Here is a 72,089-nt window from a genome sequence, read left to right as displayed (position 1 = left end):
TTCCATCACCAAACCATGCCCATGAGACAAGATAAACAACAAAATTAAACCAATCCACAGCCAATCTGAGAGATGTATGAATGTTTAGGAAGGATTCCGTCATCCAACCATGCCCAGGAGACGATGGTGAACAACAGGGTTCCCAAATTCATAAACCCTAAGATGCTAAGAACATGCTTAAAGCTATCGCAGATCTATTATAATTTCAGTCACAATAAACCATTAAAAACTAAAAGCATTCCATATAATTAAACTAGAACCAAACAGAAGGTTCATCAACATGAATCAGAGTCGTAGAATCATTCCCATCATGCCACAAGCTTCACCTCTCAACCCTAGCTAAGAGGTTTAGCCCAACATGATTAGGCTGGATCTCTCAAATAATAATAAATAAATAACAAAAAATTAAAATTCTAAAGAACAAACTCTCTGTCTCTGACATTCTCTGACTTCAAGCACTCCCTGGAGAATTGACTCCCTTTGCTGGCCTTCACGGCTGCCCTGATCTTAAGGATACCCTCTCTCTTTCTTCTCTTCTCTTTTTATAGGAAGCAGGGAGGAGTGAATTCAGTACTGGAGTCGGCAGAAGAGGCGGTGGAGTGCAGCTTACGCAGCTTTACAAATCATGTGCGCAGCAAACCGTCGAGTGCAGCCAGTTTCGATAAAACACAGCCCAGATGCACAATCCATTCCGTTTGGCCTTCTTGGCCTTGGGCGAACGCATCTTGGGAGAGCTTTAAATGGTCCAGATCATTCAACTGACCAAGATCATGATCATGGAACGGCCCACAGCGTCCAGATTACATGGACACAGGGCGTTGCGAATTTTCTTACATTGCGAAGGCCGGTGGGCCCCACAGTATTGTTTTCTGATAAATCCGATCTGTTAATTGGATTACTGGCGAAAAATTAGTTAGGAAAGAGTGGTTTTTATTGAGTTTTGGTGCGGTCCACTGTATCAAAGTAACTCGCCGTTAATCTTGTGTTTTCTAGCAATCCACGTGTGTAAGTTTACATGGGTTCAAAAATCCAACTTGGCTAGAGTTATGCCCACCCTCTGGAGTGAAATGATGGTCTGGATCATGCGAAATGATGATGGGTGGGGCCCACAAGAAAAACCCAGCCCGGACAGTGTCCTCCGCTGCCTGCTTGCACATGAATGGTCGGGTCAAGGCAGTCAAAGATACCTTGACGTTGTGGTGTGGCGCGGGTGCGTGTACTCCATGCACACGCGCTGTACATGTGGGGTCTAGTATGATGTATATGTAAGATCTGCTCCGTCCATTTGTTGTGAAACCCCATTTAATGGGTTGATACCAAAATTGAAGTATATCAAGATATCATGTGGGCCCCAAATCAGAGATTTGTGGGCTGATCTGTCCGTTGGACCACTTCCATAAGGATCCAATGGCTGAAATTTTACATGTACGGTTAATTTATGGTCCTCAGGCTATATATGTAGTTTCAAGCCAAACGGATAGTGGGAACCCTGTGATCTTGCATTCTTGATGATTTTTGGGCCCGTTTAGTGTGACACACGTGATTTTCTTGAATCTCAGCCGTATAGAATCATCGATATCAGTCCCCTTGAGTCCGTACCTTGCCTTGGTGATTTATGAGCTTCAAAAATATACTTTTATTGTACTTTTTCAGTCCAAGCTCCTAAATACACCCTGCATCACAAACATGACTAAATCGGACTGTCAAACAGTACCATGTTCATATATTCAGGCAATAGCTGGGGTCTGATATGCAATATTTGACCCTCAACACAACTCCCAACTAGCATTTTGCTAGTCCCGAGCAAAGTATGTGAAAAATAAATTGAGAATTACAGGACGATTTCTAAGAACTCGAGTGATTTTCGAAAATAATCCAGATACTAGAAGTCTAAGATTTATGAATGTTGGGCATTACATTCACCTATACTCAAGCGCAAAATAGACTTCATAATCATGATCAAAGTATTAATCCATCAATTAGCAAAAATTTTAAACATTAAGATCCATCAATGTATAGTGTAATCTCGGCTTATCATTAAGGTTCACTTCTCTATTTCATGATATCATTGGTAATTAATTAGAGAATTCATGACAATCAAAACCTAAACCCAAAACCTACCTCATAAATCAACCTACCAAGTTGTGATTTTTCTATTAAAAGTAATGCCAATGAAAGGAATCAAATCCTCACCTATAGGGAGCAAACCTATGGTGAAGACCAGTCGCCCAATATTTTTTGAATGTCAACTGTGGGGAGTTAAACCTTCACCTATAGGGAGTAAACCTATGGTGAAGACCATTTGCTCAACCCTGGGTATTTTCTTTTTCTTCAATTCTTCTTTTTCTTTTTTTTATTGATCATGATAGGCAAATTGTCCAGGCTGGTGGTTCCTTTCATGCTTGGTGATTACCAGGTTAATCCTTCAATATTGAATTGAAACCTCAATGTGTAAGTGAGATGTGATATGTGAAATTATAACTCAATCAATGTTTAAAACTTCTAATCATGGATTAATAATTTGAACTCAACTGTGAAATCTATCAGATAACCAAGTTCAAGAAATGTAAATCTCCAACACTCCGTATCTTATAATTCTAAATAAATGATGACTGTCAAAATCATTTCGAATTCACAAGAAATTCTAGGAAAAATTTTTAAAAAATCTTCACAATTTTTTGCTTAAGACCAAGAAAACACTGATTAGGTAACTTAATCTCCCACCCCCAATCTAAAATCTACATTGTCCTTAATGTAAAAGATATGAGCATGCAATGCACATGGGACAACGAAAGTAAATAAAACATGATGCGAAGATAGTACCTGAATGCAGGAATCGAGAGAGATTTTTCAAGACATCGCAGTATGAAAGCCGGTCAACACGAGAGTGAAGACATGAAAGCAAACTATCCTAAAACAATGCAAGAAGAAACTAACCTAACGGCATAAAACCGTATATCCTAGAACAGCATAAAGCAAACTACCCTAGTCCTATGAAAGCAGGGAAAAACTACTCGATCATGCCGCAAGGTTCCTCTTCCGACCAATATCTTAATAAGTTTCTCAGTAAGTTCCTCAACAGGATCATCCAAAAGTCCTTTTTGCAATAGGCTTGTACGCCCTGAAGCATGACTTTTCAGAGAAACTTATGTACCTCATAAGAAAATTTTTATTGAATTGTTTAAGGTATCCAAAGTATATCCCATTCACCTGTGACAGAAGAAGTTTCAACGTTAGTATCCCATGGTGAATCAAAGACTAGAAGTAAATAAAATTCAGAAAACTTCGCAAGAAGTGATGTAGTCTCAACACATTCCGAAGTCTCAGACTTTGGTACCATTGTCAGCTCATCCTCCTTTAATGGTAGACATTTAGGATCAGGGGAAGAAGGGGCTTTAGAATAAGGGTTCTCTCGGTCAGTGATGACTACCGAGATGTTGTCTTGCAAGGCATCCACTTTATCTTTTGACATGGGATCGTTTAAATCTACAAAGTGTGCCAAGCAATCATCCAAAGAGTTGGGAAGTTCAGCTGAGCGTGACTTATTTTCCATATTGGAGCTCGTGATGATCTGCCCAAGGAATCCATCATCCTTGAAAGTGGATGGAGGTACGCTCTCTTACTCCAGTCCTACACAAACAGATTAAAAATCAATAGGGGAAGCATCGATGTGATCACTTTGTTCATTGAAACTACTCAATCGAGGCGTTGAATTGTCAAACGTGTACAGCTCAGATGGTGGCCTCAACTGAGTGGTTTCAAATTTCAGGGTTGTAGTGAGCAACTCGTCCTTCTCCTGAATCACATCATCATTTGATTCAGAGGAGTGGTCCAAATATGTTTCACAATAGTTAGAAGGGTTGGTTGTAAGAGCCACATCCTCCACTTTTAAATCAGACATGTCAGGTGAGAGGAGTGGCTCATTATGACCGACCACTTCGTGTACGTCTTGATCATTAACCCGGATCAAACTTGAGATTGATTTAAGGGGAATTTGAGCTACACGTTTATAATAGTCATCCCAATACGCATCATCGTCTAATTTTGTGCAATGCACACTTGGGGTGGGATCGCTTTCCTCACATTATATTCCTAAATTCGGTTGAAGTTCGAATAAATTAACATCTACCTCATCATTGAAATCATGTGTGTCATGTGAGTGCAGTGTGTCACTATCATTATATTTGAAAGACACCCATGTATCTCCACCATTCTTTTGAATGGTCATCGAGATCGACTCATCGAAAAATTGAACCGTATGCTCATTAATGAAATCCAACTCCTCATTCCAAATTCCAAATTTCTTTAAAAGCAAGTTAGGATCACTTTCCTCGCATTGTATTTCTGGAATGAATTGTGGCTGGGATGAACGAACCTCCTCTACCTTATTAAGGCGTGAATTAAGTGCTTTCAACGATTTTCTCATTTCTGCAACAAGACAGGCCATGTTACGCTGAACTGAATTCTCTTAGATCGTTTCTGGTTGGATCTCAAAGGTAAGGGATCCAAGAGAATAATTATTATAACATGTTGTTGATTCATTTTCCCAATTTTGATGTTTCCACTGATTATAGTCATACGGATCATAGGTGGGAGAATCTGATGGCTGGTAATACATATTATTACTCATAATAAATCACGCATTATTTTCTTTTTATTAGATGAGTGATAATAATTCTCACTCCTATAGTTATGATAACCCCAACACTCACGTACTGTTTTGTTAATCAGTGGGGTGTAATTATTCTCCCTCATATGATCGCGTATAGACTTCTTAATCGGTGAGAATTATATTCTGGTCAGTTATCAATCATGGTTTTAGAAAAATTTTGAGACATAGGTTGTTTCCAAGCATAAGCATGTAACACATTTTCACGGAACCTCTCATTTTGTAGAAATAGATTACCATATTTATGTGCCCACTCCAGCCACTCTTGTTCATTCATGGTGAAACCTTAATTCTAAATTTAATCTTTAAAAATAAATAATTAAATAAATAAATAAAAGAGAATATCCTACAGCAATATGGAAAGTAAGAGGAGAAGTTAGAAAGAAGTTACCAGAGTAGAGATTCCTAAGCTAAAACCTGAAAAACAAAACAAACCAAATTAGCTTCTACAAGATAAAACTGAATCTAAAGGCTAGAGAAAGTAAGGAAATAAGGACGAAGTTACCAATTGGGAAAACCTATTAAAAAATCCTACAAAACAGGAAAGTTAGTTCTAAAAACCAAATAGAAAGAAAAATCTAAAACTAAAGTTAGTAAAATTCTAATCTTAAACTAATTCTAAAATCAATTAATTTCAAAAATATGTAGCCGTCAGTCCCCGGCAACGGCGCAAAAAACTTATTCACTCCCCAAGTATAGGGTTGTGATGTAGTAATAAACTTGGTGAGACCGAGGTCGAATCCACAAGGACTGAAACTTGTATGTAATCTGAAACTAAATAGAAGTAGAACTTGACCAAGATGAAATCTAAATCGATTGTAATTTGAGGAATAATGGTGAACTACTAATTTAAAACCTAAGGAATTCAGAAGAAGGAAACTAGAGATTCAGAGGATCTACTTGTAGAGATCAGGGAGATTTATGCTTGATTCATGAACTCAACTGGACTCCGAGTCCCATCTTCATCCAGTTGGAAGATATATCAGTAAAGCACAATATGAACTTCCTTTGATCTAGTTTTCACAAGATAAGAGGGATGTAAATTAGAATGGATTCCATCACCATACCATGCTCATGAGACAAGATAAACAACAAAATTAAACCAATCCACAGCCAATTTGAGAGATGTATGAATGTTTAGGAAGGATTCCGTCATCCAACCATACCCAGGAGACGATGGTAAATAACAGGGTTCCCAAATTCATAAACCCTATGATGCTAAGAACATGCTCAAAGCTATCGCAGATCTATTGTAATTTCAGTCACAATAAACCATTAAAAACTAAAAGCAATCTATATAATTAAACTAGAATCAAACAGAAGGTTCATCAACATGAATCAGAGCCGTAGAATCATTCCCATTAAGCCACAAGCTTCACCTCTCAGCCCTAGCTAAGAGGTTTAGCCCAACATGGTTGGGCTGGATCTCTCAAATAATAATAAATAAATAACAAAAAATTAAAACTCTAAAGAACAAACTCTCTGTCTCTGACGTTCTCTGACTTCAAGCACTCCCTGGAGAATTGACTCCCCTTACTGGCCTTCACGGCTGCCCCGATCTCAAGGATACCCTCTCTCTTTCTTCTCTTCTCTTTTTATAGGAAGCAGGGAGGAGTGAATTCAGTACTGGAGTCGGTAGAAGAGGCGGTGGAGTGCAGCTTACGCAACTTTACAAATCACGTGCGCAGCAAACCGTCGAGTGCAGCCAGTTTCGATAAAACACAGCCCAGACGCACAATCCATTCTGTTTGGCCTTCTTGGCCTTGGGCGAACGCATCTTAGGAGAGCTTTGAATGGTCCAGATCATTCATCTGACCAAGATCACGATCATGGAACGGCCCACAGCGTCTGGATTTCACGGACGTAGGGCATTGCGAATTTTCTTATGTTACGAAGGCCGGTGGACCCCACGGTACTGTTTTCTGATAAATTTGATCCATTAATTGGATTACTGGTGAAAAACCAGTTAGGAAAGAGTGGTTTTTATTGAGTTTTGGTGCAGTCCACTGTATCAAAGCAACTTACCGTTAATCTTGTATTTTCTAGAGATCCAGGTGTGTAAGTTTACATGGGTTCAAAAATCCAACTTGACTAGAGTTATGCCCACCCTCTGGAGTGAAATGACGGTCTGGATCATGCAAAATGATGATGGGTGGGGCCCACAAGCAAAACCCAGCCCGGACAGCGTCCTCCGCTGCCTGCTTGCGCATGAATGGTCGGGTCAAGGCAGTCAAAGATACCTTGAGGTTGTGGTGTGGCGTGGGTGCGTGTACTCCATGTACACGCGCTGTACATGTGGGGTCTAGTATGATGTATATGTAAGATCTGCTTCGTCTATTTGTTGTAAAACCCCATTTAATGGGTTGATACCAAAATTGAACTATATCAAGATATCATGTGGGACCCAAATCAGAGATTTGTGGGCTGATCTGTTCGTTGGACCACTTCCACAAGGATCCAATGGCTGAAATTTTACATGTACGGTTAATTAAAGTCCTCAGGCCATATATGTAGTTTCAAGCCAAACAGATAGTGAGAACCTTGTGATCTTGCATTCTTGATGATTTTCGGGCCCATTTAGTGTGACACACGTAATTTTCTTGAATCTCAGCCGTGTAGAATCATCGATTTCAGTCCCCTTGAGTCTGTACCTTTCCTTGGTGATTTATGAGCATCAAAAACATACTTTTATTACACTTTTTCAGTCCAGGCTCCTAAATACACCCTGCATCACAGACATGACTAAATCGGACTGTTAAACAGTACTATGTTCATAAATTCAGGCAATAGCTGGGGTCTGATATGCAATATTTGACCCTCAATACTTTTCTAGGCAATGCAAGAGGGTTTCCTAAAGCTTTGTAAGGGTTTGCTAAAGGGTTTAGGGCTATCAAAGATGTGGGAGAGAAAGAGAAAGAGAGAGAGAGAGAGAGAGAGAGAGAGAGAGAGAGGATGCTTGTGGAAGGGAGGTTCCACTCGTAGAGGAGATCTACTGTGCACTTGACATCTCAATGCTTTTGTGTCCTCGTAATCTGTGAGATCTCTCTGTTTTTCTTTTATTCTCTTATTATTTATTTGCTCTTGTGTGAGTGAAGAAGGTTTGATCCAAGCGATGTGTGCTTGTGATCGTTTGTAACGTTCTGCTTGATAGTGGATTGTTGATCTGGACGAGGTCTCATGGTTTTTATCTCTTTGAGGGTTTTCTATATAAAAATTTCTTGTGTGGTGTGGTTTATGCTTTGATTGTTTTCATTGCTTTATTATCCCATAATTCTGGTGTTTTTGAGAGGCTAGATCCTAAGGTTTTGTACAAGGCCCGCAACACTATATACGATTCAGCATAATAAGCTTGGAACGTACCTCCTAGATATTTTTTGAGAAAAAAGAAAACAAAAGAAGAAAAGAAAAAGAATAAGATAGAAAGAAATCTCTCCTCCCTTTCATCACACATTTACACGTGTGGTGCCCACCTGTATACTCTTAGTTATACACACCTCACCCATACCTCAAGTTGATATTATCATTTTTATTCTCCGTTCGTAAGGATAGATCAAAGAGAGACTTTGTTGGAAGATTGACATCGGACTTCTACAACAATCAAATGATACAAATATGAGGTAATGTCATTACTATTGAAGTGTGTTATTTTAACTTAAAGGTATGTTTGATTTTTAAATTACCTTATAATTTATTGTAAATGAATAATAATTATTACCATTTGTAATTCCTACATCCTTCCTATACGTAGGTAGGCTATTTTAACATATTGGTCTCTAAATCCGAAGTGAAAATGCACAAAAACTATGGGGTCCACTGCAATATATGTGACTTATACATGTCGTAGGTCCCTTCCACCAACTCATTTAGGACCTAAGCTGAAAAGTGAGGTAGATGCAAAGCTTAAGTGGACCACATTATGGGAAACAATGGAAATTGAACACCTACCATTGAATTTTTGGGGGCTTAAAAGTCTTGGATCAAGATGATACTTGTGTTTTACCTTTATCCATGTCCGTGTAACCTTATGAACAAGTCAGATGACAAATAAACATTATCGTTGGCCCCTAGGAAGGAAATAACTTTCAATGGTGTACATCTTTAGGGCCACTATTTCATATGGTGTGCTCCATTAGAGCTTTATATCTATTTTATTTTTGGGCTTATACCAAATTTGCTAGTAAATGGATGGACAGTGTGGACAAGTCACATACATTATGGTTGAGCCCACAAATTTAAGTCAAGCTCAATAACTCCTTTCACGGACCGATTTTTGAGGTGGAAATGACAATCGATTTTCATCTCTTATAAATACCGAATTTGACTCATTATTACCTTTTTACCTGTATTTACCAAGGAAAATAAAAATTAAACATGCTCTAGTTATATTTAGACAGGAATCTTAGAGTTTCTAAAATCTAAATTTTGAAAAGTTTTACACTTCTTTCATTTAAAATATGCCATCACAATGAGTGCACCAACTATTACGTCTTCAATACCTAACTCCATAATTGAGTGCAAATATCTTATTAAAGTGATAATGTTGATGTCTATCATATTGATTTCTACTCTTTATGTTAGATGCTAGTGTATGAGTTCAAGCTAAGTTGTCCTTTTGTTGTTTACCTCAATAAATATTAGGCTTCTTGTCTAGCGGAAAAGATACACTTGACATCTAACCAATAATTTGAGCAATACACCTTAGGTTTTTCCTTCTTCAAGTGTGAAAATCTTAGGACAAAAAATAGTAGGATTGATTCTCATAACAATAATAAAGTGAAATGTTTAGTCGGGTAATTAGAGGTATATGGGGACATGTTTCCTCTTGAGACTTATACTGAAGCGTTTTATGTTCTGGTTTCAGCTCGAGTCTTGTACGCTAAAGTTGTTAAGACTGCATGATGACAACATTTAGGGAGGACATTTTCTTTTTCATGTCATCCTCTTCCCCACGTTTTTTTCGTTTATCTTTTTTGAAACATGAATCTTCCTAGTGGGCTCGATACCATTAAGTAGTCATCTTTGATCCAGATTACCTAAACTTTAAAAAACAACTATAATTTGGTTCCTTTTTTTTGTCATTCATATACAAAAACAAAGATAAAAACACTTAAAGTCACAAAAAGATATCTTTATCTACTAACCTTTTTATGTGTATATATATGTGTGTGTGTGCATAAATTTGTATATAGACACCTATATACAAATATATGCACACATACATATTTGTATATACACTATATACAAATATATGTACACACACGTGTGTGTACACGATTATGATAAATTCATAAAACTTTTGTATTTTGACATCAATGTTGCAGGCTAGTGCCATTCTGATAAAAACATTGCTTGAATAAGCTAAAAAATACTTATTTTCACAGTTTTTTTTTTAATGAAAAATTATAAAATTTTCTTTCTTCTAAATATACTAAGGTTCTAAAGTTTATTCATTATATTTGTCTTGTTCATTCATTAAATTTGCTTAAAGTTTGCAGTTCATTCATTATATTTGAAAATTTGAAGGAGTATTTTTAATCCAAATGGCATAACATTCCATTCGTATTGTCCGAAAGGAATATTAAATGATGTCTTATATTTGTCTTGTTCTGCTATTTGTATTTGCTAAAACCCTCACTTCATATCAAATTTAGAAAATATGAATGCATTATATAGTCTTGTTAATAAGTCTTTTTTGTTAGGAAAAGATACTGAATCCATTATAAAACTTTCTTTAGTGGCTTATAATAGATAATTAGTTTAGGTGTCCCCATTTCTAATTTTGCAATTTTATTTATATAAAAATTTGAGCAAATCAAAGGAGACCTACTTTTCCTAATTAATCCATTATGTAAAAGTCTCCGAATTTCTATTTTATAATATTATAATATTTCTTCATTCATTTGTATGGATCTAATTTTTATAGGAATGTCTTTTTGTTGAAAATTATTTTCATAGGATAATTGAATTATATGTCTTTTTCATTTCTAAAATGCATGGGGAAGATTTGAACAAACCTCTTGTTCTAATTGTTTCTTAAAGTTTTCTATTTTTTGTTTTAATTGTGCCTCTTCTAACTTTTCTTCTATTTTGATATGATGAATTTTCTATTTTAGGTATTTTATATGTTCTTATGTTTTAATTATTAAATTAATTGATTTAGTTATTAAAAAAGATTTTAATTAATTAAGGTAAAAAATTTGTGGTGGATTAATAAATTCAAAAGTTAAAATTTTCTCATATATTATGGTATGAAGTCCTATATTGTTGACACTAAATGGTTTTATTAGTTTTAAAAATGGTGTTCCTAAAATCACGGGTTTGGTCAAGTCTTTGATTAGTAAGAAATTAGTCTTGATACATATTCCTTATTTGTATATTTGTACTTTTGAGAATTTGTATTTAATTCTTAATTTTTATCTACTGGCTGTTCTTAACTGTTTTGTAGTTGGTTCAAAATATTTACCTGATATTAAACCTTCTTGTATACAGTTCCTGAGTTTATTAATTATATGCTTTGAATATGAAAGTTTTCATCGATTACTATTGTTAGTAAAACATTCCATTTTTGATAGTCTAGCTCAGTGATGAGATTTATAATGTCTATTTAATTTTCTACTGGTATTGAAGGTGTTTCTTATACTATTTGTCTTTCTTTGTTAGCTTGAAGTATTGCTACTTATTCTTTTAGACATTCTTGATTTATGATTAGCATGTTAACTTCTCTTTAATTCTTGTATATCTTGTTTATTGATATAGTTTGGAATAATTTAATTTTTGGTGCTGAAATTACTAATCAATTTCTTGTTATCATCTGTAAAAATGTCTTAAGATGTTTCCAATGTTGATTTATATTTGTAAAATATATTAAGACATCATATATATAAACTATAGAAAAGTTTGAATAGGGATTGAAAATATCATTCATTATATTTTGAAATTCGGCATGAGTATTTTTTAATCCAAAGAGCATAAAATTCCATTCATATTGTTCGAAAGGAACATTAAATGTCATCTTATATTTATATTGTTTCATTATTTGTATTTGTCAAAACCCTGATTTAGAAAATATGGATACGTTATATAGTCTTGTTAGCAAGTCTTTTTTTTTTTTTGGGAATAAGATACCGAATCCATTGTAAAACTTTATCTAGTGGCTTATAATTGATAACTAGTCTATGTGTTTGACGCAAGGATGAACGTGATGAGGTCAATCACCGTCTTTCTCAAGGATAATTACTTCAAATCCACGGAGCTTCTCTGGACTCCTCACAGAGACTTCTTGAAACCAAATGGAAAGAAAGCAAGAAGAAGAGAAATAAATTCTAATAAATTCATAATTTGATTGATGAATGAAAATAACGAGTTCACAACCCTTTAAATAGGAATACCAAGCAATGGGAGACAAATCAAAAACAAACTATAACTAAATCTCCTAGAATTCACAACTTACTATAAATAGTAAACATATTATTTATAAACAATCATGATGTCTACTAGTGCGCAAGGTTTTCAGCCCAAAATAGTAAGTATCCTATTTGGCTTCATCAAGCTACTCTCCTAATTATTCTAAGCACTTTCTACATTGGGCACAACTATTAAAGCCCAACGGATGAAGACTTATAATCAAACTAAAACTTATTATTTGTAGTAAAAACGGAATTAAAATAGGGAAATGAACGTCGGTCTAGGGGTATTATGCAAATCCATCTTGTGTAACCTAGCGTAGCGGGGTTGGGTGGCTAAAGTAGCTCATTCTACCCCAAAATCATATCTTTTACGCCCGATAATTCATTCTGGATTGCAAGATACGCCCAATCAAAGGTTTGACGGTTTGGATCACTTCTGTTGTCAACCGGGCCTTTTCTAATCCATCTTGGCCATGAAACTATGTCACGCCCCAAACTCGGAAACCGGGCTCACAAAATTCCCGATCGCCGAATCCGGCGCCGACAGCCTCCGTAGAACCCCATTCTCGGCTCCCAGCGCCCATTCGCCAGGTTCCGATCCTGGGATGCTACAAGGAGGATTTTCAACATCAGTTTGATTCGTAATAAGCATAACCAAAGGCATAACCCACAACAACAACCAAAAACTCCATCACATTTCCACTATGATCAAAAACTTTACAAGTACAATGAGCATAAAGGGAAATACAAGGATGATGAACAAAAACTCCAAAATGATCTGCCATGCGTCCAAGCCTCAGCGCTGCTGCGATCCAACGTCACCTGCACGCAACGGTCGTGCATAAGCTTATAGAAAGCTTAGAGGGTGGTGAAAGTGTATGCTCAAGGTGATAATGCAGTTATGCAGTATCAGAGTGATGCAGAACATGCTGATGAATGCCAAGAATCCTATTAGCCGTACCAAGACCATGTGGTGCAAAGAATGATGTCGGCCATACCAAGGCCATGCAATGCGAAATGCAACTCAAGCATGCAAATCCTCATCTAAGTCCACATATCAATACAGCTCAAAATCTGGAATATCACCGGGGTCTAGTACACTCCAAGCCAGATTGCCGCCCCATCGCGCGCAATAAGGTGAGTGGAAAAGACCTCACTATCCGCCTGCCAATATCGGGCTCGGCTCGTCAATAGCGGACCCATTCCTCGAGCTGGTCAGACTCAGCCTAGCATTACCCCCTACTCTCGGGCGGGTAAGGCCGCACCGCCTTCCAACCGACCACGACACAGTGAAAAGCGCAACCGTCTGGTAATCGGCACTCACTCCTGAATCATCATTTGCGCTACCAGGCCTCGTAGCTGACGGCTGAGGGCATCCGCCACCACGTTCGCCTTATCCGGGTGGTACTGGAGATCGAAATCATAGTCCTTCAGGAGTTCCATCCAACGCCTCTGTCTCATATTCAACTCAGACTGTGAGAAGAGGTACTTCAAGCTCTTATGGTCAGAAAAGAGCTCGAACCTAACCCCATAGAGATAGTGTCTCCACACTTTCAGTGCGAAGACAACTGCAGCCAACTCTAAATCATGCGTGGGGTAGTTCAGCTCATGGACCTTGAGCTGACGAGACGCGAAGGCTACAGGCCTGCCGTGCTGCATCAGGACAACACCCAAACCAATATGCGAGGCATCGATAAATACAATAAATCCGTCACTCCCAGAGGGAAGAGTGAGGACAGGAGCGGACGTCAGACGGTCCTTTAACTCTGAAAATGCTCGCTCGCAGGCGTCACTCCAAATAAACTCTGCGCCCTTCCGGGTCAACCTGGTCAACGGGGCTGCAATATGAGAGAAGCCCTCAATAAAACACCGGTAGTAACCCGCTAAACCAAGGAAACTACGGATCTCAGACGCAGTCGTGGGCTGGCCCCACTGACGCACTGCCTCAACCTTCGAGGGGTCCACTGCGACACCCTCCCTCGTCACCACGTGACCGAGGAACTTCACCTCCTCATGCCAAAACTCGCACTTCTCCAGCTTCGCATACAGCTGGTGTGCACGGAGGGTCTGCAACGTAACCTCCAAATGCTGTCCTCACGAGTCCTCGAATAGATCAGAATGTCGTCGATGAAGACTACAACAAACTGATCGAGATACAGACGGAAGACCTCGTTCATCAACTGCATGAACACTGTTGGCGCATTGGTCAGTCCGAAGGACATGACCTGAAACTCGAAATGACCATAACGTGTCTTGAATGCTGTCTTCGGAATGTCCTCCTCTCGGACCCGAATTTGATGATAACCGGAACGCAAGTCAATCTTCGAAAAGAACTGTGCACCCTGCAGCTGATTGAACAAATCATCAATCCTTGGGAGCGGGTACTTGTTCTTGATCATGACCTTGTTGAGCTCGCGGTAATCTACGCAGAGCCTCAACGAGCCATCCTTCTTCTTCACGAAGAGTACCGGCGCTCCCCACGGCGAACTGCTCAGACGGATAAAGCCTAACTCGCGCAACTCGTCCAACTGCTTTTGCAGTTCCCGCAACTCCAATGGTGCCATACGATATGGGGCCTTTGAAATATGCGCAGTACCGGGCACGAGATAAATCTGAAACTCAGTGAGTCGACGAGGTAGTAATCCCGGAATCTCTTGAAACACATCGGGAAAATCGCAAACCATAAGCAACTGGTCGATGCTTACTACAATGGGGTCCTCTATAGCACACGACTCATACAAGACAACAGCTCTCCTCTGGGCTCGGCAATGAACTAGAACTGCGGCAAGCCGGGTATACAGAATGTGACTGTCCTCGCAAAGCAATCCAATATGGCGTGGTACTCGACAAGCCAATCCATGCCCAGGATGACATCGAACTCGAACATTGGTAATGCAAATAGATCGGCAGGCAAAAAGATATCCCCAACCAAAACGGGCAAAACGAGTAAAATCGGCCTAACACTGCAGTCTTTTCCAAAGGAGTCGATACTGACAAACTAGTCGATCGACAAAAACTCTCAGCCACAAAAGAATGAGATGCACCAGAATTAAACAACACACGTGCAATGCATGCAGATACTGGAAGTATACCCTCAACGACTCCTCCAGATGACTGAGGATCCTGCTGGGCTACATAGAATCGAGCTTGAGCCGGCTGAGGAGGTGCCTGTCCCCTCTGAGCGTGTTGCTGCTACTGGGGTCGCTGAGGCGATCGAAACTGCTGCCTCTGCTGCTGCAGCCTCGGAGGCTAGTGCTGATGCTGCTGCTGAGGTGGCCTCGGTGGTGGGGGCTGCTGTCGCTACTGCTGTGGGGGTCTCTGCTGCTGCTGTGGTGGTGGAGGCTGCTGCTGTGGACCTCTCTGCTGCTGCTGCTGGGGGCGAGGACACTCCCACATACGGTGTCCTGCTGCACCGCACCTAAAACAAGTGCCGGTGAACTGTCTTGGAGGTGGTGCTGGAGGTGCTGGAGGTGCTGCTGGCACTCGGAAGGCTGGGCGACCTGTGCGCATCTGCTGTGGTCGACCCTGCTGTGTATCATTGGAAGAAGCCTGCCTCTTCCGGTCTCTCCTCTGACCGCGATCAGACTGAGAACCGTCCCACTAAGCCTGAAAAATCTGGGCCTTCCGCACCACTTCCTCGAAAGTCGGGAGCTCATGCCCAATAATACGGCCTCGAAGACCGTAACGCAAGCCACTCTCAAATCGGCGGGCTCTCCGCTCCTTATCATCCACTAAGTAAGGTGCAAATCGGGACAGTGCTACAAAACGAGCGGCATACTGAGCCACTGTCATATCACCCTGCACCAAGGTCTCAAACTCCAACGCTCGCTGCCATCGGATGTGATTAGGAAAATACTGTCGGTCAAACCGATCCACAAAATCCTCCTATGTCCATACAAAGTCAGCGCCTGCTGCTCGGGAGACTGACGCTCACCAGTGCTCAGCTTCACCATGAAGAAGAAATATGGCTAATCGGACTCGCCGCTCAGTCGCGTATCCCATAGTCTCAAATATCTTCTCCACACCGGCGCGCCATCTCTCAACCACGGTCGGGTCTGGCTCACCCTTGAAATGCGGGGGATCGAGGCGTCAGAACTCTCGAAGAAGGGCACTCGCACGCTCCTACTCTGCCTGCGCTGGTGAAACAACAGGGGGTCTGCCCTGCCCCTGAAGTGCAGCCGTCACAACCTGCAGCATCTGCTGTAACTGGGAAGCACTCACGGATACGGTAGGCTCCGCACCGGTCTCTGATGGAGGAGCTGCACCCATAGGCTGGGCAGCATGAATTCCTAGTAGAGGGGCAGTATCCTCAGGCTGGGTAGTAGGAATCTCGGGTGGTGGAGCAGGAATCGTAGGTGGTAGTGCGGGAGCCACAGGTGGTAGAGCCGAAGTCTCAGGTGGTGGTGCGGGAGTCGATCGGGTCACTCTCCTACACGCCATGTCCTACAGGAAAGAGCGAAGGTGCCTAATCAACTTTGAAAACTCACGGAGGCACGCTCGTTAAGGGTCGGTAATAAAAGATCGCTAGGCTATCAGAACTTAGGACTTAAATCATTCATAGTAGACATGTAATGTTGTTTTTTGGTTATTCCCAAGTTATGCTCTGATACCAACTTCTGTCACGCCCCAAACTCGAAAACCGGGCTCACAAAATTCCCGATCTCCGAATCTGGCGCCGACAGCCTCCGTAGAACCCCATTCTCGGCTCCCAGCACCCATTCGTCAGGTTCCGATCTTGGGATGCTACAAGGAGGATTTTCAACATCAGTTTGATTCGTAATAAGCATAACTAAAGGCATAACCCACAACAACAACCAAAAACTCCATCACATTTTCACTATGATCAAAAACTTTACAAGTACAATGAACATAAAGGGAAATACAAGGATGATGAACAAAAACTCCAAAATGATCTGCCACGCGTCCAAGCCTCAGCGCTGCTGCGATCCAACGTCACCTGCACGCAACGGTCGTGCATAAGCTTATAGAAAGCTTAGAGGGTGGTGAAAGTGTAAGCTCAAGGTGATAATGCAGTTATGCAGTATCAGAGTGATGCAGAACATGCTGATGAATGCCAAGAATCCTATTAGCCGTACCAAGACCATGTGGTGCAAAGAATGATGTCGGCCATACCAAGGCCATGCAATGTGAAATGCAACTCAAGCATGCAAATCCTCATCTCAGTCCACATATCAATACAGCTCAAAATCTGGAATATCACCGGGGTCTAGTACACTCCAAGCCAGATTGCCGCCTCATCGCGCGCAATAAGGTGAATGGAAAAGACTTCACTATCCGCCTGCCAATATCGGGCTCGGCTCGTCAATAGTGGACCCATTCCTCGAGCTGGTCAGACTCAGCCTAGCATTGCCCCCTACTCTCGGGCGGGTAAGGCCGCACCCCCTTCCAATCGACCATGACACAGTGGAAAGCACAACCATCTGGTAATCGGCACTCAGCGCTCATGCACCCACTCGGTTTAGACGTTGGAGCAACCTCCTGGTACCATAAGGGTTTAGGGACTTTCACCTAGGGATATCTATCGCACCCCATGTAGAACAGTACTTTCGGTATCCAATTCTGCCAACCACGATACGTCTGTAGAGGCTACGGCCCTGATGTCGCTAGGGCGTACAGTAACCATATCACACAATGCGAATGCATGAATCACACTATCCAGTCATACAACAATCCTGCACGTATCGTGCGCTCATATAGGGCAACACCCCCTGTACGGGAGCCCCTAAACAATCTGCCCGAAGGCATATGCGATGATCAGTCATTCCTAATATCAAGCATACGTATGATGCATATGGTCATGAATCATGGAACTAAACATGCTAAATAGGATGGATGGTAATCATAATAAAGATGGGCCTAGACGGCCTACACATTACACGTACGAGCCTAACAATGGGCCATCGGGAAAGGCATAATGCGAACATTTAACCAACACTATACTTGCAATGTGGACGTCAAACCAACATTGCTCCCAAGGCACTACTGTTACAAATATCATTACATAAATTATGTTGGGATCACACATTGCAATGGACCTTAGGTGCATCCTATTGGGCTTTAAATACATCAAATGGGCCAAATCACATGGGCCTTATATTCATTAAGTGGGCCACATCAATGGGCCGCACCAATGGGCCTTATGTTCATTGCAATGGGCTATAACCCGTGGGCCTTAGAGTGCATCAAATGGGCCTACTCACATGGGCCTTATGAGTATCAAATGGGCCACACCAATTGGGCCCCATATGTACATCAAATGGGCCTCAACCCATTGGCCCCATTACATCTTAATGGGCCTCGACCCATGGGCCTTACATATACATCAAAGTGGGCCTCAACCATGGGCCACAAGTACTGAGATGGGCCTCCCATCACCATCAAAATATATATAAAATAATATAATATATATATATATATAGTATATAAAATATTATATATAATATAATATTAGATATATCCATATATATATATATACACACACACACACGTACACACCCACACACGCACGCATAAGGGCACCCCAACATCATAGTGGGCTCCACACAATCATCACAGTGGGCTCCACCGTCTAGGCGGACAGTGGAAATGAAACACACATTTTTGTGGGCTCCATGTGGGGCCCACCATAATGTTTATATTCCATCCAAACCCTTGATATGGTCGCATGGACCTAGGTGAAGGGTAAAAACAAATTTCATGTTGATCCTAAACTTCTGTGGGCCCCAAAAGGGTTTCAAAGGTAAAGGTTCAATCCCACTGTTTCCTACGGTGTGGGCCGCCTGAGTCTTGGATCAGGCTGATTTTTGGGGTGGGCCCACGTCAGGGGGTGGCCCACCCTGTGAACGGATTAGATGGCAGATAAACCTCAAGGTGAGGCCCAAGGCTACAGCCATGGCTGGCTGTCCGACCGTCCGTCCGCTGGACGCTGGGCGCAGGCAGCGCCTGCTGCTGCTGGTGGTTTTTTTTTTTTTTTTGAATTTCTATTTTTCCATGGTTTTCGCAGGTGGGGTCCACATCTAAACAATTTACTCCGTCCAACGGCCTTCCATAGCTCCTGATAAGCAAAACAAGCCCAATATTGGGCCTGTTTCGGCGTGTAGAAACAACAGGGAATAATTCAATGGTAAACCCGTTGTTTGCCGTGCCATGGCCCGCCTGAAAGTCGGATTGATCCCATCTTTCGGCTTAACGCCTAAAACAAGCTTGGGAAAGGAATGGACGGCATGGATTTAATACATACATCAAGGTGGGGTCTACATGAGTGGGCCATCCTCATTGACTTGGAACCAAGCAAATTTGGTTTTTTTCCAGCAAACATCCAGCGTCCCTGGACGCTGGACTTAACACATTCGTTGGAGGTGGGCCCTGCTCAGGTGGGCCACTACATGCTTGAGTGGTGTGGGTACCATACATAAAAGGTGGGCTCCACTTGAACATGGTTTGGATAAAATACCTACCTCATGGTGGGGTCCATTCAAGTGGGCCATATAACCTCATTATCATCATAAAAATAAAATAAAATAAAATAAAAGAGAGAGGGATAGAGAGTGAGACCCGCGTGATGGAGGGACCCCGGCACTATGGGCCCTCCCTTGCACTAAATCATACATCAAGTGGGTCCCATTACATGTGGGTCCATGAAATCGAAATCCAACGGTGGAGATCTCTTCTCCACTAAAAGAGACGGTCTAGATAACCCTAAGCATGCAAAGAAATAAACATCATGATGGAGTCCATGGAGAATGGCCCCATCATGGAATGATCATGATGATCCAAGTGGGCCATCGGCCACATCTTAGGGTCCAAAGTGAGATCCAAACCATTGATCGGTTGGCCTCACTTGGCCCATCTTAAAAACATCAAAATCTACCCTATCAAAACACCCACCACTTGATCTTCTTGCTCCCTTGGCTTCCTTAGCTCCTTGTGCTTCTCTTTGATGGAGGAAGATGAAAAATGGATGGCTAGGATGAGAGATCTAGGGATGGAAAGGTGGGCCACACATGAGCATTTTTCTCACATGAGAGGGCTTGGAGAGGTTCATACGTATGGGATTTTTGTTGCTTGGAAAAGTTAAAAATGAGAGAGAGACTTGTAAGGGAGAGAGAGAGGGAGTGATGGGTGATGGATGGGAGAGAGAGGGATGGGTGTGTAAGAGGCTTTTTAACTTTTTTGGCAAAAGTTGTAAGAGAGGGTATGGGTTGTGTAAGAACTTTTTGACTTTGGGGCTTGCTTAGGAAAGGGTGAAAGGTGATGTGTACTTGACATGATGGGATTGATGGGATTGATTGATTGATGTGACACCTTGTAGAGATTCTCTCGGGATTCGCATGGACGGCATTTTTCTCGCACCGAACGCTGGCCCACATCTCCCAACCAGGGTATCGCCTCGGCGCGTAAGTCACGGCATCAGAACCGCAGCGATGACGCGGTCGCTAAGGTATAAGTCCTGGGTTGAGTCGACTCGGGTTGACGACATGAGAATCCAGGTCGCGCGCAAATACCGGTTAATGGTCGAAGGTTGCCGGAATTCAACCGGGAAGACCGTGGAAGCCTATGGAACGGTACGGTTTAGGATACGGGGCTTACAAACTATCCGTGACTAGCTCTAGATCAGTGTTCCCCTTTATAATTCTGTACTTTTATTTACATAAAAAGCTGAGTAACTTCAAGCGATCTCTGTTTTTTTTTTCCTTAATTTTTTATTCTTGTATCAATTAAAAAATTAAATTTTTTATATTTATATTTATATTTTTCATTAAAGTCTCTCTCCACATTCTGAACCCAATTACAGATAAACAGCACATAGGTGCAGAAATATGGGACGCGAGTTGCTTGTGCCCTTCTTGTGGCAGAGGCCACATGGGGCCCACTGGGATGTTTGTAAAAAATCCAACCCGTACATCTGTTTTTCTATGTCATGATAAGTACATGAGGCTAAAAATGAGGCAAATCTGAAACTTAAGGGGGCCTTAATACACGATTAGTGGGATTGAACGACCACCATTGAAACATTGGTGGGGCCACAGAAGTTGTGAATTCATCTTATGAGCGGTTTGGATGGCATATAAACATCACGATGCACCCCGAAAATGTTTCAATAGTAATCATTTCCCTCCCCACTCTATAGTATCTTTGGGCTCACTGGTGGACCCATGTAGCTTCCACCCATAACAAGTCTTACTGTTGACGGTGCGCAGGTTACTTGCGTTTGGAAACACGAATTAATAAATATTTTTCTCAACAACATGAATATACTTTGGATTGATAAATTGCCGCTGGTTTACAAGAATATTACTAAAAAGCCATTTTGAAGTGAGTTAAAAATTTTATTACTTCCACGGATGTGATGATCGATATACATTCATAAATTGCTTGTAAGTAATTCAAATAAAGTCTTCAAATTATGACTATTAGGTTAGATATATCAAGAACCACAAAAGGAAAACTTAATATTTGACTATTAGATTTGTAGACATTAATGGTCTGTTTGGATACCATTAAATAAGTTCATTTTCTATTTACAATAGTAGAGAAGTGACTTATTTTATATATGTAATTTAATTTATAATTAGTTATAAGTAATATTTTAAATATCAAAGATATTGATCAATACATCCCATGATATATCTTGTATCCTACTTGTGCAATATGAAATGTATAAGTAGTGCCGATATATCCTACATGTTCAATCTGGTGAAAATTTTCAAATTCTGATTAATTTTTGTTGAAATTATGTTAAAGCAGTATCAAATGGTTATAAATCCATTGATTCTTCATGTTTTTAATGAAAAATCATATAGTTGGAACTTTGATTTTGATATTTATTAATTCTTCATGTTATTCATATTTACTTTTGAAAATTTTCCTCAACTAACTATCAATTGAGACTAATTTTGTAGTATTTAGAGTATTTGATGAAATGATCATTACATACACTCTAATTTTAAAATTTGAGCGTAGCTAATTCGATTTTGAAAAAAATTAATTTTTTTTCTAATTTCTCTCAAAATTCCTGCAATGTTGTACTCCAAACATGAAATCAAGCATGTATGAGGGTTGACTACTAATTTGTTAAATAATTATCCATTTTTTGAGTATTTAGAAGTGTTTGATGAAATGATCATCATGTACACTCTAAATGTTATGCATTCAATTTGAATATAGTTGCATTAGTTCAATTAAATAACATATAGCTTACGACCTTATAAAGAGAAAACACATTATGTACACTTCTTTTTTAATATGTTATAATTTAAAAGTGTGAATTAAAGTCTTTTCCAACAATCATTGAAGTTTCATTGAAAAATTCAATATTTTTTCCAATGTTTCCCCATCTTTCTTTAAAAATGTGATAAATTATATGATACAAACGATATACCTCGTACAATAATCGATATGTATCTGTACCCATTATTTGAAGTATCGGTATCGCTACAAGTTTCATTAGCCAGGGATATGGAAACAATATCGATATCACCGATAATATCGTTGATAACCGGAAATGCAGGGAAACATGGGGAAAACAGTGGTATTTTCAGCGAAACTTTAGGAGATGTTAAAATATACATATTTGCATATTTAGAAATAAAAAAATTACAAAAAGAATGCATATATAACAAGTTTCCATTTAATAGGCCTTAAAAGCATGTGTTGTTATAAGCATCAGTCCAAACATCCCATCCATCCTCTTTAACCATCCAACCTTCCATCCAAATATCCATCGATATTGCAAAATATCAACAACACATGATATTTCATGGAAATAAAAGATTGTAGTTTCAATATCGTGCATGTTGCGATATTGATAATATCGAGATATTATTGATGACAAATTGAACACCACATACAACCATGTGCCCATGAAAAAAAATGAAATAATTTTTTTAATAAACAAAATTTTGATGATATCAATATGTTGGCAATATTATTGTAATATCGTTCATACACTTATGATACAACCACTAACTAGAATTTACATAGTCAAAAAATTGGTGATACATTGGCGATATTGATGCAACGGTAATACAAGTGACACCTAAAATTTACATAGTTGAAAATATTAGTGATTACATCAACGATTGTAAGACTCGTATCCTAGTCCTTACTGTTTCGTCGACTCCCGCGATCTTTTCCATCGAATTCCGACAACAGAAGACCTATAATCGACATTTTCATGTGACCATAAGTCGAATCTCATAGATCTGAGTTGGTTTAATCCGAGGCTTATATCATTGCGACCGTACCGTCGCTGCGGTTCCATTGCCGCATCTTGGGCACCGATCCGATACCTTGGCTAGAAGATGTGGGTCGGCGTTCTGTTCGAAAAAAAACACCGCGTATTTGCAATCCCTAGAGAATCTCTACATCATGTCCCATCAATCAATCAATTAATCACCTCATGTCAAGTAAAAGAGCACCCATACTTCCTTTCTCCACAAGTCAAGCAACCACTAAGTCAACCAACCTCTCACCTCACCCATCACTCACCTCACATCCATCGCCCATCATTCTCTCTCCTTACAACCCTCTCTCTCTCTCTCTCATTTCTCTTCACATTTTTCAAGCAACAAAGACCAATGAGAGTGGTGGACGTCCATGCATTTTAAGGAGAGAAAGTGAGATGTGTGTGGCCCACTTTCCATCCCTAGATCTCTCATCCTAGCTATTCATTTCTCATCTTCCACAATCAAAGTGAGACACAACGAGATCGGCTTTCCAACGGACCAAGAAGATCGAACGGTGGGTGCTTCTATAAGCTAGATTTTTATATTTTTATGATGGGCCAAGTGAGGCCTACTGATTAATGGTATGGATCTCACTTTGGACCCTTGATGTGGCCACTGGCCCACCTTGATTTTCATTACCATCCCATGATGGGACCATTCTCCATAGACCCCATCATGATGTTTACTTTCGTAGATCTAAAGAGGTCATTTAGACCTTCTATTTTGGTGGAGAAGTAATCTCCTCTGTTGATTTTGAATTGGTGGGCCCACATTTATTGAGACCCACTTGATGTATGATTGATTGCAAAGGAAGGCCCATAGTGTTGAGGTCCCTCCATCACATGCATGTCTCTCTCTAACTCCCTCTCTCTTTCATTTTTTTGGTTATATGTGATGATGTGGTCGTGTGGCCCACCCGAATGGACCCCTCCATAAGGCATGTATTTTATCCACGTCATCTATAGATGGGGCCCACTTTATGAGTGTTGTATCCACACCACCCATCATTTGGTGGCCCACGTGGGCAGCCCACTTGAAATGCACAACCGTCCAGCGTCCCTGGACGCTGGACGTTGAATGGAAAACACAAATATTAGCTTGGTGTAAAGCATTTGGGGTGGGCCACTTGTGTAGGCCCCACCTTGATGCATGAATGTAATCCATGTCGTTCACCCTATTCTTCAGATTATTTGAGGCATTGAGCCGAAAAATGAAGCTGATCTGATTTTCTGGTGGGTCATAGCATAGCAAACAGTGTTTTTACCGTTGAAATACCCCCAGTCATTTCTATATACAAAAATATATTGAATATTGGGCTTGTTTAGCTTGTCTTAAGCGGGCTTGTTTAGCTTGTCTTAAGCTATGAGGACTAGTGAGCGGGGTGGATTCTTCCGATGCCGGCCCCACGTACGAAAAACCGCGAAAACACGCATTTTTTAATAATAATAATAATAAATAAGGTAGAAGGCACTGCTGCGCCTACTGTGTTGATGTCTGACGCTGGATAGGCAGGGACCCATGGTCCCAGCCGTGGGCCCCACCGTGATGTGTTTTAATATCCACCCTGTCCATTTTATAGGCCCTTAGGGCAGTGGGCCGCCCTACAAATTTCAGCCGTATACGTGGCTTAGGTGGCCCACATCATAGGAAACAATGGTGATTGAATGGCTGCCATTGAAACCCATGTGGGTCTTCACAGAAGTTTTGGGTCAATATGAAATTTGTTTTTCCTTCCATCCAGGTCAGCGTGACCTTATCAACAGGTTGGATGGCATATAACATTATGGTGGGCCCCACGTGGGACCCCAAGATGTATGTGTTATATCCACACCGTCCACAGCAGTGGACAGTGGAACCCACTATGATGTATGTGTTTTAGTCACACCGTCCATAGCAATGGACGGTGGCAACCACTTGCTTACAAGTTGAGCAAAATAAGACAGATCTAGAATTAGGTGGACCACATTATAAAAGTAGTGGTAAACTATCACCTAAAGTTTGGGCTAAATAGGATATTGGTTTTTCCCCTTAATTTAGGTCTTTGTGATCTTACATCGCATACCGCATGGTGGGCCTTAAGAAATTTAATGGAATCATTACCACCACTTATATTTGGTGGGCCCATTTGATATACATAGGCCAATTGGTGTGACCCGTAGTTGGGGCCCATTGTAATGTATTAAGGCCCATGGGTTGGGCCAATGAAGGTATATGTGGCCCATTTGGGTGAGGCCCATTTGATGAATTGCCTGGAGCCCATTATGATTATTAGGGCCCATGGGTTGAGGCCATTTGATGCATTTGGGGCCATGGGTTAAGGCCCATTGTGATGTATTAGGGCCCATGAGTTGAGGCCCATTGGTTGGTTTGGGCCCATGGGTTGGCCCATTGTGATGTTTAAGGCCCATGGGTTGGGGCCCATTATAGTATTTGGGGCCCAGGGTTGAGGCCCATTGTGATATATTTTTAGCCCATGTGATGAGGCCCATCTTGATGTATTTTGGGCTGGTAGGCCCATTGGGACATGTGGCCAATGTGAGGAATTGCACCCAATTAATGTGTGATTTCATTAAGCTAAGATGTTTAGGCGGGGTGCCTTGGGAGAATATTGGTTTGACGTCCACTTTAAGAATAATTTGGTTAAAGTCCCAATCCTCCGGGCCCAGAAAGCCCAACTTTCCTTTAGGCCCGGCCTATCTTTTTGAGGTGTTCTCATTTTCTGCTTAGAATCCTATTCGCCCATAGCTATAAGCTTTAGAGGATGACCATCATAAATGCCATTAAGCATTATTTATGGGCTTAGGATAGGAGTTCCCACATAGCCTGACGGAGGATTGGATGACCCGGGATAAGGACCATGCATTGCTATGGGATTGATCATTTAACCCCTACACTTTGGGGGTGGCCTACAGGACTCGTGGATGGTTAAAGGGACTAAAATCGGTTTAAATTGGGACTTAATTATTGGGTGTAAAATCCTTGGGCCAGGGATCTAAGTCTATCCCGATAATTAGCCGCCATATCTATACTTCTCCCATATTCTTTTGGTTAAGGGGTTGGCCTTATTGCCCAGTGAGGGGGTTATCGGGGCCGAGTTGACCACTCTAAATGGGTTACTATGGCGAGCCGATAGGTATTAGCCCTTGCTAAGGGATATATCCTTACTCATACCGTGCCAAACAGACGGTTGGATTAATAGCCAGGCGATTTCCTGGACAACCATTGATTTAGCTTATTGAGAAGGAATTGCATTATTCTTATTCTTACTTTACTTGGGGGGGTGCTCTACTTGTTAATGTACCTTCGATGACAGGATTTTTGGGGGATAAGAGATAAAGGTTTATAATTGGTCGGGTATCCTTTCTATGAGCTGGTTTGGAAAATCCCTTGTGGTGGATTTAACGCGTTTATGTACCCCCGATTCACATTCCAAAGATTGTCTTTCATTCCCCGTATTCATTCCTTTGGATATTTGATTTTTATTACTATGTTTTTCACATATGGTAGTAGGTTATGGTATTCTGGCTATGATTTGCATATTCCATTGCATCCTCAATATCTGTTATTGTCTTATTATGTTTTGCATTGCATAGCCTTGATACGGCTGATAGCCCTCATGGACTTACCAGTATATTTTCGTTTACTCTGATATCGTATGATTCATAATCTTATCAGTATTTCTGCTTATTCCGATAATTTATAATTTATGGGCTTTATGGTATACTTGACACTTATCTTGTGTACACACTTTCACCACCCTCTAAGTTTTTGCAAGCTTATGCATGATAGATGCGTGTAGGTGGCGTTAGGTTGCAGCAGCGTTGAGCTTGGAGCGTGCAGCTGTCCTCTGGAGCTTTGATTTCGATATATATATTTTCCTTTCAGCATTGTATTCAAATGATTATATTAATGGATATATGATGATGATATTGCTTTTATGATTTAGGTATACTTGTGGTTATGCTTCTTATGAGACAAATGTAAGTTGAAAAATCTTCCTTGTAGGATCTCAGGATCAGAACCTGACGTATGTACGCTGGGGGCCGAGAATGGGGTACTACGGAGGTTGTCGGCACTGGGTTCGGCAATCGAGATTCCTGTGAATCTGATTTCTGGGTCTGGGGTGTGACAACGATATTAATACGTTAACAATACATTGCTAATACTTGGAATTTCTGATACAGCCAGCATTATTGGTATCGCTACCAGTGTTATCGGTATCGCTGAGCTAGGAATAAAGATAATATCGGAGATAATTTGAACATTTTCTGTACCCTAATGATGCGATACTTAAAGTGATTCTAATATTTTGAACACTGGTTATAAGTAACTTTTTAAAAAAATATATATTTAAAACTATATAAGTACTTTCTTAAATTTTTTTAGCTTTCCTAACTTTCATGAGTTATTGAAGAGATGCATAAAGAGAGATGGAGGAGAGGAAAAGTTGATAAATATAGAGTTTGCTAAACATATCTTCTTAGTAAGTAGAAATTAAGATAAGCTAAGCAACTAACGATCCAAACAGGCCATTAGGGGGCATTTGGACCGTAAATTACTTTGGATAAGCAACTTATGTTATAAGTTGCTTAGCTTGGTTTCTATTTATTTAGCCTATAAATATGTCCGGTAAGCAACATACTTATCAACAAAAAAGTAGAAAAACATGTTTGGTTTCCAACATCATAAGTAATTATTCCTCAAGTCTATTTTGTCCTTCTCATATCCGCCATCCATCATGTAGGGCTAACCTTTGATGTGGACCATTTATTGTGTGGGCCCCACCTTTGACATGGGCCATCTATCATACAGGGCCCAGTTTGGATGTGGGCGATTCATCATTATGTAAGGCACACCTTTGATGTTGGTTATCTATTTATTGGGGCCCACCATCAATATTATTTTCCATCATGTGGGGCCCACCTTTAATATCCACCACCGACCATGTGGAGCCTACCTTTGATTTGGACATCCATCAACTCGGCCCCACTTCTAATGTGAGTCATTCATCATGTAGGGCCCATCTTGAATATGGGCCACTCATCATCAGGGTTTACCTTTGATGTGGACTGTCCATCATGTGGAGCCCACTTTTAATGTGGATTATCCATCATGTGGGCCCCATCATCAATGTGGGGTTGCCCATCATTAGGGGCCAACCTTTGATGTGGATCGTCCATCATGTGGGGCCACCTCAATATGGGCCATCCATCATGCATGGCCTAACTTCAATGTCCACTACCCACCATGTAGAGCCCACCTTTGAAGTGGATTGTCCATCATTTAGGCCTCACTTTGAAGTGGTTTATCCATCATAACAACCCACTTTAGATGTGGGCTTTTTATCATTATAGGCTGACCTTTGATATGGTCCATCCATATGTGGGCCCACATTAATATGGAGTTATCCATCATGTGGGGCTCACCTTTCATGTGGACCATCCATCGTGTGAGTCCCACCTTCAATGTGGACAGCCCACCATGTTAGGCCTCCTTTAAAATGGACTTTGAGAGAGCGGCTCCTCTGTGTGGACCCTGAGAGAGAAGTAGAAAAGTAAGTTAAAGAGTTTTAAGTAAAAAAGTACTCGGTAAAATAAGCAACTTTTAGCACATAAGTTACTTTTAGAATGATGATTATCAAACTAACTTATGGGAAAAAAAAACAACTTAATTACTTAACATGCGTTAAAAAGTAACTTGAATGTTGGTATCCAAACTGCCCCACTAAATAAGTAGCTTCTTTAACTTAGGTAAATCAGCAAGCTACTTTTCTTAATTAAGTTATTTTGGTTATTCAACTTAAATTAATAACTTATAACAAAATATAACTTATTTTAATCAGTCTTTTTATTTTTCTTTTTAACTTACCAAAAGTAACCTGTATGGGTCATTGTGAGCAGTATGCATGCCCCTAGCGCTTGATGAATGGATGTACCATGTTGGAAAATAATTCTCATGATTTTTTGAGAAATCCTTTAGTCGACTATTTTATTCATATCATTTTAAGAGGTGGGCCTAAATACCTTGATCCAATACCCAAGTGGGCCGTGCAACTTGCAACAATGATATTGAACAACCATTTTTGGAATGCACCCATTGCCGTGTGGCCCACCATGACGTTTCTAAAATTCCACTTCATTTGTCAATTTTTCCAGCTCATTTTAATTGGTGTGTCCAAATATAATGAAGATCTAAAACTCTGCTAGGCATAAAGATTGAAAAAATATTATTAAGTTCCAAATTATGATGGAGGAGTTTTTTTTAAAAAGAAATGTACCACAATAATGGTTTTGTGAAAGCCACCCTGTTCACCATTTTCATTGGCTTATTTTAAGTTGTGAGACCAAATATGAGGTAGATCCAACACTCAAATCGGCTACACTACACGGAGCAGTGGTATTGAACCTCCAATGTTGAAATAGTTATGAGGCTTACATTTTTTTTTTTTAAATATCCACCTGCCTACCTATTTCTTCATATGATCTTATGGGGTAGGAATAACCTTATAACCGGTTTGGATGGCATATAATCATCACAGTGGGCCTTGGAAAGATTTCAATGGTGGTCGTTTAATCTCCATTGTTTCCTTCAATATAGGCCAGTTAAGCTTTGGATCTCCCTCATTTTTTGGCCCACTTCATAACTTGTTCTAGTAAAATGGATGGATGATGGGGTGGATTTCTAAGGAACATCATGGTTGGCCCTAGGCACACATAATTCAGTTCATCCTACAATTTCATCCAACATACTCAGGTAACAACATTTTAAGTTAAGCAGTGACAGTGGATCCAGTTTGATGTATGTGTTGTATATCTATGTCATTCATCTATTTTGCCAGCTCATTTTATGATATGAGTGCAAAAATGAAGCAGATTCAAAATCTTAGGTGGACCACACCATAGGAAACATGGTGATTGAATGCCTGCCATTAAAAACTTCTCGGGGGGCCACAAATTTTTGGATCAAGCTGATATTTTTGTTTTCCCTTCATCCCAATCTATGTAACCTTATCAATAAGTTGGATGGCAAATAAACATTACAATGGGCCCTATGAAGTTTTTAATCATGGGCGTTGAATGACCATTGTTTTGTATGGTGTGGTCCACTTGAGATTTGGATCTGACCCATTTTTGGGACAATATCTTAAAATGAGTGGGCAAAATGGATGGATAGAGTAGATATATAACACATCTAACGACATTACTGGATTGGACGTTTTCTAATCAAAAGTGCTTTTTGGATAAATGTGTTTTATAAAACATACTTACCAAACATTCTTATCTCTTGATTAAGTAGAAGCCAATATAAGCTTCTTGAGGCACAAGTAACTTATTATCCAAACGCACCCTTAGGACCTATTTGGATGATAAGTTACTTTACAATGATATCCATCATGATCATGCTTTAAAATGATATATACAGCATGATCGTGTTCATATAACCATAACAAAGGATGGCAAGTAACATTATCTTTGTACTCGTATCATCCCCCTCCTAAATGAAGCTTACTATGGATGGAGGATGATGTGGAGAGTGAGGACAAGAACCACGAGTGATAAAACAATTTTGAGAAAAGCCTGCAAATTAATCAATAGAGCATACTTTGAAACCAAAATCACCAATTAGAATGTTTGATTGCAAGTAGAGCATGGTATGGTATGACTCTAGGGTGCTAGTGCGATATATGTTATTCAGGAATGAATCCTGTCGAGGGATGGTTACATTCTCTAATGGCTCATCAATGTCAGCAAGTTGTGGCTTGTTATTGGAACAAAAGAAGTTGGAGGCTGAGGAGACGAGGTAGCTCAATTGAACTCGGACCAAGCCTCATCCTGGATAGTTTTGAACTCCCTATAATTAGTCCTACCAAATCCTTTCACTTATATCCTATAGGATTCATAACTGTCATAAATGGCAAGGTGATGGCCTAAGAAAATGATATAAAAATTTTAAGCCATGTTTATCTACAAGAAATGCCATATGTCAATTTACAATTATGAGAACCGGTAACCCAATAGAAGAAATGTAATATAAATATATTTTCATATCACAACATATGGACACTATATTCTGCAATATTCTAGAGGTATACTTATAACTATATAAGCACATTTATAAAATTATATATACCACAACGGAAGATATGCACACAAGTGTTTTATAACAAGTATCTTTTATTTTATATTATATATATTTTTTATTTTTTATTTATTTATTAACACACGCACACACACCCCCACACACTCAGGCCGTAGTGGGATTTCACCACCGATGGTTTTATTACAAGTATCGGCACATATAAACAATTTATCTTCATATTCAGTAGGAATTAGAAAAAGATCATATGGTCAACAGAGAGAATGTATTCAATCAAACCTATATATATATATATATATATATATATATATATATATATATATATATTGTTGAAGTACATGAGAGGAGAAGAGCTACCCAATCAATGCAATAAAATGTTAGTTTTTTATGTGACCTACAACTATGTGGGTCTGATAGAACCTGCAAACCATTGAAGATATTTCGAGTGATATTGAACCCAATTAGATAATATTAATTAGACGATGGAAGTTAAACATACGAGAAGAACATACAATATATGATGTGTCATAAGCAGAGAAGATAGAATAACATGTGCTGTGTAGAACAACCAAAATAACCATTTACACATATAGCATAAGCAAAAAAGATAAAAATAACCTTTGTTGTGTAGGACAACCAAAATAACCATTTCCACATATCGCATAAAGTTTACAACAGAACATGTGTTGCTCAAAAGACACGCATAACAATCTATATAAAAAAGCGTACCATATGCAACACAAATTGTTGCGACAATTTATATAATATCAAATTATAGAAGTAAGACATGACCCATTGATATAGAGGAGCAGTTGTTACATTAAAGGGGAGCCAATAGTTGGCTTGGGCCCCACCCCGTTAACTTTTCAACGTCTCTATCTCTTTTACTCTCTATATATGTGTGCGTATGTACAAGGGGAAATTGTACTATAAGGTTGACCTCCTGGGAACTTCCCATGAGGTCGAGCTATGTGGGCCCCACCGTGATGTGCGTCAAACAACAAAGCTGTGCATTTTATGGGTTACCTTTAGGTTATGCGATATCTTAAAAATCAGGTGTATACAGAATTTAGGTGGGCCATACCAATTTAAACCATGTGAAGATATGCTTAAAACATATAAAATCATTTGGTAAGGCCCACTTGAGTTTTGGATGAAGATGAAACTTGGTCTGACCCCCTCATCCAAGTGGGACACACACAATGGATGGGCTAGATGTGTGAACCACATAGTTGGGTCCAATAAATGATTTTGAATGTTTTAATAGAAGGATAACCCCCACCCAAGTCTTGGATTGACTTGATTTTTAAGCCCACGTCCCACCATGGAATGATGCATCTGACTGATTGGGTAGGTGTTTGACACACATCACGGTGGGGCCCACACAGCTCGACCTCATGGGAATTTCCCATGAGGTCAAGCTTTGTGGGTCCCATCATGATTTCTGTTGGACATCTAAACTGTGTATTTGGTGGGTCTCTTCTAGGTTATGGGATATCCCAAAAATCACTAGTATCCAGAACTCAAGTGGGTCACACCATTTGAGACCATGTAAAATCATACCTAAACATCTAAAAACATTTTGGGGCCTATTTGAGTTTTGGATGTGGCTGAAACTTAGTGTGACCCTCATCCAAGTGGGATGCACAATGGATGGGTTGGATTTCTAAACCACATCTCAGTGAGCCCTATGAAAGATTATAAAGGTTTCAATGGTTGGATATCTACACTCAACTGTTGTCCGTGCATGGTATAGCCATTAGATTGAGTTTTAGGCTCGTGGTCCAACATAGAAGGGAGCATCTGACTGATAGGGTGGATGCCCAACATAGATGATAGTGGGGTCCACACAGCCTGACCCATGGGACGTTTCTCATGAGTTCTACCTCATGGTACCTTTTCCCAACACGTTCCATCCCTAGATAAAATCATCATTTAATTAAGTGGTCCAAATTGCGGCCACATTTATATCGACAGTTGTAATATCGATACAACCACAGGATAGTGATCGGACCATGATGACTGTATTCATTGCCCACCACCATTGTGAGGGATGTCAGCGGGCTGGGCGTGCACCCAATGGTTACCCGAGCTCAGCCCAGCATTGCCCGATTACGAAAATGTAATTTAATGGGTGTGAGTGTGGGTTTGGATGTTTTTTTTTTTTTTTAATAGCTTGATTAATAAATGGGCTAGGTATGGGCATACCCCAATCCAGTTAAACTCGAATCCCACATACACCCATATATATATATATATATATATATATATATATATATATATATATATATATATATAGACCTTACGAGTCCGTCCCGTGAAGGTCGAGCTGTGTGGGCCCCACCGTGATGCGTTTCGAACATCTACCCCATCAGTCAGATGCACCATTCCATCGTGGGCCTAGGTGTCAAAAATCAAGCCAATCTGTGACTTGTGTGGGCCACACCACATATAGAAGTGGGGAGGGGCCGTGCACCATTAAAACATTCATAATCATTTTTTGGGCCCCCCGAGATGTGGTTTGCAAATCCAGCCCATCCATTATGTGTGTCCCACTTGGATGACGGTTCAGACCAAGTTTCAACAGCATTCAAAACTCAGGTGGGCCCCACCAAGTGTTTTTATGTGTTTTAACGGTGGCTTCACATGATTTTAGATGGTATGGCCCACTTGAGTTCCGTAAACGGCTGATTTTTGGGATGTCTCATAATTTAGAGGGGACCCATCAAATGCACGGTGTTGATGGTCGACACGCATCATGGTGGGGCCCACACAGCTCGACCTCATGGGAGCTTATCGTGAGGTCGAGTGCATAGTACCTTTTATATATATATATATATATATATATATATATATATATATATATATATATATATATATATATATATATATATATATATATATATATCTCATTTTTAGTCTCATATCGTCTATATCTAATCTATTAGCTATCTACTTCAACATAGACATATGGCCCACTAAAGGTGTAAAATGGCCTGTGGTACAAATGTGATGTAGAGCGGGTCGCGGACAGTTTCATGCCCAAGATGCATCAGAAAAGGCCCGGTCGATGACAGAAGTGATTCGGACCGTTGGACCTTAGATTGGGCGTATCTCGCAATCCGGAATGAGTTATCTGACGTAAAATTTATGATTTTGGGGTAGAACGAGCTACTTTAGCCAACCAACCCACTATGCGAGGTTGCGCAGCCCAGAATTGAGAATAACCCCTGGATTGACGGTTGTTTTCCTGTTTTAATTTCGTTTTTACTATAAATAGTAAGTTTTAGTTTGATCATAACTCTTCATCCGTCGGGCTTTAGGAGTTGCGCCCAACGTGAAAAGAGCTTAGAATAATTAGGAGAACGGTTTGGTGAAGTCAAATAGGACACTTACTATTTTTGGCCGAAAACCTTGCGCACTAGTAGGCATCACGGCCGTCTATAAATAGTAAGTTTACTATTTATAGTAAGCCGTGGATTCTAGGAGTTTGAGTTGTAGTTTGATTCTGATTTCTTTCATATTGCTTGGTACCCCTATTTAAAGGGTTGTGAACTCGTTTTTATTAATCAATTAATCAATTTTGAATTTATTAGAATTTATTTCTATTATCTGCTTTCTTTCCTTATGGATTCGAGAAGTCTCTGTGAGGAGTTCAGAGAAGCTCCGTGGATTCGAAGTAGTTATCCTCATTACGTTCATCCCTATGTCAAAATGCCAACGTATAGGAACCACGTAAAATTTAAAAAGCAAACCAAAAGTTTCAACATAGAATTTACATATAGAATCAAGAATGGTAATGAAATAAATAGGAAGGTATTTGATATTCAGGTTATTCACGACAATTGATGGTCACAAAGTGTACCCATGACAAACAATATCTCAAATTAAACTAAGTAAATTATGAAATAAGCTAAGTAAATTATGAAATAACTGTTGCTAAGTAACATTTCCAAAAATAATATTGGCTGAACAATCCTAGCCTCTGATACATAGACACAAGTTTGTTAAAATGGGACAATGGGATGTTTTCCACTTTTAACCATCCAACAAATATGCTCAACAATTTGATTAACGATTAACCAAACAACCTTATTTTTTGATCATTCTACATCTAATATGAGATTCTTTATCTGGACAGTTAATATTTTAATGACTTGCACATAAAGTATGTAATTTCATTGAAATAGTTTTAATCTTTTAATCACAAGATGGGTAAGAAACAACATAAAAAGTTTTTTTTAAAAAAAATAAAAAATAAAAAAAACCAAAATAGCAAGCTGTCTTGATATATTTTATGTTTTTTTAAAAAGAAAAATCAGTTTTTATTCATGTTCTAAAATATAATCCTTTTGAATTAATGGTGTGTATGTGTGTGTCTTTGTTTTCTTTTTTTAATCTTAAACCATAAATGATTACCCAGTACTGTAGAGAGCATTAGTATGAGTGCCATTTCAAGCCGGACATAGATATAAATGCAAAACTCATTAGAGAGCATCGCTACTCGCCAAATCCAGACCCTTGACACTTGTAACAATTTTAAGTCCTTTTAATAAGGCCCAAACCAGCTTATGTCAAGCTTGGCCTTGGCCTTATAGCCAAAGAGCTATATTTGGACTTCACTAACAACCCATGCATTAGACCTTGTTAGTGAAGTCTAGGTCAAGCTCATGGGCTATGCCTAACTTTCCTTCCAAGGATGGTTTGGGCCCAATGGGCAATGTTGCTCATTGGGGTCAAGTCCTCTTTACGCAAGGTTTGGGCTGCTCATTGAACTTATGGGTTGGATCTGGGCTTAACCCTTAGGTTCAATAATTAAATGGTTTTGCATACCAAACAAGTGGGCTTAAACCAGCCAACTTATTTAATGTTTGTGGCAGGTCCGGTGAGTTAGCTCTAGGGCTGGACTGGGTCCAATCGAAGCTCCTTAGTTTGTAGGACCCATAATCTGGGCGGGCCTGGGCATAGCTGTTATTAGGCTGTGGACTGAAGCCTAGGGCTAAACTACTAGCCTGTTTGTTAACAAGCTGGGCTCCAGCTATGCCTAAGAGCTCCGCAACCTGGCCCAGACGGCCCATTTAAGGTCTCAAGTGCATCTTCATGCATGATCACTAACACTTGATAGACACCCAACACGAATTGTGTGGCTGGGCTTAGGTTAGACTCAAGGCTAGGCCTGGGCCTGCTTTGTTCAGCTAGTCCTGAGCCTAGGCGGAACTCGGCCCAGACCCGTAAACAGCCCTATTTGGAAGGCATCTTTCAGGAACTTAAGCCATCGGTCTAGTAGGCCAATGAAACTACAAAGATGGGCTTACCATGATCCTAACCTATGCCGATTTCGGCGAACCGTGTTCCACCCCGGTGAACTCATGCAGTCCCAACGTCGAGTTATTTGTTACTCTGGCTGCATATGATGCTTGATATGCATTCACTTAGAAATAGTACACGTGGCACATAAACCCAAATTAAAATGACAATTATACAACCCAGTATCATTAAGCTACATTCTAAAAATCAACCTGCTTGATTCGTTGGCACATTTCAAAAATACGACCGTTGGATATTTTCATTTCTAACCATCCAATAAATATATGTCTACCAAACTTACATTTCGATAACCAAATAAAAATAAATTTTCAGTTCACGATACATCTAAAATAGTCCCCAGAATTTGTGTGGTCTAATTTAAATTATTAAAAGCCACGCAAGCAAATTCTTACAAATTTCTAACTGCCTGCGTATCATCCATCACACTCTACTGGAGTATTTGTAAAAGGAAAAGAAAAGAAAAAAAAAATCATGAAGCAATGGATGCCACCTTGGGCACATCAACAGGGAAGTTATCAATCTCATCAATCCACGGATTCTTCTCCTTGGCAGGATCAACGGTCCTCATAGCCTGCCAAACTGCACTATTGCACTTGAACCCAGACCCGAATGCAATCTGCCAGACCCGATCACCTCTCTTGACTCTGCCCTTACTCTCAGCGTAGGAAAGTTCATACCACAACGAACTACTAGAAGTATTACCAAACCTATATAATGTCATCCTGGAAGGTTCCATATGCCACTCTTTCAAATCCAAGTTCTTCTCCAGCTCATCAAGCACTGCCCGTCCACCTGCATGGATACAGAAATGCTCGAATGCCATCTTAAAATCTGGAATGTACGGTTTGATTTTCATCTTGAGTAGTTTCCTGGCCACCAACGTCGCGAAAAACAGGAGTTGTTCGGACATCGGTAGAACTAGTGGGCCTAATGTGGTGATGTTGCTCTTGAGAGCTTCTCCTGCAACTGCCATCAGGTCTTTTGATAGGGCTACGCCAACCCTACTTGTGTCATCTTCTTCTTGGTATACACATTTGAATGCTTGGTCTTCAGAGCCTTTGTGGGTTCGGACGGTGTGGATTAGTTGGTACTTGGACCGGCTTCGATCGGACCGTCGGTTGGAGAGGAGGATTGCTGCACCGCCCATCCGGAAGAGGCAGTTGGAGACGAGCATTGAACGGTTGTTACCGAAGTACCAGTTGAGTGTGATGTTTTCCATGCTTACTACCAGTGCGTAGGAGTTGGGGTGGACCTGCATGTTTTTATTTTGATTGAATTCAGTACGCACAGCGCGTACCGATAGAGAGAAAGAGAGAGAGTTGGTGCGCACGTTATCTCCCCACCGTTTATTTACATAGTTGGAACTTTTAAAAGTCCATCTCTGCCTCTGTGGATCCCTGAGTCCATCTTACACTGCGTTGTTGGGATTCACGCTGTTGTGGGGCCCGCTGTGATGTAGCCGTCTATCCGTTTTGATGGCTCATTTTAGGGTAAGAAAACGAAAATGAAACTAATCCAAATCTTAGGTGGACCACACCACAAGAAATAGTGGTGATTGAATACCCTCCGTTAAAAACTTCTTGGAGGCCATCCAACCTTCTGGTGAGGTTACAAAGATCTGGACCACACAAAAATAAGCTTGATCCAAACTTTTGTAACCCAATAAGGTTTTAATTCTCAATCACTACTGTTTCCTGTGATGTGGTCCACTTAAGATTTGGATCAACTTTATTTTTTGTATCACTAAGTAAAAGGATCTTTCAAAACGAATGGACGGAGTCGATTTAAGAAATATACATCAAGATAGACCCATAGTCAGGGATCCACCCGCGCCCATTACCACCGGACGCGTACTGCGTACTACACCACCCGTCTCTAGCCTCGAAAGGGCAGTTGTAGGGGCGGGCCGACTGTGATGTATGTTATCCACACCGTCCATCCTTTCTCTTATATCATTTTAAAACATGTGTCAAAAAAATACGCAGATCTAACGCTCAAGTGGATCACACCAGATAATAATCTTTCTGTTGTATTAAATGCACAAATTAAATCTTAATTTTGTGCTTACACGTTAAAATGACGTGAGAAAAGGATGGACGGCATGGATAAACAGATACATCACGATGGGCACACCGACAGAACTGCACATTCGTGGCCAGACGGGCAGGGTGGTTCGCAAGCCGCTCCATTCCCACCTGTCATTTTTCGATGGGGATCGGTCATCCGCGCACCGACTCTCGGTGCGTACAAAAATATCTACCCCATAAGGAGAGATGATCGGTACACTAGGAGCACCGTAAGTTGTAGTGCTCCTTGTTGAATTGCGAACTTGGACCGTCCAATCAATATATCCGTACAGATAATCGGGTACACCACACATTCCAAGGACTGCCATGAAAAAATCATACCCCTGGAATGATACAATCCAACCATCAGTTGGATTTCATTTTTGCAGCCATATACTTTTCATATCATTAGAATCATATTATTATACAAATGATTCTTAGAACCATGAGTGATCCATGATGGACCACAACAAATTGACCGTCCGTTTTTGTAAACTTCTTGACCGTCCATTTTGTAGGCTACTGATTGGAGGGTTAGAAGCACTCGATTTGTGTGGTTTCTGCACGGTAGCAAATGAAATATATGTTGGACCTAATTGACGGTCCAGATCGATCAATTGAACTGCCCAAATCCCCCGATAAAGCTAGGAGAACAGTAACTTCTCTTACTTCAGCCATTACGTATGCGCGAGCGTGACGTAGGAGTGGCAAAACGGAAATTTTAGTAATAAAAAGGACTTTGATACTCTGGGGAGTGTGATGAATGATACTCAAGCACTTAGAAATCACATATGTGAGATACAATTAATTCAAATTAATATTTCCAAATTATGGACCCAGTTTATATGAACAATTAATATAAAAAACTACGCTTATATGAATATTTGACCATCAGATCGTGGATATTTAAAAATGAAAAATAAAAATAAAATCCAATGGTCCTATTTCAACGACATATGTCCATGTATCAAAAGCTAGTCTTGTTTCTTAAATCTACTAGCTTTAGAACTTGCCTTGTAGACAGTGGATTCCACAGTTTAGACGGTTTACTTTCAGTTCTTTTATGACACGTTTACAGGTTCTGAATGCCTGCATATCAAGGGTCATATGGAGCCGAGTATCATGTCATGCGGGATTGGTTTATTGAGTTTGGGAGTGGACCAGGTGCCACCCCGGCTTCACCCAAAACGGTGCGGGACATCAGTACCATTGAAATGGTAGGACCCACCATGAAGATCACCTGGGATAAAAATCTAGCTAGTCCTGTCCGATCATCATGTGGACCATAGGAAAGATGTCACTGTACCACATGTCGTGGTACAGTTGCCTGTATGTGATCAATTCTCTTTCTTTTATATGTAATCAAAGGACGCACGAGATCTGTCCACGAAATCAATAATAATAATAATAATAAAAACCGTGATAGGCCACGTCTGGTGATGCTACTTAGTCATTTGGCCGTTCATCGTTAGAGCACCTTTAGTAAGATTTATTAACTTGTGGTTCAAGTTGCGGATGCGAGCTGCAGCTCGGTTGGGCCCCACTGTGACGTTTATGTGTGGTCCACTTGAGATTCGTATCTGCCTCATTTTTGGGACCATGCCCTAAAAAGGAGTTGGCAAAACGTTAAGGACGGCATGTATATATATACAAGGCATACATCAAGAGTGCCACGCCGTCCATACGTTTTGCGAAGAGAATTTTAGGCCATGGACCCAAAATGAGACAGATACAAATCTCAAATGGACCACACATAAGCAATAATATCACAGCTCTTCGGACCGTACCATCTCTCCCGCCAACATGCAACTTGTTTGCTAAATCGGTACCATGAAAACCATAGGCCCCACAACGAAGGACACCCACATCGAAAATCAGGTTGATTGGCTCCCAAGGTGGACCACACCTGTAGATAAATAGACCTTCAATTGTCCTTAGATCCCAAACCTATAAGCAGACCAACCTGATTTTTCCATCAGGCTATCTTCGCCGTTGATCCTACCGTTTTCATGGTATTAACGTCCAACACAATTGGCATCCATTTGGTTGCACCAAATATCATGAAATTTCACGATATTAAAATATCATGATTTTTGGTGCAACCAAACGCCAGTAAATAAGATGAAAGAAGACCAACCTGGAGGAGCTTCTTGGCAAGGTCTATGGAAATGAGCCCAGCACTACAACCCATACCACCAAGGTTGTAGCTTTTAACATTCTCCCTCAGCTTGTAGTGATTCACAATCATAGCTGAAAGAGATGGTGTAGGATTGAAGAGACTACAATTCACCACCACTATCCCTATATCCTTAGCCTTCACTCCTGTCTTCGCCAGCAGCTGATCGACGGCTCCGAACATAACCATCTCCGCCTCCTTCCGTGCCTCTGCCATTGACGGGTTCGGCGGAATCTTCAAGACGGCCTCAGGCAAGCATGTCATTTGGCCTAATCCCGACCTCTCGAGGATCTTCCTTTGGAATGCCAAGTTCTCCTCCGTGAAGGTTCCGGTGCTCGACGAGCAATTCATGAACCTTTCGCGTGTGCATATTCGGGCCTCATCGGGCTTGTACAAAGCGAAGTCGAGTAAGTAGACGGACCGCGGGCGGACCATGAAGTAGAGGGTCGCCACGAAGACGACTAAGCTCCAGCAGAGAATGCTTGTGATGAGGTTGTACCGGAGGTGGTCCCATATCTCTTCCAAGTCGCCGATGGTGAGGGTGGAGAGGTGAGCCGATAATGTGATGAGTAGAGGAGTGAAGACGAGGTATACTGCGTTGGAGATCAGGTAATGATACCCAAGTTTCACGTACTTGAGCTTCACTAAGTTTCTTTTATCTGTCATTATTAATGAGGGGAATCCGTAGACACATTACACTGAAGAACTATTGATAGACGTGCTTTTATCTAAAAAGAGATAAGAGAAGGCCAAATGGCTGCATGAAATAAGCCTAATTTTTATTTTTATTTAAAAAAAAAAACTCCCTGAATCACGATTTTTGGAGATGGGGATGTTAATTTAAGAGCTAGCTTGAATTCCTGTGACTGAAAAGAAGGATAAAGGTGAAAATGATGGGAGTAGGGGAGATATGGGGTTTTCTTTCTTGGGTTTGGAGAGCTGTTGAGGAAAAGGAAAACTGAAATGCTAAAAATGGCTACTTTTTTGGGTTTGGAGATGAAAAGGATAAGTTGATTGGGATGAATAGGCCTGAAGAAGAAATGGAAAGAGAATGGCTTGCAATGGAGAAGAAAGCGAGGAGAGATGGTAAAGGGAAGGAGGAAGAATGGCTGAGATAGGGGGGAGAGGTGAATCAATTTAAAGGGCATGAAAGAGAGAGATGCAACTACCCCAACGAACTTTTATCGCAGGTTGTCCCGGAAGCATTGATTTCGCCAGCCCGAGAAATAGCTCTTTGCCATTCTTAAATTATTGGATCCCCTTCTTTATAAAATTCACAGAAATACTTTCTCACCGACCATTACGTGCCCATGCAAGAAAGGGGTCCTGGGATACTCTAATTAACTTGACATGATTGCCCCTACTAAAGTCTTAATAAATAGAGAAAATTATATATATATATATATATATATATATATATATATATATATATAAACACTTTGATTTAATGGCAGAGTGTTATGATGATATAGGGACGGACACTTAGGGGTCCTTTGGCACCATGGATTTGGAGGGATTTCAAATCCCCTTATATGGTTGGCACTATAAAGTAGTGGGAGGTTTCGAATCTCAGGAATTTCAAATCCCCTCACAAAGGAGTTTGAAATCCAAAGTGAAAGCTAGGATTACATCTAAAATTCTTCCTAAAGCCACATGTGTTTCACTAAGTTACCAATTAATTAGGCACATAACCCACCGATGGTATCCCAAAACAATTAGATTATCAACTGCATCACTAAAGTTACTTTAATAGGATGATTTGCACCATCTAAACATTTTTCATGTAAATCAACTGTTAAAAAGTGTTAGTCACTTGGATGCGATCCTTTGCTTGTGGCCCATATGAGATTTGGATTTTTATCATATTTGGCCAAAGTATATATTTCAACGGGCTTATTAAAACCATCGTGTCAAACATTACATACATACACTAATTAGGGATATTAAAGTTAATTTTATAATTAAATTCAAACCCCTATAAATATACTATGCATGGCTACTTTGGATCATAGGGGATTCTGAATCTGGTGTGCCAAACACAACCAGAGTATTGCAAATCTAAGGGATTCTAATCTAAGGTATTTCAAATCTGTGGTGTCAAAGGAGGCCTTAGGAATTGCAGAAGAGGCATACAAAGCAAATCAAATTAAATTGTCCAAATCTTGGGTCCTAAATTTAAATGTATCATGAATTAAAAATTCTTGTTCTTTGATTATTGGATTGGTGGACATTTACTGGATCGTTATAAATGAAACAAGTTCCCACCGCTCAAACTACATTTAATGGATTGTTATAAATGATACAAGTGCCCACCACTCAACTTTTATGATTTTTCAAATCCCCTATAAATACCCATAAATAAGTCATTGTTACTCCAAGGTATGGTTGGAAACGAGTGAGTATTTCCACCTGGAAAACTAGTTCAAAAGGGGTTGACTTAATTTTATGGGTCCCACTGTGATATATATATATATATATATATATATATATATATATATATATATGTGTGTGTGTGTGTGTGTGTGTGTGTGTGTGTGACTTATTCACGCTGTCCATCTAGTTTTCCTGAACATTTTAGGGCATGAGTCAAGAAATATGTATTTGTCTCACTTTTAGGTTCATGCCCTAAAATTAACTAGTAGAATGGATAGAGGGTGTGTGTAAGCCACATACATTACAATGGGCCTCATATTGTTTTCTCACCCTTGCTCAATTTTAGCATGAGACTACTTTCAAACGGCAAACTGTCAATCATCTACATTGAAAATGTTGGATTTATGTAGGTAAATAATTATTACTCATCTACATGGATTTAGAAAGGTAAATTTAAAATAATAATAATAAAAAAAAAAAACAAGCAGACCCTTAAGGGAAGTGAATTGCATGGTGATCCATTTTTATTTTTTGCTACAAAATAAAAATTAAAAACCAACAATATTAAGTCGAAAATGTCCCACATGCCACAACATCAAGATGAAAAAAAGTCTCACATATACTATTTAGATACCATAACATCAAGTCCAAAATGTGAAAATATATCACAAAATATAAAAACTCAAACAAAACTTTTAAAGTATACATTCCTTCATGATGCATTCTCATCTTGACTTACATTCTCATCATCATCCTCCTCAACATCGAAACTGCTGCCATCTCAAATTAGATATAACCAATCTTGCGTACATATCAGTGTTTCAATTATTTTTGAAGCGAGTGATCTTCTATACTTGCTCACAACCCTACTCCCCGTGCTAAAAAGTTGATTTTGATGCCACGGTTGAAATTAGAATTAACAATATGTCTCGTGCCATTACCGAAAGTCTAGGGTGTTCACGAACTCTCGACTTCTACAACTGTAAGACATGAAATCCTCTTCTTGTAACCTTATGACCGGCTCCTTTAAATACTTATCCACTTCTAATTCAGTTTTCTATGTGTAACATCTCGAGTTTTCACAGCCCGAGTACCTACTCATGCCCGAGAATCTCAGTTGTTAATAATGTAATAATTGAATGCTTCAAAATCGTACCTTATTATTATTTTTTAAATCACATCCATTCACAAGGATAACCATTCACTTGAGTGAAATCAACTATATTTATTATTTCATTAGAGTAGAAAGAGTTCAACTAATTTTCTAATGCCCTCTCAATAGGAGCTTATTACATTATCTTAAAGTAAGGAGCGAAAAAATTAAATAAAATAAATTGTAGTGATAGTCTTCTTCTTTGTTCAAATATATCTTCCATGGAATGGTCGTCATTCGTATCTTCAACTTGTAATTCACCTACAACATTTGTATGGTTCGAGAGGGTCAATGCCTACTCATAGTGGTGGTTGTCTTTTAAAGTTTACAATTATTTAAATGATTCATAAGAATAATAGAATGGTTTCGATACATCTCATACTCCACAGATACAAGTAGTATCGGTATGTGCAAACATTATATATGAAATGCATGCCTAACAAAGTATGTGTGGTCCATCACACTCAGCGATCATCACAATGTGAAAAGTAGTTTAAAGATATCCGGCTCGCCCCACATCCCATACTACGGAGATTCGTCGGCGTGTCCAACGTTAACGTGAATTTATGCGAACATCTCAAGGTGACACAACAATGTGATTAGAAAATTTATGTGACACGATTTGTTCATGAAGCGACTATTTGCGACATCCAATCCCGATATTACGTGCCGACTAAGAAGGCCTCTATCCAAAACGTATTACATCCATAATAATATATTGATCACTAGAAGTTAGATTTTCAATATGATACTTGCGTGACAAGGTAATAGTATGATAATTTAAATTGTGTAACAGTAATTCATAAGGTGATAATTCACAATAATAAAACTCAAAGCATATAAAAAGAAGATAATCAAATCAAATTATCATAAAATTTAAAGGAAAACCTTTTATGTCAAGATGTACTATTTAAGATTTCATGTCCATACTTTCGAATCACACGTAGATCGCTAAACTGGACTTGGTTGAAGTTGACATGAACAACTTCTTTTTGAACATTTTGGATGCCTGTACTGTTTATTCAATTTCTACAATAGATCACAGAACCTTGTTTAGTAAGTATTCTCCACCAGTGAGAACTTACAATTTAGCAAACCCTTCCGCTGAGCTAACTCAGTTTGACTCGACTAGATGAACTCCTACAACCATGGCTAGGAATGAAGGTTCGAATTGAGGATCAATATAGAAAAATCTGGGTGATTTACCCACTTCTGGGATGGCAATTTCAACTCTTGATCGAATCTGAAACGACTCTTGACTCAGTGAGTAGCGAAAACTTTCTCATGTCCTCCCTTTCCGGTTTCCTCTCTCTCAAGATGTTCATGTTATGGGTGATCTCTTCACTGATCCTAATATTTTATACAACACTTACAAGAACCAAGCGTCTCACGGTCATCCAAACTTGAGTTGCATCATGTAACAACGTGCGAAGACACCTTCTTACGCAGTTCCCAGTTGGTTTTCAATTCCAACTCTCAATCCTTTAGCTAATATGTGTCATCTGGTCATAGTTAATATTTGGGAATTGCACATCAATTGTGTGGGCCTTATAATGGTCATATTTGGTCATATGATTGAGGTTTATCCAATGAGTTATTTTGACCGGTTAATCGAAGAAGATCGCTCGACCTCTAATGGAAGATTTACACTCAGTGGTTTTTCTTCGAGTCGTTTCTTCTGGACGGTCCAAATCGACCAAATGATGTTCCAAGGGGCTTAAATTTGACGGTTCAGATTACTTTTCTTGGTGGTTTGCACAGGAGAAGTTTATGGTGTTATACCGCAAGTGATGCAACAACACTAGATTCCTATTTGTAATTTCGTTTATCCTTAAATAGTTGGATTGAGATTAGGATTCTAAGACTTCCAGAGTCTTAATTGGATGGTCTGAATTTGTTCGTTAATCAATTCCTTGCTTTAGTTTGCAATGATGTTTCGATAAAAGAAAGAGAAGGAAAACTGCATATGAGATTGTTAGTGGTCATGTTTGTGAGCTTAAATGGCCTATGAACGGCTGAGATCTGATGAGAGTGACCCTCCTTGAGTCATGCTACATTGGGAGAAAGAACCAGAATTGGTTTCAATATAGAATGCAAACCGAATGCAGAGGGAGTTTCCGTTTTGGTTCCAATAACTATTCGCAGGGTTGATGGGATGTGACCAATTGATGGGGTCAAGTGCAGTCCACCGCGAGGTTTTTATGAGAATCCACTCCACTCATTAGTTTAGTCAGGTCTTGTTGACCCATGAGCCCAAATATGAAGCATATCTGAGCCTTAAATTGGCTCATCTTGAAAACTCTCCTAGCGGGTGCCAAAATGAACTTGATCTAAATTAACGATCCAAACTTAATGATCAGGGCCCAATTTTAGAAGAAATATATAGTCAGGATAGGCAAATGGTTGAACAAAAGTTAGTGATTGATCAATAGTGAAAAAGGCCTAAATATGAAATTTCAACTTTTGCACCAAAAAGAAGGAATTAGAGTCAAGGAGGTCATCATTCAACGGTATAGGATTATAAATTATGATCTAAATTTTGTATGATATCATAATTATATGAAGCCAAAGTGTTGTCCAAATTTAAGTTGCGATTAACGGTGTAATGTGAGTCAATCGGAAGCTCTAGGTTTAGGAAAAGTTGGTAAGCCTAAAACGGCTTACTTCACGCCTAAGGAAAAGCCTACCAAGGTGGGTCCTCACATTTTAAACTGTGTCCATATGATGGACAATCGAATTCGTTCATATGGAGAGAAACATCCTATTACAACTACTCACAAGCTTTCCTCGCTCAATGGACACCAAAATCAACGGTTAAAGGGTTGATTTGTTAATTGGGCCACTTTTACAATGAACTAAGGCTGAAATTCGACATGTATGGTTAATTTATAATAAATAGGCATGGTATAAAATTTCTCATAAAACGGATCATGATAACTATGTGATCTAGAATTCAATGGTATATACTAATGGCATTAAGTATTTACGATTTTACCATCTTTTATTTCTTCAACTTTCACCATCCATAACATCGGACTATACCATCCATATGCATTAAAATTTAACAAATATTCTTTATTTTTCATTCTCTTTCCATCGCCTTATTTTGGGCTTTGATCGCTTATAAATTATCAAGATGCCTTTTTAATGGGATATATCGCCTCGAGGTCTAAATCAAGGCTTTCATATATCTAACAAAGAAGTCAATTGGTAGTTATGGCATATACCTTATGATCTTCAAACTGAGCAGTTCATTCTGATATTTAGGTGGCTCGTTTAACGGATCCAAATATGATGGACGGTCAGATAACATGTTAAAAATAAAAAAACTTGATAGTTAGTACTCTGATTATGTGTGTAAGTGGTTGTGTGGTCGGTTTTATAAACGGATGAACACAAGTAGGTTTTTAGAGTGATTAAGAGGTAGAACATGTATACCGTTAGATTCAAATGACTTATTCACATGTGTAAGTTCCTCAAATTGTAGTCTTGATGGTAAGTTAAACATATTCATAGGTGGTGAACACGATGAACGGATCTGTATATCGATTCGATATGTGTACGAGAAGATGTAGTGATCAGGTAGTTAGTTTACCATGATAGGGTGGTCCAAATTCAAAGTGGATGGTCGTATATCTTTACCTAGCAATGAATAGTTGATTGAACGGTTGGTTATGATGAACAAGTGAAGATACTTGGATATATGATGATCATGTCCTAAAAATCAACGGTCGAATGACTTTATTTATGGATGAAGATTATTCCCAACGATCAAATTCAGGTTAGAGAATAGATGTAAGGTTAAGATAGGTTAAATTGGTCACATACACACACACATACGCACACGCACACACACATATAATTAAATTTCATGGTAACACTCAAAAACTTTCAATACTCGAGTATTGAAAAGTTTGGGGTGTTACACTGCATCTTTGTTTCTTCTTTATCTAAGAAAGATATAAAATCATGAAGTCTCTTTCCTCTAGTAGAAGTACTACACATATATTGAGAAGTAAATATTGTACTAGATGTTGTAGTAAAAGCACCAACATATGAAATGAACAACTCTTCAACTGCAGTATAAATAATGGCATTCTCTGCTGAAACTCTTTCAGAATTGGAAAAAAGCAACCTTAAAATGCACCTAACTATCGCCATAGCCATTAACAAATGATAGTTGGCCCAATATTTATCAAATTTTATTTGCATTCCCAGAGCCATCACTTGTAAAAAATCTAGACCCTCATCAGCACATTTTTTTAGAACGTCCATAATGAAAATAATATCTAGAAGAAACCGATTTGTCATAGGATACTTATTACCAGAAAAAATCTTCGTGCAGTTGTAAAAAGCTTTAAGAAACTGATGAACGTGTTCAGCTTTCTTCTAGTCTTTATCATTAGGTACGTATGTGTATATTTTATCATGCGCCGCAAATTCAGGGAATACGACTTTAAATTCTAAAGTAGTATCCAATGTTTCATAAGTTTAATTCTAGCGCGTGCAAACATTCATTTTCAATTGCTTTTTAGATTTCAAATACAAACGTTAGATTATATCATTTCACGTACTTTGTTTTGAAGGTGACCCTCTTATATATTTAACATTATCTCGTATGTTGGTGATTATGGAGTCAATCTCTTTCTATCATTATTGTACATTTAAGTTTAGTATGTGGGCATAACATATGACTTATAATATTTTACCCTTAAAGAATAAATTTTTTATTACATTGAATTGACTACATAAGAAAAAAACCAAATTATCATTGAAAGATGCATCATCTAAAGTTATTGAAGAGATTTTCTTTTCAATGCTTCACTCAATAAGACAATTGTAAATATAGTCTGGCATTACTATACTAGTATAAGGAAGGGAAATATAGTGGAAGTTTATAATATTCTTTTGAGTTTTTGATTTGCATTAACTAAGTGTGTTGTTAATGGCGTATATCCATTTCTTTAATTCGATGATGGTCACATATCCGAGTCAAATTTATTTTTGATGTGGATGCTAAAAGAGCTTTTAAGTTTGTTATCTCAATTGCATACATCTTCACGCACTCTCTTTTCACTGTAAGACGAGAAGCTTTCTCACATTTGGGATTAAGAAATTTATAAAATCTCATAAAAACTTTACTTTCTACCATGCTAAATGGCTTCTTATTAACTATCATAAATCTTGTGTACCACTCTTTCAGCTTTTCCTAATCTTACTTATACGTGAAGAGTGTAGTTTGAGAGTCGTCATTTTTAGAAGCGGTAAATGAAAGCAGCTGCTAGGCTCCACTCATCGACGTTCTTGGTCTATTCGCACATTTATTAAGATGCATTGATAATGAGTAATAGAAGAAGCAGAATTCTTGTTGTAAAGAGTTTTATAACACTTGCATCTAATCTTAATCGAATCATTTGGTAGTGTGATCTCATGAAAAAATTCTCATATCGTTAATTTTTTTTCCTTTTACTGAACTTGAAGTCATTTCAATTTTGTTTTTCAATATATTTCCATCAATAATAAGAGTAAATGTGACCGACACACCAGCCTCAGGGGTACTTGAGTCTTCCTCACTGGTCATCTATAAATCAAAAGATAACAAAGATAAGATAATTAAGATCAAAGCTTTTACATGTTGAAGTAAGTAGCCAATCACATTTATACTTGTATATAAATATATAGTATAAATAATATTGGGGTCCCTCCATAAACTGTAAGACACAAGTGTCTCAAATAGTCTCCTAATAAATAAATCCGTCGGGGTACATACATATACATATTTATACATTGTCCCTAATTATTTTAAATTTTGTTTACTAATTGTCTTAAATGTTTCTTCTATTTGTACTTATCTCTATCTAAATGTGTTAATTGTCTCTATCTCTTTCAATAACATACCATGTACTGTCCTCATATAGTTTACATGCAAGCCGAAATTTTGGCAACAACTCACCATATTCTCTAAATATATGTAAAATTCAATACTGATTAGTTGCCACATATAATCCATTATAAATGGATAGAGGGAACAAATCAGTAAAAAATCGCATATCTAGATAAAATATAGGGAGATGCTACTGAAATTTCAATTGCATGTAAATTGAAAATGAGGACAATCTAAGTACATGTTATGGTATTGAACTGTCCAAAATTTAAAGAAGAAATATCAAAATATATAAGAAAAAGAATGAGATAATTATTTAAATATTAGTTAAGTAATTTAAGTTAGTGAAGTTATAGTAGGCAAGTTAAATTAGTGTATTTAATCCATACAAGTTAAAAACTTAATATATCTTTCATAATTTTAATATTCTCCTTAATACTCATCTCCTCCATCTGAACCAGGATCGGATCTTTTATTTTCATTATCAGTACCCAAGTTGGTAGTATCTTCTCCAAAATGCTCGTTAACCTCCCCTAAATCAGAAGGCGAGGAGACTTTTCTATCATGTTCTTATATATATTCAGCTAGCTTTTTAAAACTTTTTTATAAGATTATTTATATGAAGGACTTAAGATCTTGTAGAATGAGGTGTGTCAGGCTCGTATCGTAGTCTGTACCATTTCATATACCCATTCTGTGCCCTAGTCCATACCATTCCATAGACTCTCGAATTCTGGCAACCCGCGACCTGTAATCGGGTTTGCGTGTGACCCTAAGTTGTATCTTATAGATCTGAGTCAGCTCAACCCGAAACTTGTACCCTTGCAACTCCGCCGTCGTCGCGGTTCCAATGCTGCGTCTCACCCACCGATACGATACCCAAGCTAGGAGTTGTGGGCCCGTGTTTATTTCGAGAAAACGTCGCTCATTATAAATCCCGAGAAGAGAATCTCTACAATCTATCAAATCAATCTCATTAATCAATCAAGTACAACACCCATCCCTCTCTTACCAACAAGGCATGACATCCCATACCTCTCTCATCTAAAGTCAACTCTCTCTCTCTCTCTCTCTCTCTCTCTCTCTCCACCCATCCCTTCCTTACACCCATCATCATCCCTCTCTCCCATCCATCACTCTCTCTCTCTCTCACTCTTTTCTCATTTCACTCCCCAGCAACCAAGAGAGCAACCGTCCAAGCGAATGAGAGAAAAGAGAGGACCCTAGTGTGGTCCACTTCCTACTCCAAGATCCTAACCATCCAACCTTTCAATTTTCATCATCCTCTATCAAAGAGGAAGCTTAAGAGCTTAGCATTCCAATGAGCCAAGAGGGAGCGAAATCGGTGGGTGTTCATAGCCTTAAATCTTGATTTCGATGTAAGGCCCATTTGTGATGGGACCCATTTTCATGTATGTGTTATAAGCAAAGAGGGGCCCGTAGTGGCGGGGTCCCTCCATCTCACCTCTCTCTCTCTCTCTCTCTCTCTCTCTCTCTCTCCTTCTTCCTCTCTCCTTTTGTGATATGTGTGTGGCCCACCCTGATGCACCCCACCATGAAGTATGTATTATATCCATGCCATCCATATTTTGGGCCCACCTTGCTGGACCGTCCAGCGGCAGGCCCGCTGGCCTATCTATCTGGACAAGCCCAGATGAAGAGAATACAAATATCTACTTGATTCAACACAGCTGGTGGGTCCCACACGTGTGGACCCACATGGAAGTGGATTGACTGGAGCACCACACGCAGCAATATAGCTGTTGTAGTTGACATCAGCAACAAAGGAAATCCAATGTCCGACTGGCCGAGTAGCAGTGCTCGGCCGGTTTATCTCTAAAGCAACAGACAGGTGCCTCCCCTTTTTTTAACAACTGAAAAGTCACAAAAAAGCTGAGTGGACCTCAGAATGCGAGCAAGCATTCCAACAGCTAAAGCAATACCTAGGTTCACCTCCGTTGCTGTCGAAGCCAGAAGAGGGCGAGCCCTTACTCTTGTACCTAGCGGTCTCTGCCTCGGCCGTCAGTTCTGCACTCATCATGGAAGTATGAGGCAAGCAGTATCCTGTTTACTATGTAAGTAAAGCAATGGTACCCGTCGAGACTAGGTACCCAAGCATGGAGAAATTGGCGCTCAGCTTAGTTTTCTCAGCACGAAGGCTACGCCCGTACTTCTAAGCGCACACCATCGTCATCCTGAGTGACTCCCCCCTCAGGCAAGTCCTTCAGAAACCAGACGTCTTGGGACAGCTGACAAAATGGGCGATAGCACTCGAGGAGTTTGACATCCAATATCATTCGAGGACTGCAATCAAGGGCCAGGCTGTGGCTGACTTCATAGCCGAATTCACCATCCTGAGTATCGATACCGAAGCAGAAGCAGTCCTGGCGACCCACCTGTTTCGTCGCCTGTCAAGGATCTGGAGTCAGAGTGGAGGTGGGTCCTTTATGTCGATGGGTCTTCCAATGCCAAGCGAGCTTGCGGGGAATCGTCCTGGTCGCACCCAACTCTACGACTATTCAATATGCCATCAGGCTCGGTTTTAGAGCCTCCAATAATGAAGCAAAATATGGGGCTTTATTGGTAGGACTCAGACTGGCGGCCAGTCTAAGGGTTCAGTCCCTTGAAGTACGATGTGATTCCCAACTTGTGGTGAACTATATCTCCACCGAGTATGAAGCCAAGGAAACCAGGATGGTGGCCTATCTAGCCAAGGCTAAGAAATTAATAGAAAGGTTCTGGAGTTGCACCATCAACCAGATTCTGAGGGTAGAGAATTCTTAGGTCGACACCCTCGTGAAGTTAGCTTCAGCCACGGAAGGAAAAATTTCTCGGATCATTCCCGTGGAATTCATGGAAAGCCCGATCATCGACCGAACGGATCAGGAGATAGTCAATCCGATCAAGACTACCCCAAGTTGGATGGACTCAATCTATAACTACCTTGTATCTGGTGAGGTCCCTTAAGACAAATTAGAGGCCCGACGCCTGAAGATCAGCCTAATATATTATCTTAGACAGGGTCTTATACAAGAAGGGGCACTCACTGCCCTACCTCAGATGTCTTGACCCGAGGAAGCGGACTACATGATATGAGAGATCCACGAAGGCATCTGTGGTAATCACCCCGGTGGCTGAGCCTTAACTCTAAAGATACTCCGCCAGGGGTACTTCTGGCCGACCATTCAAGAGGACTCGAAAGATTATGTCCGAAGGTGCGACAAATGTCACAGGTTCGCAGCAATACCAAGGCAGCCTGCAGAAGAAATGACCCCCATAAGTGGGCCGTGGCCATTCACTCAGTGGGGAATCAACATCATCAGACATCTGCCCATAGGGAAAAGACAGGTGAAGTTTGCTATTGTCGTGGTCGACTACTTCACTAAATGGGCCAAGGCCGAACTCGTGGCTAAGATCACAAAACAGAAAGTGATCGACTTCATCTGGAAGAATGTCATCTGCTGGTTCGAAATCCCTCGCACCATCATTTCTGATAATGGCAAGCAGTTTGACAATGACAAGTTTCAGAACATGTGCAGGGGGCTCGACATCTCGAATGCTTATTCCTCACCTCGGCATCCGTAGTCCAACGGGCAATGGAAGCCGTAAACAAAGTCATCAAGCACCATCTTAAGATGAAGTTGGAGAAAGTGAAAGACAGCTGGACTGAGGAGCTCTCATTTGTCCTCTGGGCCTATCGAACCATGGCCCAATCGTCTACTGGGGAGACCCCCTTTTCTCTATCCTATGGCTCAAAGGCGATCATCCCAGTAGAGATCTGCCTCCCAACGGCTCGGGTCAGAAATTACCAGGAAAATCAGAACACAGAGTAGATTGCATGTAACATATCGAAAAAATCTGTACAATGACCCGAGTACCACCTCAAACAGAAATCCTTAATGACCGAATCCTTTAGAAATTAGACGAAAATTAATTAAGTACTAAACTAAATTACTCGGTGGACTTGCTTGAACCACTATCTATACAAACTGCAAAACTCAAAACCATTAGAATCGCTAGCTCAACTTACCTAAAAACCTAGGAGAAATCTCAAAACCCAGTTGCTCTCGAGAGCACATTGAAACTCCGTATCGGACCTATACCGTACGTCGAAAGTTCGATTACCGCGAACTTATAAGGTTATGACCGCCTTATTGGGCTTGACAACCATCACAAGAATCGAACCCAAATAGTATCTAAAAACGCACAACTTGAACCCTGAGCAAAGTGTGTAAGAAACATGAATATCTTTAAAAAATGAACTCAAACTTAAGTAAATTGGACCACTCACTTGCGGGTGAAATTGAAGGTTTCAGACTATTAGTTTCTGACCAAACGTTACCCGTGGATCAGGAAAATTTCTCTGCACATGTCAGTATACTTTTAGCCCTGATCGAGTAACGATGACCGTTGAACTGATACAGGTCCTCCATGATCGATCCATAAATCCAATCGGACTGAAACCTTAACCTAACTTAGATCCATGGTCAGGGAACTTACTCCATGACATAGGTGATTAATGGGCGTCCAGATGAGTCCTGTTTGCCCGAAACAGTCACCATTTGGCTATAGCCTAAGTATACCATGGCGCTGGGGCCATTGACATCAGTTCTGGACCTATATAATGCTCTTAAACCACCCTTCTCTCATTCCATATGAATTCTCTAACCCTAAGAGAGAGAAGAGAGGAAAGAGGAGAAAATAGTGAGGAGAAGAGAGGATGAGATCTGTGGATTGTTCCTGGGATTCACTCACATTGCACCACGAACCAAATCATCTCTCCCGTTTCGCTGCACCATCGATTCCAAATATGATTTGGGTAAGAAATTCTAACCCTAATCTTGTTTTAGGGATTCAAATAGAGAAAGCGACGAAATAGCTAACCTATTTCATGTTTTAGGTAGCCGTTGTGTGGTAGACGGAAGCGTAGTGTACGAACCGAGTTCGTAACGAGCATACCAACGAAAGGTGTGAACTATAAATGTTTAGGTTATGGTTTTCAAGGCTTTCCATGTCAGCAATGATTTATGCCTGACTTGATTGCTACCACATGACCTTAGTTACGATGTATTCGATGAATTATACATGTGTGTGAACTATGTGAATATATTATGCATTCTATGTGTCAGTTGAAATGATTGAATGAAATTGCTATTATGATTTATGCTTGCCATGACTATTAATCTGGAATACATGTTTGTTGAATGTATGACAACTCCTTTATGAAAGGATCTGCCATAATATATGTTATAACTAATTTAGTTTATGTATATAGTATTATGTAGTCTAAGTGTTTGATAAAATGTCTGAATGAGAAATTGTTTGATAAATCGCTTCCAACAAGGGTATTAAGATAGGATTCTCAACTACCTTGTCCACAATTATAGTTTCTTTCATGTAATGTAAATTGCTACTGTGTAATTTATGGTTGAAATGCATACGTATAACAATATATTCAATGTATGTGATAAAATGCTCAAATGAGAATTTTGTTTGAATTGTTTGTTAAATGCTATTATATTTTTCACATGTGACTACTTTTTGCATTTAGGTTAATTGGGACTACTACGTAGTCTAGGCAATCGGTAACGGTTCCCGATGGAGTGGCAGAACTAATTTTGCCACAATAGATACGTTCGGTGAATCCGAGTCGTACGCTGATTGTCGACAGTGGTTAGGTCACGTGGAGTGCTTATGCGTTCCATGTCGATTAATTCAACGTGCGCTCGTACTAATTGAACTTGTCAAATAACCCGATTAGCCTATTGTGTGTTTACCATGTATGAACGCTACTACTTGAATCTAAGGTACCACTTACCAATACAAATCCGTTTCAACTATGGTACCAAGATCTGCTAAGACTCATGAGCCAGGCATGGTGGTATGGGACACCATGGTCGAGCTGTCGGCCTATGCTGGGGTGACGAGCCTCCCCGTAGTGACCAGTGAGCAATCCAAACTCATAAGCTGAATATGGTGGTATATGGGACATCGTATTTGAGCTGTCGGCCTATGATCAGGTGACGAGCCTCTCATAGTAACCTTGAGTATAAACTAGGCCTACGCTGAGGTGACGAGCCTCTCCGTAGTGACCTTGAGTGTAAATTCATGAACTCATCAAGGGTGATGCCATATAACTTGCCTATCATATGTGATTAACTAGGATTGATGACCCTAGATGGATCATTGTTTGGGTACGTGATATAAAGGGAGGTACCTTAGTTTTCTGAATCTATTGTATGAAAAGCCTAATAAATTACTTGACTAACACGATCATGCACCGCATTGCATGTGCTTTGGCGAGGAAGCGCACGTTTAAGGAGTTTGTCATGCGCGACCGTGAGATGAAGTCGTTAAGGGAGTGCAGGCGAGGGCATGCATCATTATACATATCATTCCTTTATTAACAAGAGTAATTAGGACATGATTGTTGTACTACTTTATCATTACTGCTTGACTGAATTGATAACATGTTAACCACTGCCTTATAATACCATTGAGTTGATCACTCACTCCCACTCTAAGATGATGTTTTAAAACACCAACCAGACTTTGATTTAGATACAGGTTGTGATGAGGCTTTCGTGACGGAGCCGGACTTCTTCGACGAGGAGGAGGAGTTCAGCTACATTCAGCTCTCAGGCGGGTCTATGTAGACCTAGAGCTGCGATCGCAGGGATTACAGGTACACTAGATTAGTGAACATTTACATTTTGATATTTTGTACATTTTGAAACAAACATATGTATATACTCAGCCTGATAGCACGTTCATACTCTAGAGGTTGTGAAACACATATATATTTTGTAAATCTATCCCAGTCTTCTGCTTGCTTAATTATCTTAATTCTGGAGTATGATATGTTATTTTAGTGTAATCTCACTCGTGTTTAAGGCACTAATATGGTCAACATTCAAACATCATTATCTATGTTGTATAAGTGATGCATTGGAACTCAGGAGTTGAGCTTTACTCGACCCCCAGATTTCGGGGCGTTACATCGCAGCAAGCCTCGACTTGCTCGAGGAAACTAGAGATATCGCCAGACTCCGAGTCACCACTCTGCATTATCAAGTGACGCGATTTTACAACTCAAGGATCAAGACAAGGCAGTTCCTTCAAGTAGAATTGGTCATCCACCGCTTCTTCCAAAATACCGCAAAACCTAGGGTTGGGACACTCGGGCCCAACTGGGAGGAGCCTTACCATGTGGTCAGATCGACCCAGCCCGGCTCTTACCACTTGAAGGACCTCGATGGGTGCTAACTCCCCCACCCTTGGAATGCCGAGCACTTGAAGATCTACTATCTGTGAGGATCTACAAGCTACTGAAGGCCTTAAATAAATGTATTGATCGAAGCTACTAGCCTCTTAAGGCCTTTAATAAAAGTTCCTCCTTTTTTACATCATCCACTTGTGCAATCTACAAATGAAAAAGGTTATCTCTCAAAGCAGAGGTTAACTTAACAGACCTATCCCTTAAAAAAGGGGTCGGAATGTTAAACCCACGAAAATCTACAAAGGGATCCCCTCGTATGCAGGGGAAAGGCCCGGAGACATCCCGATTCCCTGAGAAAGGGGTCAGCTCGTCACGCAATAACAAATATATGAAAATGACTAAGGAGTGCGTCATTCGTGGGGGGGGGGCCTCTCAAGGGGTTGGTCCTTAAATCCTACCTTTAAAAAACCATTACGACAATTAGCACATGCGAACATACCATCTCCCAACGAACATCATTCATTCAAAAAGTTGTCATAAAAAATTATACATTAAAAAAACCAACAATGTTTCATTCCCTCTGAGTAGAGGGACCAGCTACTGAATTAGGGGGTTGAGCGTCAAGAGTGGCTTCGGTGATAGGAGGGACCTTCTCAGGCTAGTCTGCCGCGACCGGTTTAGCATTCTCGGTGTTATCTACTGCGAGAATGTCAAGGTCGAGGGTTGGATGAAGCTTTCAGACCTCAACCAGATAAGCATCGAAGCCGGTATCATAGCCAAAGTAATACAATTTGTCCAGTTCCTTGGCCCTCTCAGCTGAATCCTTGTATTCGGTCACGGTCGCGGCAGCCTGCGAGGCCGCTTGAGCCTCGAGCTTGTCTCGCACTGCCACCCGGTCTGCAGATGTTACAGCCTTAAGGACAATCCACTGCTGGGCCAACCGGTCCGCAGCCATCCTCTGCTCCACCTTGAATTTATCCTTCACATCCTCAAGCCACGACTCGGCTTTCGCGTCCTGAACTCCAGGTCCTTTTTAGCATGGTGCAGACGCTTGACTTCGGGGTCGGCAATGTCCAAGCGAGCTTGGAGTTGGTTGACCTGGCCCTGAAGTGCAAGCTCCCTTACTTGACCCTCCGCAGCAACCTTTCTCAGTTCATCTCACTCCAAAGCTGAAGCTTCCAGCATCTTCTCGAGCTCGGCCCTCCATGCATGTTGCTCTACCTTCTCCACCACAAACTTGGCCTGCTCTGCTTCTTGCTCTGCCTTCTCGACCACAAACTTGGCCCGCTCCGCTTTGAGCCGTTACATCTCCTTCAACTTCTCCTTCACCTCCACCATCATTGGTAGCAAATTGATAACAAACTGCTGCATAATAATTTATGAAGTTGACATGCGGCAGGAGAGCGTATAAGCTATCTTCACCTTTAGTACATGCTTAGCCGCCCAGGGGTTCAGCAGAGCCATGTGATAACCAGGAGGCAGAATCTCTGGAGCGGGCTCAAAAGTTCCTCCGATCCCGCTGACCGTGGAAGCTTGAGCAGCAGCCTTAGGCGTAGTGGCATATCCAACCAAGGCGTCGGTTCGGCCGGCTAAGAACTCGGCCTCAGTGGCAGCGTGGGGGCTACGGATTGGGCAAGGGCACCTGTTCACTCCCCAAGTGCAGGGTTGTGATGTAGTAATAAACTCGGTGAGACCGAGGTCGAATCCCAAGGGACTGATACTTGTACGTTACCTGAAACTAAGTAGAAATAGAACTAGCCTAAGATGAAATCTAAGTCGAATGGAATTTAGGGAATATGTGAAATAATTATGTAAAACTTAAGATAAATCAGAGATAAGAAACTAGGGATTCAGAGGATCCACTTGTAGAGATCAGCGAGATCTTATACCTGCTGTAAGGATCATGGAAATTAAACTGTTCTTCCTCTGATATAATTTTAAAGAGATGAAAGGTATATGAATTAGAATGGATTCCATCACCAAACCGTGCCCATGAGACAGAGTAAACAACAGAATCAAACTAATTACTAACCAATCAACATGCTATGAAGGTTAGGAAGGGTACCGTCATCCGACCATGTCCAGGAGACGATGGTGAACAACAGGGCTTCCTAACGTCATAAACATAAAAAAGGATAGGAATATGCTCAAAGCTATCACAGACCCATTGTAATTTCAGTCACAACAGATCATTAAAAACTAAAAACATTCCCATTAATAAACTAAAATCCACATCAGTTCAATATAAACAAAAAGCACAAGCGAAAGATTCCCCCATTAGACTACAAGCTTCACCTCTTAGCCCTAGCTAAGAGGTTAGCCTGATCTAAACATGATTAGACTAAATCTCTATTAAACAAAAAGAAGAAAGAAAAGGAAAAGGAAACAAATCTTCTACTCTCTCTCTTCCACGTCTAAAAAGCTTGGCTGCCCTCCAGATTCAATCCCCTCCTCCACGTTTTGGAACTCTTTTTATAGTTGCTGGAGTGGCTGGAGTGGTGGAAATCGGATTTGGAAAGTTATTGCACGCGTAGCGAAAGCCTTTCCGCAGCCAAGTTTGGGGCTTCAAGAATCGCTACTTTCCTCGCTCAAATTCCAAAGAAACACCGTCCCTTAGGACTTTCTTGGGTCCTCTACATGATAGACGGTTCAGATCGTCGAAAATATCGTGATTTGGGCCATGCAACTCCCCAAAAATTCCAATTTTCACGAACGCACGCTATTCGCATGTATCGTGCTGACGTGTTCGGTGGGCCCCGCAGTGATGCTTTTGATGAAATCCACCCCGTTAATCAGATTCCTCTCAAAATTTTGGTCAGAATGGACTGGTTTTTTGTCGAGTTTTGATGCAGTCCACTGCTTTTTTCTTCCACTGTTCATCCTGCGTTCTCTGACAATTCACGTGCGTACACGTGCATGGGACTAAAAGGCGAGCTTGGTGAGGGTTGTAGCTACCCCCTTGATGCAATGGACGGTTCAGATCATCAAACCAGATGATGAGTAGAGCCCACTAGCCAAAAACGGACGGACAGCGTCCGTCCGCTGTCCCTGCGTAAGAAGAAGACGGGTCAGCCCGTCTTTGACCAGGCTGACCATCTGGTGCACGGCCGGTGCGTGTACACTATGTACACGCACTGTATATGTAGGGTGCACTGTGATGTTCGTGAGACATCCGCTCCGTCCATTTGATGTGTCACTCCATTTAAGGCGTTAAGAATAAAATTAAAGCATTTTCAGATACCAGGCGGGCCCCAAATCACTGATTTATGGGCTGATCTGTCCGTTGGGCCATTTCCAGAAGGATCCAATGGCTGAAATTTGACGTGTACGGTTAGTTTTTGGTCCTCGAGCCATGTATGAAGTTTCGAGCCGAACAGATGATGGAAACCCAGTGATCTTGCATTTTGGCTGACTTTCAGGCCGCTTGAGCTTCAGTTTCTCAATTTTCGCAGATCCCTGGCATATAATTCCATCGATCTTGGTCCCCTGGAGTCCGTCCCTTGCCTTTGGTGTCATCAGAGCGTTAAATCTATGCTTTATCATCCTTTTTCAGAGCGTTAAATATGTAATATTTGACCCTCAATAGCACCCGTATCAGGAGTCTCCCCTACTACCTCTCTCTATACCCTAGGACCCGCAACCACCAAAGGTGGAGCCTCAGGGGCTTGGTGCTCTACAGAAGGCAACGAGATGGTGATAGGCTCGGCTTCGACAAGGTTCTCGGGAGCTCGTGCCTCAAGAGCAGGGGTCGGCGCAATGGCAGGGGCGGCCTCAGAGGGGACTGCGGTAGTCATGGCTTCAGCTGGGACCATGACGGGCGCGGTTTCGGCTGAGGTCGCCTCAGCCTCAGAAGTCTTCCTCTTCTTTGGTGCCACTTTCGTCCTCGGCTTGGAGGTGAGGAGGACGTCCATTGGGGGGCGCAGTGACCTCCTCCTCTTTAAATCGCCTGCCTCCATTCATACTCAAAATAGGAAATCAGCAAAGTAAGATCTACTGAATGGCTGAATGTCAGTAAACCAATTTTCGAAGGCCCTTACCCCACTTACCAAGAGTAAAGAGAGTGGGCCAGATTCTACAAAAGCCGGATTACACCAAATTCTCCTGACTGACAAGGTCAAACCAGGCACGCTAGTCCTCTGAGAGCACTTGGACTCGATCAACCTGCCACTTTTGAAGAACAGAGAGGTCAGGGGCCCCCTTCGGCTGAGCTGCAAACAGAAGCAAAGTACGAGTTAAAACATGGAAGGATGAATCAAACACACAGTATGACTAAAAGAAATGCTTAACCTGGATTGGCGAACTTGGTGGGGACTCGAACCCGCAGTCTACCCAATTCAGAGGCAGGGGCCTCCCATTCCCCCGAGGCCCAGAACCACTTCCCCTTCTAGTCCTTGTTGGAAGAAGGAAGTTGAGTTACCAGACCTGGGATGCATGGAGGCCTAGCCGAGAAGTACCATCAGGCCTTATCCGAGTATCGAATTTAACCATGTACAAAAACAGGAACTCTTCTAGCGTCAGCCTCTGGTTCCCCGCCTGGTGCCAGAGGACAAAAGTGGAGGCGAGGATCCTCCAGGAGTTTGGAACCAGCTGCCCCGGTGCGATTCTCAGCTGTGCTGTCAGCTCACGCAAGAATGGATGAATGGAGAATTGGAGCCCACACTGGAGAGCACAAATAAAGATAGCAATCTCCCCCTCAGCTGGAGATCCCGCTTGGTCTGTGGGGGCAAGGGCTCGGATGTGAACCGAGTCAGGAATTTGATAGTCTTCGCAGAGTTGGGCTATCTGGGACTCGACTAGAATTAAGCCTGAGGGCCCTCTTCGATCCCTTACCATGGCTCTTAGCCCTTTGACTTGCGGTTCTTTGGGCCGGGGTCGGAGTGTAAAGGGTTACAGCCTCGAAGGGGCCTTCGGACTCTTCGAGTCCTGAGGCGGTAATCTTTAGTTCGGACTCTGAACCAGCTCATCGGACCTCTTTCATTTCGTAAGAGTTGCTCGATATGAAGGAAAAGGCGTTTAAGTGTTGGAAGACACACAACGTTACAAGCGGTCCCCTCCAGCAGAAGTTTTCCCAACTCCGACGGCTTTCGCTGAGCTGAATCCCTTCTCTAATGGTCTGGAATCCTTTATCCGACGATGAAAACCCTTTTTTCGGCAAAGGGCAATTTCCGGCAAAAGGGTGATTTCCGGTAGAGGATGATTCGGAAGGAGAGAATGGAGAAAGCGAAGAGTGCATGTGTGATAAATGTAAAGGATGGGAACAAGAGGGGTTTATATAGCCGCCTCATTGTTCGAAGCCATCATTGCAAACGGCTGCTCCCGAAGCCAAGGCGACTCAGTACTGATACCAGAGGACATGTGGAAGAGAGCTATAGGTCTAAACCCATGCTTCGAGGTCAGAGTCCCCTCTGCATTTAATGTCATTAATGATGTAGGCGACCCCTCATCCCCACGCATGCACGTGGCGCTATCTCCTTCGTTCCGCCGATTGTGAATCGTAACCGTCGCCACGTGTCATCTGCCAAATGGATAGAAGCCGAAGGGTTGTGGCCGCCGTATAGCACGCGGGATCTGAAGCTTACGTATCCCATTAATGGCGCCCCAATCATCTCAATCGCCATCATGAGCAGAGAGGCATGAGGACGTCATTTTATTTACCTAGGCATTTACTCTCCGGGTCCAGGCTCGGATCAAAAGAGTAGGGGGCTTCTGTTATGGGGAAATCCAACTCGACAAGTCAAGCCAGCTACGGACCTCGGAGCTCGGAGGGGAGACCTCGGGAATGTATGAGTGAGAAGTAGGGCCGAGTCCTCCCTCGGTCCATCCCGACTTTGAGCAGTGAGCAGCCGTCGTTTCAGATCAACGGTCAATCTACACTTTATTCTTAGTCCGAGGCATGTCGCCGAGGCCATCTTAGTCCGAGGCCATGAGCCGAAGCAGATGTTATGCAACCAGCCCCGACTACTAACACTCGACCTTAGCTTAGATGAGGCCAATGCTTAACCCATATGTGGTTACTCCAAGTGCCCAACAAGGGAACTATCCAAACACGGACGTGACCGGAGATCTCGCCTAAGGATTCGCGCCCTTAAGACACGATACGCCGCACGAATCCATGGATTGCGGATAATATCTCTACGATCACAATAGCTCGCTGATTGAGTAAGTCATGCCAAGATTAACGGACGTGGATCGTCCAACCCATAGGTATAAATACCAGGGGACCCCATTACTATAGGTACGTAAGATCTCGCACCATTTCTCTACATTCGACTTGCACCTAGATTTCCTAACCTAACTTAGGCATTGGAGGGTCCCCGGCCTAGCCGGGGTCTGCTTTGCTCACTCTTTTGTGCAAGACCAAGGTTCGTCGCAGGTTGGCAGCATTAAGCAGAGGGTGGTCCAGATTTTTGCATCAACACTTTCTATTAGCATTCTTACCAATTAGGTACTTACTTTCAATTCAATTTACTTGTTTGATCACCATATTCGATGCGTAATCCGATCCTTTCAATTACACAATTTTAATTTACATATATCACTCCACCAAAAGAACAGCATGGATTTCTCATATATGACACATTCGAACATGTGATGAGATATGCAAAGTCTTGTGGTAGAGGGCTCAAGGATGGAATGCAAGCTTGTTAGGGTCGGGTTGGTTGAGATTGTCAGGGTCTTGTTTGGGTTGTGGCCCACGGGTTAGACTTCGGTCGGACCGGTTGCGGGTTGGGCCCTCCTAAGTCGGATCTGGTCGGGTTGAGCCTCAACCCTAGCCAAAAAAACAGGGTTAATCTGGTTTTGTGAATTTTATGAAAGATCAGGGGTACTTTGGGGAGACAGTTGGCGTGGTGCCAGGCCTTAAAGAGCCTTTGACCTTCGAAGCCGTGATCTGAGTGGGGCCCACTTGGCGTTAGTGAAAGTCTGTTGATGATCATAAAGCCGAGGAGCACAAGCCACACCATCCACGGATTTTGGGCACATGCAATTGAGGCACGTGTCTTGCGACCAATATCGCCGATTTTTCGAAACCACCGATATTTTCGCGAAATATTGATCAACGTTATCCCTGCATATTTTCAAAATATCGGCTGTTTTTAATTTATCGCGATTTATGCGTCACGACGATTCATCTGTGATTATTAATATTTAAAATATGTATAATATTTGTAATTTATAATAAATACTTTTAAATATCTTATTTTTAACAATAATCTCCCGAGAAATTGGAAAGAATGAGATTTATCACTCGGTATATTGTTGCGTCATCCAGGCCGTTGATATGATTGGCCCAAAAAGTGACAAGATTGAAAGATCCAAGTCTTCAGATATTTACCTGTTCGTTGAATTTGGAGGCAATTGTACCAGACAGGAAGATATTTGGGGCCCACAGAGATGCCCGTGAGAAATCCACTCCGTCCATTAGTTTCTTAACATCACGATAGGACAGGACTCCAAAAATCAGGAAAATTCAAAACTCATGTGAACCACACAACAGGAAAATTTTAGAATAGAAATATCAACCGTTGAAAACTTCCTGGAGCCTACCATGATGCTTATATTCCATCCAAACCGTTCATAGTGTTATTGACACTGAGATAAACTGTAACCACAAATATCGTCCTGATTCAAAACTTCTGCTCCCCCCAAACAAAGTTTCCAATGGTAGGCGGTCAATTCACGCTGTTTCCCATGTGTGGCCCACATGATTTTTGGATCTGCTTGATTTTTACAGTCCTGTCTGTTGTGAGTTTAAGAAACAAATGGACGGAGTGGATTTCTCACGGGCATACCTGTGGGCCACACATACTTTCCAACTTTAGTAACTTCCAATGGCCAGGGCACAGGCAATCAGCGTATTATGGTTCATGCATGGTGGTGGGCCCGATCACTGAAAATATGGGGCCCACTTGTTAAAACGGGAAAGATGATTACATTGTTGCACATGGGTCAAAGGGTAGAGAGGAAAACATTGCACACGAAACCCTAGCTTTTTGGTTTACCAAAAAAACGAGAAACCCCATCTTTCCTGTCTCTGTGAGGTGTATCTTCTTTTATTGCCAAAGAGACTTGACGACCGCAGCTTCCTTGCTTGTGCCCCTGTACAAGAAATTCCTGTGGTGTGGGGCCTGTAGAAATTTCGATTATAAATCCAATCCGTCTATCAGTTTCTGAATACCACAATGGTGTAGGAATCCAAATATCAGATGGATCTAAATCTCATGTGGGCCACACCACACGAAACAGTGAGGATTGGACGCCCACCTTTGGAAACCTTGTGGGGCCACATAAGTTTTGTATCAGGATGATATTTGTGCCCACCATTGTTTCACTATATAGTCTTATCATGATCAGACGGTAGGGCTTACTACATACATCACAGCCGTTTTAATTTTATCCTATGATAACCAGTTTAGAAGCATGAGAGAAAAATGGGCCAATGGTTTTTTTTACAGTACTCTATTCCAAATAGAGGGTTGTTAGAATGTTGACCTAATATTTCGTAATCTTAGAGCCGTTGGATCTAAGATCATGTTCGGTCGTCCAAATTGTTGATACGATGACATGGACAGATGAAGTTGGTTGCCTAGAAATCTTCAACATCGTAACATTCAAAACTTTCAATAAATAGCCCATAAAATATTATTTGAGGTAAAGGTCCACATAAGAAAAAAGCCAAATGGTCAAAGTGTTGCAATACTTCAACGTAAGAGTTTCATTTTCAGGTTTACCATCATTGGAAATGATGAGGCCCACCTATATATTGTTTTAAATCATCAAACATGACTCTAAATCCAACTGCTATATATACACATTTTGGTTGGCACATATAAGCCGCGGGACCGACACAAGATGGCTTACATTTCCAACCTACGTATGGACCAATTAGGTTGCTTGTAGATGATATTTTCGTAGCATGTGCAGCCAAGAAAATGATACAGCTTTTATACGCTTTATGTACCAAGTAACCGGTGTAAGTTTGTGTACCCTCTATTTACATCCGATCTAACACAACTTAAATCAATGAGCAAAATGGCACCATATGTTGGCATGCTTGTACGAAAGTAATGGAACAAGCCTACGTGTAGCAGGAGAAAGGATTGAAAAGATTTGGGAATAATTATTTGTTGATGACACGTATTCTACCAAGATGGTTAGACATTTACAGACGCATGTATGACCAAAACCTTAAAGGCGATAGCCTATCTTACAACACGTGACCAATGGATGCAGAGCACACTCAACTTATAGCGTATCGAGGAAGATTTGCTGAAGAATTGTCATTGCTAGACTCTTGCTTAGTCACGAGTTGTTCAACAGTGTTAGTACACTAATTCGTACACCTTGTTTGTCAATCACATGAGTTCTTATATCATGTAATTGATTGAGCCTCTACAAATTGAAGACTGAAGATATAAGAGAACAAAAGCATAAAGAGCAAAGAACAGGTAAATGATGTGCCTTGGTGACCATAACCATTGATCCAAAACAAACTTTGAACCTCTAGATGATTTTCACTTAATAGGTAAACCTTATTCATCATCTTTTAACCTAAGGAACCTAATTGGAACATGTTAAGTAAGGCTAGAAAATGTGCAAATCTGCTGTGAAATTATAATCCCAAAACAGCAGACTTTCAAGTGGTGCTCGATCTCATCGAGCAGACCTCGAGTGGTCTTCGATGACATCGAAGATCCACTTCTTGATGGCATCGAGCAGATAAGTCTGATAGATCAAGCAAGAATTGATTATTTTATTTGATTTTCTCGATGGCATTAAGGTCTCTTTCAATGACATCGAAGGCTCACCTTGATGGCATCAAAAACCATTCGATAGCATCAAATGGATAATTCAAATATGTCGAGTAAGAATTAATCATATTATCTAATTTTCTAGATGGCATCTAGGTACCCTTCGATGGCATCAAAGGTTCACCCCGATGCCATAAAAGACCAATCAATGGCATTGACAGAGTCGTTATCTGTCCGTTTTTTAACCGTTAAAACTACAACTTCTTATAAAGGACATTCGGTTCTTAGGCATTGGTATAGATTTTTGGTGCAATAGAAGCTTACGTGATTCCATAATTATATCCTTCATCCTAAGTCTTGAAATCAATGAGTTCTAAGTTATCTTTCTTGAGATTAACCCTCTAATGAGGATTTCAGCCTCCACTTTGAAGATATGCTTAAACTCCTCAATTTTCTAAAGATTAAACTCAACATCTATAAGCATACCATTGTATAAATCCTTTAAAAGACTCATATAGGTGAATCCCCTGGAAAATACAACTTTCCATTAGTTGTAAGAGATTCAACCAACCTCTCATCACCTTGATCACCTCAAAGGAGCACTTCATGCAATGTATTTAATCTTGAAGATGAAGCCTTGACAAAGCATCGACATCATTATCGGGGGAAGAAAGGGGAACTAATTGAAGTACAGAAAAGCATCAATTAAGCAACCTGAGGCGGTACTACAAAAGAAGCTCAATCCGACAAGTAATTTGTCAATTGTAAGAGTTCGTATACTCTCTTTCCTTGTGTATGATTGATAGTAAGAGTTTGTGACCCAAACTCGACTAAGTTCTTATGTAGGACATTAGCTCTTGTGTAGGGCCTAAATTCATGTTCTTGTTTTGGACATTGGCTCTTTTGTATGACTTAAATCAAAGTCATTGTGTAGGCTACTGGACATGAGTGCGTACATATTAGTTTCTGTAGGAGCCTCTAACAGGAGTAAACGTAGGTCCTTAGACTAGGAACGAGGTTGTTAGTTAGCCTAAGGAAAACCAACTAAAGTCTCTTGCTGGAGCATCCGACAGGAGTGTACGTCAGTAGGTTCTTGTGTAGGATCGATGTTTGTGGCGAGCTTATGAAAAATCACGTAAAGTCTCTTATGGGAGTCGGTCCTTGTGTATGATTGTAAACGTTAAAGGTTAACTTGATTTAAAACATCCAATAGTAAAATCCAATACACTTATGTGTTGAGTGCGTCCGCCGAAAGTGGAATAAGGAAACCAAACCATTATTTATGCTTGTATTTGGAATTGTATTTGCGCACTTGTTTAATTACGCTTATGTGATTGAATATTTAATTGTACATATGCATGATTAGATGAATGCTACAAATCCATAGTTAGTACATTGCGCACACACATGTACATTATTATGTTTATAGACTAGTTATTTTATTGGCATATTATTTATAGTCTATGTGATTAGACCCTCAATTGGCTTGGAAGCCTTAGATTTAATTACCTTTCTTAGCTTAATTTACATATTAGCTTAAGTAGGTAATTAGGTTTAAAAGATAAAATTTTTAATTGGTCCTAATCACCCATCTCTCTCTCTCTCTCTCTCTCTCTCTCTCTCTCTCTCTCTCTCTCTCTCTCTAGGACAGCCTTCATTCCATGGATCTGTTAAACTTCCACGCACGCAGCCATGGTAATCCTATTACACCACAGGTGAATTTTCAAACAGGACTCCTGTTTTGGGAGAGATCAATTGCATCCAAAGAGCATAAGTGACATTCTTAAATATTATGAAACCAGATTCAGAGAACAAGAAGTCATCTGAGGACAAAAACATCATCCTTTATAAGAACATAGTGCCTAAAGGACTCCAGATTTTAATAGAACGCATAAAGATAAGACCGTTACCTAATCAAAAGACCACTTGTGGAACCTACGGAGTCTTATGCATGACCATTGCCTCATCAAAAGCTATAAAAACATGATAGAACTAGCTATAAAAGCATGATAGAAATAAGAGTTCATGGTCTCATGCCAACACAATCACATAACATTTTCAACTCTATGTTGCCTATCTTATCTTTCATCCCTCATGAATACATATTTCAATAAGTTTAATTCTAAAGCCCTTCACTTCTATCAAGCGTCATGCTACAGCAAGCTTGGAGTCCTTAGTTTAACCGTAGTTTAGTTTCTACTTCTGTTCAGTGTACCATTGTAGTAAGCTTGTTAGTTTAGTTTAAATATCTGTGACCTCATCATCGATTCCCCCAAATTATTTCTATCAATACCATTGCACGTGTCAATGATGTAGAGCGGGTCGTATACCTATTCTTGGCACTACTAGACTGAAAGAAGCTCGAATGGAAGTGGATGTAGTCCGTCAAATCCAGGCCCAATCCTACCTAGGGTATGACATAACTGGCCCAAACAAGTCCGGATCAAAGAAATTCATTCCAGAGAGGGAGAAATTAGCATTCAAATTATGAACTGTAAATTGACCGTAACTTTCGATGTAGGTATCGTTACGGGATGCACGACCTATGAAATTTTACTATAACAAACTATCCATGGCCAACCAACCCCATAAGCTAGTTGCATTAGCAAAAACTTTCTATTTTGAATAAGTTTTAGTTTGTACATATCTCATTCATTTTAAATATTTAGTACTTTTTTAGGAATGGCTTCCAATCATACTAAGAATAATCAGACATGATTAAATTAGAATTATTTATTTTTAATAAATTTTACTATTTTAGATAAATTCTAATTTAGTTGAATTAAAACTCCTAATTGAAGTTTTTTTTTTTTTTTTTCTTTATAAATGATTTAAAGAAAGCCTAACCATTATTGATTAGTAAAATTAGTAAAATTTTAAATTTTTACTTTTATCTCGTCGATTTTGCATACTTAGGTAGGCAGTGATCTTCCTCTTACGTTTCCCTATGTCAGCCCAAGGGCATTTACCTAATCTGCATCCTTTCATGAGCTTCATCTGATGGCCTCGTACTTGTGGGATCCAACTTAGTAATTAGCATGATCAAACAATGACCGTAGATGGTGGGACCAACAAAAGTACGTCTTCTTTTCCAACTCATGTTGAGTACCTTACATGGACTAATCAAGTTTCATGTACATGCTTACCTCTATAAAATTATGATTTTGTCCTGCACCTAACCATCCAACACATGCATTTGGTGCTTTTTGAAAGGCGAGCCATGTGCACGCCAGCCATTGTACGTGACAGCTTGGCAGAAGGTGCAAATATCCAACCCATCCAATGTGGTCTGATCTTGCGGATATTCTCCCAAAAATAGATCTGGCCCATTCAGCAAGTATATATGCTACCGCCTAGAAACAGTTGTGCCAGTAAGAAAACTTCAGCCAAGTCTTTTTCATCCGTTCATTTGTTTAGTAAACTGGGGCCCACATAACGAGTGGCCCCACCTGATTCCTGGACAACAGCATCTCCGTGGTAGTGCTTCTAGCTCTGATTAAATGAATTAGATCTCTTACCAATGTGCCATGCTCGCACGCGTGTGGGATTAGCATATTTCTTATCACTGATGTAGAGCGGGTCGGCGGACTTTCATGTCCAAGATGGACCAGAGAAGTCCCGATTGGAGGTAGAAGTTATTGAGACTGGGGGAACCTTAAAACAGGCAAATCTTACAAACTGGAACGAGTTACTTGATGTACCATATGATTTTAGGATAGGAGAAGCTACTTCAGCCTACCAACCTAATTCATGCCAGGTTGCCCATACCGAATTTGCGATATTCCATCCGAATCGGCAGTCGAAAATCAATTTTATTTCTTTTTTAACTATTTATAAGAAGTTTTAGTTTGATTATAACTTTTTATCCCTTGAGCTTTATGAGTCATGTCCAACATGAAAAGTGTGTAGAAAAATTAAGAGAATAACATGGTTAAGCCATAGAGGACACTTATTATAAATAGTAAATTTACTATTTATGGTAAGTTATGAATTTTACGGAGTTTTAGTTGAGTTTAATTCCGAAACTTCTTGGTATCCCTATTTAAAGGGTTGTAAACTCGTTTATTTCAATCATCAATCAAATTATGAATTTTATAGAATTTAATTATTTCTAATTTCCTTGCTTTTTTCCTCGTGGATTCAAGAAGTCTTTATGAAGAGTTTAGAGAAGCTTCATGGATTTGGAGTAGTTATCCTTAAGGGAGACGGTTATCGACCTCATCATGTTCATCCCTACGTTAATTGGTATTAAAGCGAGGATTCCCCTCGGGCCAATGGAAAACAATGAAGGTATGGACCAAAATCATGTGGACGATGATACATGGATTCATTATAATTCAAAAAGAATACAAATTTTCCATCGGAAGAGTCAGTTGACCATGCAAGAGCTGCAGGAAACCCTTTACTATCTTGCGGATGTGCTAATTCCGCCTCGAGCCCTAGGCAATAGTCAACTGTCCGTGGTTGCTGTACGGTACAACCTCGATTTTCGTAGAGCACTACCAATAGTGAATCGTAAGGCTACACCAGATGATGCGAGTTCTAGCGATAAAGACCTCAATGACGTCTTTACCTGACGACCAGTCCATGAAGGTAATTGTGTAGATCGTGTTAAAAGAGACTATCAAGGTAAGTTAGAACTTCCTAATTTTAATGGATTATAACGTATAGAAGATTTTCTCGATCGGCTAGTCAAAGTAGAACGATATTTCGATTACAT

The 72,089-nt window shown here is 40.4% G+C and overlaps 1 protein-coding gene across 1 annotated transcript; it reads right to left on the bottom strand.

Moving 5' to 3' along the window:
• Nucleotides 1-36,960: 36,960 nt before the first annotated feature.
• On the bottom strand, nucleotides 36,961-41,755 carry LOC131232937 (3-ketoacyl-CoA synthase 11-like). Its single transcript, XM_058229477.1, has 2 exons — nucleotides 40,953-41,755; nucleotides 36,961-38,001 (listed from the first exon to the last, which is right to left on the bottom strand). Exons 1-2 carry the CDS (start codon nucleotides 41,655-41,657, stop codon nucleotides 37,219-37,221), a joined length of 1,488 nt encoding a protein of 495 aa, XP_058085460.1. The 5' UTR covers nucleotides 41,658-41,755; the 3' UTR covers nucleotides 36,961-37,218.
• Nucleotides 41,756-72,089: the final 30,334 nt, after the last annotated feature.

The sequence above is a fragment of the Magnolia sinica genome, chromosome 18, assembly GCF_029962835.1.
Source record: "Magnolia sinica isolate HGM2019 chromosome 18, MsV1, whole genome shotgun sequence".
NCBI lineage: Eukaryota > Viridiplantae > Streptophyta > Magnoliopsida > Magnoliales > Magnoliaceae > Magnolia > Magnolia sinica.
The sequence above is the reverse complement of the archived record's forward strand: the minus strand, read 5'-3'. Positions and strand labels throughout refer to the sequence as shown.

Bases quoted from the DNA above. Each gene is read 5' to 3' on its own strand.
- LOC131232937 (XM_058229477.1), bottom strand. From the start codon at position 41,657: ATGACAGATAAAAGAAACTTAGTGAAGCTCAAGTACGTGAAACTTGGG. The intron at 38,002-40,952 runs GTTGGTCTTCTT...AAAAACATGCAG, and splicing joins TTGCCAAGAAGCTCCTCCAG to GTCCACCCCAACTCCTACGC.